Raw genomic sequence first — 72,089 nt, forward strand, 5'->3', positions numbered from 1 at the left:
AGTGTTACACAATACTTATTTCTTAAAAAAATACATGTATTCATGTCCATGAATATCAAACTCAAATTTCTATTAAATATATTTTATAGAATATTACTTAGAGCACCTTGCTGTACAATAAAAAAAGATTAAATAAGTGTCTATGAAAACTAAAAATATAATAAGTCTCAATAGAGAAGCCTGCTTGTCTTTGTCAAGCCAAGTACATGGTGGGAAGATACAATGTAAACATGGGTGCCCCCCATCTGCTGTGTGAGAAAAGACAGAGAAAGTAATAATGAAGCCACCAATAGCTACCTCGAATAGGATGAGAGATCTAGAACAGAAGCTTCTGTCAGTGTCATTGCACTGCACTGGCTGCACACAGAACTAAAGTCCAGGGATCACTGGGATACAGGCGTGGGACACTAACCACATCCTGGACTATTAGAGAGTGAGAGAAAATGATGACCCCTGAAAAGTATTACCTGTAATGATCAGAATGCAATGCACCATCTTGCCCCCTCCTCACCTTTGCCTGGTATCCAGTAAGTTTCTTTGAAAAATTAATTTTACTATCTAAGAACTGTTAGGTGTTTAGAGTGGGAAACGAATACTATGAGCATTATATGCCAAAAGATCTAGTATCACCGAATACATAGTTATTCCTATAAAGGGAATTCCTGCCGATTATTTAATACCTACCTCTTGTACAATTACATTGCATACTTCGCCTTCATTATTACTTTTAGAAATGCTCAATTGTTCCTGGTAGAGACACTCTTAACTTCCGGCTTGCTATCAAATGGTGACAGGAAGGTAGAGAACACCCATGGTATAAGGTTCTTCCCAAAGCCCCACAGAAAGCATTTTAGGCCAGAATCAGATGAACATTTAAAGGTTTGGAACTTCTGGGTGAATTTTTCCCATGAGCTAGGGAAATTTTAAATTCATGATTCCAAATGGAGAATTTAAGTAACAATCAATGGAAATGGTTTAGGGAACTGAAGGTTAATTTAAAAACTATCAATGTTTTTGGGATTTTTTTGGTTATTAGTATTTCCAAATGATTACATAAAATTAAAACCAAGAAACCTTTATAAAACAAAATTCTGCTAAGAAGGGTTTTAATTTTCAGAATGAGCAGTTAAGAATGGAACCATTTAAAATATCCACTTAAACATGATATGAGATAGAACTGAGTTTTAATTCTGAAAACAGGAGAAAATGAACATAAATCTACATGCAGTGAACTTGGGTTATATAATTAGTATATATAAATTCATTTTATGTTTTTAAAAACCACCTATCAGAAATGGATTAACTCTTATAAATAAAGCTACCTAAATCAAACAGCTGGCAATTACAATCGATTCTGTTTGTTTAAATATCATCATCAAAATAAGATGTAAAAAAAAACAAAAAAACTGAACAATGTTTCAAGCTGGCCTGGCCCCACTTAACAGTTCCTGATGCTATCTTAAAAATATTAATTTATTCAGTCCATACCTGGACTCGGGGAAGGGAATTCTTTCCTAAAATGTGTCTACAGAGTAATCACTGTCTTCTAAGTTTATCAGAGTCACAGCCTCAGCTCTAGAACATGTTAGAGATCAAGTTCAGAAAGAGCACCATGAAGATGGTGCACTGCTCGGTGCACCGGCCTTCTGACTTGTGCGCAGAATTTACTTCAACAAAACGACGCAAAAATAAATGATCAGTACTACAGAAGCAAAACCAAAACCACCCTGTTCTCTTCACTTTGAAATATATTATAATACAGAACGTGTAATTAATGAGAAGATTACATGTATTTGATGGCGAGTTTTAATGCAAAAGCACTTGTAGTTGCCTGTCCATATGTCCTATTGCACACTAACCAAAAGGAATAGCCTAGATAGGAGAAACCCTGTAGACTTGCGCCAAGTTAAAAGTTTTATAAACAACCTGAATTTTTACTATAGTTTAGCCACATTTGATTATACCTCTTATGCTAAGTATAACTAGATTAATAAACTCCAGGCAGTAAAATCTCAATAGCAGTACTCATTTTAAGGGGCCTTTGAATTTCACCCCTCGTCCCCCAAATGATTTTTATTTAAGAGTTCCAAGGATTTCCAAGGTCTGATGATCAAATGCGAATCTTCACACTTGGCTGCTTGCATAGACCTTTGAGATGACACGCTTGGTTTAATTTAGAAGAGAGGATCAGCCTGTGTTAAGTATGGAGGAAACTGCGGTGTTCTGTCAAACACTCTGAAAGTGTGCTGCACTACATGGGTCCCCATTTTCACAAACTTTGTGATTTGGTTTGAGGCTGGTGGGAATTCACCTATTTTCTCCTTTGCCCACAAGACATTCACTGTAAATTTAAGACAATAATTTACTTCTTAAATGCCTATTTACAATCTAGATTTGGATTCAGAGGTCTCTTTTTTAGGGAGAAATATATCCTAGATTGAGTATATAATTAACTCCTATCGATTTGGGAAGAGTTGGGTCGATCACTTCACAGCCCTCTGGTGACCTTTTCTGTGCTGACTCTGCTGGTCACAGTGAAAAGCCCTCAGAGAGCAGCCCCCTGCCCCTGATGAGAGGCCCAGCCCTCCACAGCTGGCATGTCCAAGTTCGGAATGAAGAGAACTAAGCTCTGCTTAACACTGGGACACTTTTATAACAGGAAGTTTTAGAACAGTTCTGGAAAAGCTCTTTCTTAACTCTTCTGCTTGCATTTCTACACTATAGTAAGCTCTGAAGAATAAATACACCCACCACTAAGAAGAGGTCACAGGGTGAGAAGAGGGCACAGGGCCAACACAGGGTTACATCTTTGCTTCCTCCTCAACCTACTTCCCCTCACTCACGATTAGCATTCCTGCTTATCCATTTGGAATTCTTTTTATTATACTGCAAATTTGGTTCCAAAGTCACACCTTGTCTTTTCCTCAAAACAACGAACAAAAAAACCCTCCACACCAACTATTTCTTCTGTGTCTAGTAAGTTATTTGATAGCACAAAGGCGAAACTGGTTTAAAAGATTTCTCTTCTCCCGTGTTCCTCTTTAAGTACTCAGTCTAATTTGTGTTTAGGGTTGTGTTGTGGTCCTTACTTAGGATGATGTTTACAATCTCACCCTCATGCTCTTTCATATGATCCAAGAGATTCTCCTTGCTGGTAGATTCAAAACCGCAAATACAACAACAGAAGAGTAAAACGCAATACTCCATGCCAGGAGGGGCCTGGCTGGAGTTTTTTTCTAAACTGCATGAGGTATTACTGGTAGGGCTCAGTTTCTCATTGTCGCTGGAACCGACAACTTCGCCAGGGGCCTGGGAAATCAGCTCTGAGGCTGACACCAAGTTTTCCGAACTTCCAGTGACAGGATCAGCTCTTTCCTCACTGCTACTTGAGAGCATCTTTCCAGGGGACTTCCCTAGAACTCTTAAAGAAAAAACAGAACACGCCAAGCCTTGAGCTGGTTATAATGTAAGCCCAGCAGATTTAACCCTCACTTTTCTTTTTTTTCAAATATATATATATATATATATATTTTTAAATGTTTTTATTTATTTCTAGGAGAGAGAGAGAGAGCATGAGCAGGGGAGGGTCAGAGAGAGAGGGAGTCACAGACTGAAACAGGCTCCAGGCTCTGAGCTGGCAGTCAGCACAGAGCCCGACGCGGGGCCCGAACCCACGAACCGCGAGATCATGACCTAAGTGACAGTCGGACGCTTAACTGACTAAGCCACCCAGGCGCCCCTCAAATATATATATTTTTTAATGTTTTATTTATTTCTGAGAGAGAGAGAGAGAGAGACAGCGTGAGCAGGGGAGGGTCAGAGAGACAGGGAGACACAGAATCCGAAGATAGGCTCCAGGCTCTGAGCTAGCTGTCAGCACAGAGCCCGCCGTGGGGCTCGAACCCACGAACCGTGAGATTATGACCTGAGCTGAAGTCGGACACTTAACTGACTGAGCCACCCAGGCGCCCCTTAACCCTCACTTTGGTTTACATACAACAGAAAGGAAGGGGATAGGACCGAATACCTGCTGCTCTGTGAAATGGCATCATTGATGGCTTTGTTTACTTGTTCGTAGTTATAATTCTGGTCACTAGCATGCTTCCACATGTGAGACTTCAAAGAAGGCGGATGGCTGCATACGTACCCACACAGAGAGCATCTGAAAGACACGCATGAGAGTCAGAATGATCCCCCAGCATCATTTAAATAATTATAATGGTTCTGTAACGATTATGAAATTCCTTCCCCTGAAGCCTTATGAGACATTGTATTTTACTAAATCTAAGATGTTATCTGATTGCAAGTGACATATTGATTTCAGAGGCTAACATGTCTTAGAACAGATATCCTAGAATCGATAAAATTAAGGACTTTATATTATAAAAAATTATTAGAATCATGACAAACATTCCAGTTTACGTGGCTATTACAGTATTTAGAAAGATTTCTAATATACTAACATACAAAAATCTTTGCTCTAAATTATTTAACCACACACAGAAAGAAAAATACACAAAATCAATACTTTCTATACTGCTTTATTTCTTAAGAAAGCAAAAAGGAATTAAATAATTTCAGTAAGAACTCTGCTTATTAACAGATCCACAGAAAATGGAAGTAGTAGTCCTGGAAAGCATCAACCATTTACATTTCATAAATAAAGCGGATAATTAAAAAATTTTTAAACGTTTCTATTCAAAATAACATTTTTTTCACATAATTGGCTACCCTCAGTAAAATCTGAACTGAATGAAACATTTAAAAAAAAGTAAAAAAAAAAAAAAAAAAGAATAGACTCTTTTTTCAAGTAGACGCTTTTGGCACATTTTTAGGTTTATCCCCTCTTTCTCCAGCACCCAGTTCCCCCTCTTAGTAATGTCCTGCATCAGTGTGCAGTATTTGATACAAATGGTGAGCCAGTTCAGAAACATCATCCATCAGTAACAAGTCTACAGTTTACACTAGGGCTCACCGTTTGTGTTGCATAGCTCTCTGTGTTCTGACAAATGCGTAATGTCATGTATCCACCACGACAAATCATAGAGAGTAACTTCCCTGCTGGAAATATCCCTTGTGCTCTACGTGTTCACCCCTTCCAACCCCTGAATCCCTGGCAACCACTGATTCGTTGCCTCTTCCAGAATGTCCCATAGTTGGAATCATACCGTATCATACCTTTCTACACTGGTTTATCTCATTTTAAGTCCCTTCATCTCTTTTCACATTTGAAGTCCCTTCATCTCTTTTCATGGCTTGATAGCTCTTTTCTTATTGCCAAATAATGCTCCATTGTCAGAATGTATCACAATTTGTTTATCCATTCACCTACTGAAGGATATCTTGGCTGCTTCCACATTTTGGCAATTATGAATAAAGTTGCTATAAACATATATGTGCAGGTTTTTGTACGGTTAGGAGTTTTCATCTTTTGGGTGAATACCTAGGAGCACAACTGCTGGACTGTATGATAAAGTTATATTTATCTTTTTAGAAAACAGCAAATGTTTTTCAAGATTTTATTTTTAAGTAATCTCTACACCTAACTCGGGGCTCAAACTTATAACTCTGAGAGCAAGAGTCATAAGCTCTAATGAATGAGCCAGCCAGGTGCCCTGTAAAGACTTAAGTAGAAGCCTAACAAAACAGGTAACTTATCTGAACTCTTCACTGTAAGAGACATGGTCACTAATAATGAAGCACAAAGAAAATAAAAAGCACAATAAAAGAGAGTAAATAAGACAACTAAATACGGCAAGGATTAAATTCTTCCTCTAACCCATCTTACACTTTATGGTGGGTTCAGCAGCATTATCTATTTTTAAAAATTTTTTTAATGTTTATTGATTACTGAAAGACAGACACAGAGTATGAACATGGGAAGGTCAGAGAGAGGGAGACACAGAATCCGAAGCAGGCTCCAGGCTCCGAGCGGTCAGCACAGAGCCCGATGCGGGGCTCGAACCCACGAACTGTGAGATCATGCCCTGAGCCAAAGTTGGATGCTTAACCGACTGAGCCCCTGAAGAGCCCCTCAGCAGTATTATCTTTTAATACAAGTCCCGAGACGTCAGGTCCGAGGCCACGGAAGAGCCTTTTACCTTAACAAACACCAAGCCACTTTAAGGGAATAAATGTGCAATTCTTAGAAGAAATTCCATATATTGAAACATAAAGAAGCTGTACGGTTTTCACTAATAAGCAAAAAAAATGCATCACAACCATAAGCCTGGAAAAGACGAGTAGTCTGACAATGCCATTTTCGTGCCGACGTGAGGAAGAGGAAATGCAGACTAAATGTGTGTAGTACGAATTCAGGAGAGGAATCTGGGAGCATCTGCTAAAGCTGAAGAGGCACACAATTGTCACCCTGGATTTTAGTTCAAGGCAGCTAGCTGTTCACAAGGACACATATGAGAATCATCACTGGGGCCATGAGCATTAAAAAAAAAAAAAAGACAAGAAAAAGGATGCAACTCACAACCATGGATTTCCCACAGGACGATGTAAATAGAATGGTTTACTTTCATATAATGGAACTTTATACTGTGCTTAAAATAAAAGAACTGGATGTGTACTTATTACCGTGAACCGATGTCAATACGGGTCAGTGAGAAGAAAAAGTTAAAAAAAATATTTTTTTTGCTATATCATTTAAATAAATTGTTAAAACACCAAACCAGTACATATTGTTTATTAATATGTACATACATGCATATACACACACATACACACTAAAGTTTTTTTTTAATGGTAGGAAATGATATATATTAGCATCAGCACAACAGGAAGGAGGGGCAGGACAAGTTCTAGCTGTCCCTGTTTTATTTCTTCAAAATGTGGTAAAAATGTTTGAAGTATTTTTAAATACTTCTCTTTAAGACTCTTTAAGTCTTAACTTTGAACTCTTTAACTCTTCTTTTTAAATTCTCTTTAAGACTTTATAGCTTGGGGGCACCTGGGTGGCTCAGTGGGTTGAGCATCTGACTTCGGCTCAGGTCAAGATCTCACGGTTTGTGAGTCCAAGCCCCGTGTTGGGCTCTGTGCTGACAGCTCGGAGCCTGGAGCCTGCTTCAGATTCTGTCTCCCTCTCTCTCTCTGCCCGTCCCTCATTAGTGCAAGTACTCTCTCTCTCTCTCTCTTGCTCCCAGAAATAATAAATGAATAAACGTTTAAAAATCATTAAAAAAAAAAGACTTTAGAGCTTGCATAATGATTTTATTACTGGCCACACACAGAAAACTAATCTTAATTCATTTTATTTTGCCCATTTATATATTTTTGGACCCATCTCAATAATCTGTTTCATGAACATCTAGAAAAGGGCCAGCACTTAGTGATCACTCCCACTTCTGTGCCACTGAGCTCAGCATCCATACGTGACTGTATTAGTCACACTGTGTGATGAATGTGCTGACGGCTCAGTCCCTGGCTACAGCGTTTCTGGGCTGCTCCCCTGAAAGCACAGCCTGCCCGGCACCACAGTGGCCTGGCACCCAGGTCTACGCTGAGCAAGCAGGAGTGAAACGGTCAAGGCCAAGGGATGCCCATTCGTTCCTTCCCTCCCAGTACTTTCACCAAGGACAATGCCTTTATACACGTCCAACAGCTATGTGGTAATTTATAATATGAACACCTTTATATTTATATTAAGGAAATGAGAAATATAAACTCTTGACTTTTCAGATTACTACAGATTCAGTATCTGCCCTGATACCTCACAGGAAAACTCTGTACCCAGAATGAACCACACAATGCTGCACATCAAAGGTCCTCTGAATGGAAAGTCAGTCTTATGCTATGAGAATGTCATACTTCTGAGAAAAATGGGTCAGAAAGTAAACGTCAGAAATTACAATGTATCCCATGGAACATCTCCAATGTTACTCAAAACTTTTCAAAGTAAAAGTAAATTATTCAGTTAAATAATTTTTTTTTAAAATCAAACTAACTTCAGGATAGTTTTAGAGTTTTATAAAAAAGTTGAGTTTCTCCTGTTACTAAAATCTTTTATTGCTAAGGTGTATCTATCACAAATAAGGAGACAAAGTTGAAACATTATTTATTCAGATTTCCTTACTTTGGTCTTTTATCCATTCTAGGAGCCTATCCAGGATACCATGTCACATGCAGTCATCATATATCCTTAGGATCTTCTAGACTTTACCAGTCTCTCTGACTTTGTGCGTTTTTAATGGCTTGACAGATTTGAAGAATACTGGCCAGGTACTTTGTAGAATGTCTCTCAATTTGGGTATGTCAGGGGTGTTTCTCATGTTTAGACTAGGGTAATGGGCTCTTGGCAGGAAGACCACAGACGTGTAAGTGCCATCTTCCATCCTCACCACAGAGTACCGTCCCGACATGACCTCACACTATTGACGGTGACCTTGGGATCAAGTTTCTCCACAGGGAAGTTATACTTTCTCATCCCCTCTTCCCACACTGTATATACTCTGGAAGAAGGTTACTACCTACTGACAGCAGAGTATCTATATAAATCACCTGGAATTCTGCACGGGAACTTACTCTATTCTCATCCATTTATTATCCAATCATTAATGTCAGTATGGCTTCCTGGATATGTATTTTATACTGTGGGATATAATTTAATACTACATTACTTATTTTATCCCTGAGGTCACTGAGGGTTCTTCCAGGTTCCACGTCCCATTGACTTAGTCCCATCGTTTTGTTTGTCGAGCGCTTCCCCTGTTTTCTGGCACTACAGGATGCTCCAGGTTCCCTCATTTACCTAGAGATCGATCACTTATCTAAGCCATTTCTCTTGTTCCTTTTACTGGTATTAGAAACCAAGATTTGGATGTTGAATGAACTGCTTTATTTCTATAAATAACTTAGTTTCCTGACTTCAAAAATTCACTGTAGGAAATTAGAAATACAAAGAAAACAAAAATCACTTATGACCTAACCACTAGATGTAACTAATATTATCATTTTGATGTGTATTTCCCAGGCTTTTTTTTTTTTTTTTAACATTTATTTATTTATTTATTGAGAGAGAGAGAGAAAGAGAGATATCACACATGTGCAAGAAAGAGGCAGAGAGAAAGGGAGGGAATCTCAAGCATGCTCCATGCTATCAGCATAGAGTCCGACACAGGTTTGAATCTCACGAACTGTGAGATCATGACCTGAGCTGAAATTAGGAGTAGACACTTAACTGACTGAGCCACCCAGGTGCCCCTTTCCCAGTCTTAAAATACAAATATTTATATAAAATTGTGATCAGGCAAGTTGACTATTTTGTTAATATTACCCAATGATAAAATACTTTATGGCTGTCCACAATTCTATTCCTGGAAGGAATTAGTGACATTCAATCCACAATTCCCTATCATTTTATGCAAAAAATATAATTCTAAATATGATACTCAGGAACTTCTGGTTTCTGGGTCAGCATGTAAGAAGATTGGAAATTGCCAATCAATCCTAACTTATGCTGAACAAACTGAAAAGTCAATGACTCGTCTTAGATCCATAAGAAAACTGAGGTTACAGGACACACGTGCACCCCAAACCGTAAAGACCTTTTACTCCCAAAGGAACTAGAGCCAGAAGAGGGCAACCTGAACAGTAACTGATGACCTGCTGGCAGCTAAGTATAGACAATTATGAGAAACAAAATGTGAAAGGAGGGGCACCTGGGTGGCTCAGTTCACTGGGCATCGAACTCTTGATCTTGGCTCAGGTCATGATCCCAGGGTCATGACACAGAGCCCTGTGTTGGGCTCTACGTTGAGCATGGAGCCTGCTTAAGATTCTCATTCTCTCTCTCTCCCCCTCCCACCCCACTCCTCTCCTCTGGCTCTAAAATTAAAAAAATAAATAAATAAATAAAAAATGTGAAGGGATGCAATCATACAAGACCCTCCACACTTTTCTGAGTTCATCTCCTAGAGTTCTACCAAATTCTTAGTGAATGTTGGGGAAAAATTCAGGTAGAGGGATAAAAGAACCACTCTGAAATATGCCACAGCATTCTGTCTTTAACAAGGTCTACCCCTAGGACAAACATTTAACCAGAACCTAACCTGCTGGAGTTTATTGGCACCTCATTGACGTGAAGAAAAGGAAACATCCAGTTCCAGCTCATTCCAGCTATCATGTCTCACCAAAGGGGCGGGGGCCTGAGTAGCACATGTCAAGTTCAGGCTAGAGGCACAGACTCACTAAAACACTGAGACCTCTTAATCACGGGACTATAGAATGCCTGCCCTCCCCTCACAGATCACCCATTACTAAAGTGCTCTTCACAGCAGAGCCTTTTACCTAGTACATCATGCCTGGCTATCAAGAAAAAGTTACAAGATGTATTACAAGATAAAAACCAAACTTTAAAGAGAGACAGCAAGCATCAGAACAAGACTCACATATGGTAGGATACTGGAATTATCAAACTGGTGATATAAAACAACTAAGATTAATATGCAAAGAGCGTTAATGAATAAAATACACAGTGTGCAATAACAGATGGGTAATGAAAGCAGAGATGGAAAGTCTAACAAAGAGCCAAAAAAAAAAAAAATCCTAGAGATAAAAAAATATGTAATAGAAATGAAGAGTACCTTTAATGGTCTTATTAGTAGACTGGACTTGACTGAGGAAAGAATTTCTGAGCTTGACAATATCTCAATAGAAATCTCCAAAATTGGAAAGCAAGGAGAAAAAAGACTGGAATAAAAAATTTACAATCAAAAAGGCATAACATATGTGTAATAGGAAGAAGAAAAGGAATAGAAGAAATGTTTGAAACAATAATAGCTGAGAATTTCCCCAAATTAATGTCAGATACCAAACCATGGGTCTCCCAAAGCCCAGAGAACACAAAGCAGAATAAATGGCAGAAAAACTATGCCAAGACATACCATTTTTGAACTATAAAAAAATAAAAGAGAAAGAAAAAAATCCTGAAAGAAGCCAGAGGGGGAAAATACTTTAGGTAAAGGAGCAAAGAGAAGAATCGCATCTGACTTCTCAGAAAACCAGGCAAGCAAGAGAGCAGAGTAAAATATTCCAAATTTGAGGGGAAAAACAACCAACCTAGAATTCTGTAGCCAACAAAACTATTCTTTCAAAGTAAAGCAGAAATAAAGACTTTTTCAGACAAACAAAAAAACTGAAACAATTTATTGCCAGTGGACCTGTTGTACAAAAAATGTTAAAAGAAGTACTTCAGAAAGAAAAATGATATAGGTCAGAAACCTGGATATACATTAAGAAAGAGCATTAGAGAAGGCATGAGAAGACTAAAAAAAACCTTTCTTCTTATTCTTAACTGATCTAAGAAATACAAGTTTGTTTAAAATAACAGCAACAATGTATCTGATACACACACACACTTGTGTTTAAATGAAATTCATGGCAGAAATGATACAAAGGATGGGAGAAGAATTAGGATTATTTTAATATAAGGTACTTGTGCTACCTATGAAGCTGGTATGTTATTTGAACGTGGATCTTAACTAGTTGTAAATGTACGTTCCAAGCTCTAGGGAAACCACCAAGAAAATAAGTGGTAAGAAAGGAAAGAAAGGAAATCATATAACATGCTCAATTAAAACCACAAAAGGCAGAAAAAGAGCAGAGAAAAACAGGAACAAAGAATGAGGGAAACAAATAGAAAATACTATCAAATACTATTTGATCAAAATAGTATCAATTCAATAATAAAATCTGAATGTCAGTAGTCCCACAACACCAAGTAAAAGAAGTTGCTGAAGTGGATTAAAACAAGAAGTAACTATATGCTGTCTATAAGAAACCCATTTTAAATATATATATAGAGATGGAAAGTAGATGGATGGAGATACATATACCACACTAATACTAATCAAAAGAAAGCAAGAGTGGCAAATTAATTTTAGACTAGATAGACTTGAGTATTAAGGGAAAAGAGCTATTACATAATGATAAATGGGTCAATTCTCCAAGACAGGTGATCCTTAACATAAATGTGCCAAACAACAAAAGATAAAACTATATAAGGCATAAATAAACTTAACAGAACTGCAAGGAGAAACAGATGAATCCACTATTGTAGTGGGAGACATAACACCTCTCTATCATTAACAGATCCAGCAGACATAACTGAACTCAACACCACCATCAATTAGCTGGATATAACTGACAACTGCAGACTACTTCACCCAAAAACAGCAGAATACACATGGAGTGTTCACGAAGAAATACCATTTTGAGCTATAACACAGTTGAGAAAATTTAACAGAAGTAAATAAACTTAAAAAAAAAAAGAAGATAAATTTAAGAGAAGAAAAACCATGCAATGTGTGTTCTGAAACAACAATGGAATTAAGGTAGAATAACAAAGATAGTGGAAAATCTCAAAGTACTTGGAGATTAAACAAACACTTATAAATAACACGTGGCTCAAAGGAGAAATATGAAGAAAAATTTTACTGTATTTTGAACTAATGAAAAAAACAACCCACCAAAATGTATGGAATGCAGCAAAAGCAGTACTTGGAGGAAAATTTCAAAATTGAATGCATACATTAGAAAAGAAGGAGTAGTATCTAAAATCAGTCACTAAGTTTTCACCTTAGGAAACTAGAAAAGAGCATATGAAACCCAAATAAGTAGGAAAAATGAGATAATAAAATCAGAGGAAAAATCAATGAAACTGAAATCAGGAAATCAAGAAATCAATAGAGAATATCAAGAAAACCAAAAGCTAATTCTTTGAAAAGATCAATAAGATCAATAAGCCAGTAAGTAATCAGGCTACTTAACAAGAAGAGAGGACACCACTAACATCACTACAGATCTCATAGACATTAGAAGGGTAATCAAGGAATAATATGAACAGGGCTATGCTCATAAACTTGATAACCTAGGTAAAACAGACCAATTCCTGAAGGACACAATCTGTCAAAACTCACACAAGAGCAAACAATCTGAAGAGGTTCTGTATCTATTAAAAAATTAAATCAATAATTTGGAGTACTTGGGTGGGTCAGTTAGTAGAGCATGTGACTTTTAATCTCAGAGTCATGAGCTCAAGCCCTTCATTGGGCATGGAGCCTACTTAAAAATAAGTAAATAAATAAATAAAATTAAAGGGGAAAAAAAGAAATTAAATCAATAATTAATAATAACTCTTCCAAAACAGAAAGCACCACATACAGATGGGATCACTGGTGAATTCTATCAAACATTTAGGAAGAAATTATACCAATTCTTTTTTTCAACATTTTTAAAATGTTTGTTTATTTTTGAGAGAGCATGAGAGGGAGAAGGGCAGAGAGAGAAAGGGAAACACAGATTCTGAAGCAGGTTCCAGGCTCTGAGCTGTCAGCACAGAGCCAGACACCGGGCTTGAACACATGAACCGTGAGATCATGACCTGAGCCAAAGTCATACACCCAATTGACTGAGCCACCCAGGTGCCCTGGAATTATACCAATTGTTTACAATTTCTTTCAGAAGACAGAGCAGAGCAAATACTTCCTATCTCATTCTATGAGGCTGGCATTACTCTTAATACCCAAACCAGACAAAGATATTACAAGAAAAAACAAACAAAACAATAGCCCAGTATCTCTCATGAACACAGATGCAAAAATCTTCAACAAAGTATTAGCAAACTGAATTCAACAATTGTAAGAAAAATTCTACACCACAACCAAGTGAGATTTATCCCAGGCATGCCAACCTGATTCAGCATCTGAAATTCAATGTAATTTACTTTACTAACAAGTAAAGAAAAATCTTATGATCATATCAATAGATGCTGAAAAAGCATTTGACAAAATCCAATACTTATTCATGTTAAAAACTTTCACCAACCTAGGAAGTTCTTCAAATGAATAAAGAATATCTACAGTAAACATACAGCTAACATCATATATGATGAGAAACTGGAAGCTTTCTACTAAGTTTAGGAATAAGAGATGAATATCCATTCCCTCTCACCACTCCTTTTCAACACTGTACTTGAAGTCCTAGCTAATGTAGTAAGAAAAAGAAAAAAAAATACACATATTGGGAAAGAAAAAAATAAAACTGTCCTTGCAGACAACATTACTGTCTCTATAGAAAATCCAAAAGAACTGACCCCTGGAACTAATAAACAATTAAAGAAAGATTGCAGGATACAAGGTTAGTATAAATAAAAGTCAATCACTTTTCTATAATTCCTGAAATGAACAGGTGGTATTTGAAATTAAAATCACAATCCCATTTACATCAGCACTCTCCAAATAAAATACTTAGTTTTAAAATTAACAAAATATGCATAAAATCCATATGAGAAAAAACTACAAAACTCTGATGACAGAAATTAAAGAAGGGGCGCCTGGGTGGCTTAGTCGGTTAAGCGTCCGACTTTCGCTTGGGTCATGATCTCGCAGTTCGTGGGTTCGAGCCCCGCGTCGGGCTCTGTGCTGACTGCCAGCTCAGAGCCTGGAGCCTGTTTCAGCCTGTGACTCCCTCTCTCTCTGACCCTCCCCAGCTCACGCTGTCTCTCTCTCCCCTAAAAATAAAAATAAAAACATTTAAAAAAAAAAAAAAGAAAAAAGAAAAAAGAAATTAAAGAACTAAATAAATGGAGATATTTTATATTAAGAAGACAATATTGTCAAGATGTCAGTTCTTCCTAACTTGATCTATATATTCAATGTGATCCCATTAAAAATCCTAGCAAGTTATTTTGCTGTTTTTGCCTCTCAAGTTTATATGGATAGGCAAAAGATCTGTAATAGCCAACACAATACTGAAGGAGAAAAACAAAGTTGAAGAATAACAATACACGACTATGGAATCAGTAAAGATCAGAGGTCACCAGGAGTGACCACCAGGAGTGGATGTGTGTATTGGAGGAATGAACAGATGGAGCACAGGGGATTTTTAGGGCTGTGAAACTACTCTTCATGATACTATATTACTATATTGGTGGATACATGCCATTATAAATTTGTCCAAACCCACAGAACATACAGTACCAAGAGTGAACCCTAATGTAAACTATGGACTTTGGGTGATAATGATTCGTCAAGACAGGTTCATCAACTATAATGAATATGCCACTCTGGTGAAGAATGCTAATAATGGAAGAGGCTATAAATGAGTGGGACAGGGAGCATATGGGCAGTCCTTGTACTTCTGTTCAACACTGCAGTGAAACTAAACTGCTCTAAAAAATAAAGACTATTAAAAGGTTGACAGTCATCTTATATAATAAGAATTTTTGGCACTTAAAGCTTTTGATACAAAAAGTCATTGAGAATACTGCCCATTGGCTTTAATATTTGCACCAGTATATTTTCATTCTTTAAGAAGACACTTAGAGTAGAAATTAGGAAAAGAAACAAGTTATCAATGTTCTTTTCAAAGGACTACCAGTCCCATATTTAAAGTCAATAGAAAATAGCCAGTTTCTTTGTATTAAATTAGCTTGTATCTTCAAGTTCCAGGGAGTTTTTTAAAAAGTCATTCAAAGTCTTTTTATGAAGTTAGGATCACAGTGATACTGAAACTTGGCAAGGGCAAAAGAAAAAGAAAACTACACACCAAATCTCAGTTACGGGTATCAATGCAGATTATCCTGAATAAAATGCTGGCAAAGACAGTCCTACAGTATATTAAAGAATAATATACCATGACAAAGAGCGGCTTATTCTAGGAATACAGAGATTTCAGTATTAGGAAATTTATCATGATGATTCACCATTTGAAAGGATCAGAGAAGTCATATTTTCACTACTATTGCCGAAACTTAATCTAAAATTCAATATCCATTTTAAACAAAACTTTTTACTATGGAAATCCGCCCCTCCTTTTTTTTAGAGAGAGAGAGAATGTGTTTGCACAGGAGGGGGAGGGGTAGAGAGAAAGGGAGACAGAATCCAAAGCAGGCTCCAGGCCATCAGCACAGAGCCTGATCTGAAGCTTGAACTCATGAAATGCGAGGTCATGACCTGAGTCAAGACCTGATCAAGACTTGGATGCTTAAATGACTGTGCACCCAGGCGCTCCTACTATGGAAATCTTTAAGCAAAGACCAAAGTAGGAAATTATAATGAAACTCCATCACCCAGCTTCAATTATTACTGACATTTTGCCAGTCTTGTTTCATGTACCCTCCACTTAAATTTCCCTAATTTCTGCAGAAATGTTTTGTTTGAATGAGGATCAAAACAAGATGTATATATTACATTTGGTTGGTATATATCTTAGGGCTCTTTTAATCTGTAACAGTTCTTTCTCTTCCCCATCGCCTGCATGCGTTTAGGTGCTAAAGAAACCAGGTCATCTGCTTTGTAGAGTTTTTCACATCATGTGCTGCACGATCACTTTCTGGTGTTGTGGTATGTATTTCTGTAGCCTTCCCAATTCCTGTAATCTGGCAGTGGGACCAGGGAAGGGTTCTCAACCTTAGCACTCCTGACACCTTGGGCTAGGTAATTCTTCACTGTGGGAGCTGTTCTGGCAGCTGGTAGGATGTTTACCAGCATCACTGGCCTTTACCCACTAAGTCTTAGTAGCTAGCACCTTCTCTCCCCACTGTGACAAACAGTAACGTCTCTAGACATTGCCAGATGCCCTTTGTGGGGAGACGAGGAAGAACTGCCTTCTCCCTGGGTGAGAACTACTGAGGTAAAGGTTTCATTAGATTCAGGGTCAGTTTTTTTCCCCACTTTTCCTTTTTTGCAAATATACTTCAGAGGGACAGCTGTGTGTTCCCTACCACCATGTTTTAGGAGGCACTTACACCAGGCTGACAACACCTAAATCCAATATACATGCTTAATAACATTTCTCCACACAATCGGGTAGGTGAATAACTTCTTCATGATAAAATAGATCTATCTCAACCTCAAAACTAGTCTAAAGCTTCATGAGAAAACACTAGAAGCGTATCATTCAGCCCAAGAACAAGATAAGGACTTTCACTATCCCCACTCTTATTTAGTGTGTGGTAGAAACACTAGCCAGTACGGTTAGGTAAGAGAAAGAAGAGGGGTAAATATCATATAGGAAAGGTTGAGAAAGTTATTTGCAAATAATACGAATTAAAAACTGTTAAAAGTAATAAGTTCAGTAAGAGAAAAAAAAAGAAATTCAGTAAGGGCATAAAGTGAACGTTCTGTATAGATCAACAGCTTTCCTATATAAAAACAATATTGAATTGAAAACTAGGAAAGGAAGGAAAAGACCCAAGTTATAGCAGCAACAGAAAAAATGAAATATAGCATATGCCTAACAACCAGGGTGTGTGTGGGGGGGAGAGGGGGGTGGGCAGTCCTTGCTCTGTATGGTGCTACCATGCACGGATTCTGGTTACTATGGTTTAGTTAAATGTCACCACTCCCCCCTAACAACTGTTCGAGTTTCAGTTATCAAAATATATTCACTGTCTAATTGTAGAGTACAGACTTCACTGGTAGCTTAGCAAACAGACGTGCTTCGGGATCAGCGACTAATCATGTCCTTTCTTTCAGTCGGTTAGTGACTGGTCACTCACAGACAGCAAAGCATGTAGCTGTGGTGCCTCCTAATCTCCCAGTGATAAAATGTCCCAAGTGACATTTTACAAAAATGTATACTCCAAAAAAAGGAACTGGTCAACAAAATGGAAATACAGGAGAAACCAAAAAGTGGTAACCCTGTAAGTGAAATTAGGCTCAAATGTAAATGCATTTCCTGAACAAATTGCTGACCACAGGAATGCTGACACGGCCGCCACTCCCAGAGGATCTACATGAAGGTAAACTTGGGAACACGCATGAAGAAAGTGGGTTCCTGGAGGAAGTTATGCCTGTGAAAAATATCATTACAGAAATGCTCTGTAATCAAACTGAATCGAAAGAGCACAGGATAAAATGGTGAAAGCTGATCCACACCCAGAAAGGGGTACGACCAATGGCCAAGGCACTGAAAACACGCTCACCTATAATACTGTAAGAAGCAAGCACTGAACACACTATTCTTGGTAGGTTTCCTACAAAGAAATAAAACATAAAATGTTTAAGAAAAACATTCTTAATGTTTTTAAGCATTAAGTTAGTGTGCTGAATTATATTACTATATTTTATAGGATTTTTCATTTCCCTATGCATATATAACAGTAAGAGAGTTTTTAAATGTATTAAGAAAAAAATTAAGGCTCGCAGGATAACTGTGACTGACTACCTGTGTATTTATATATACACAAATGTGTGCTTGGATTTACACACATATGAAGCAGGAAATGTATACAATATACAGGGACAAAACTTTAGATGCTACTGAGGAACACAAGAGATGACCTGAACAAATGAATAAAGTCCATACCTTATTTGTATAAAGTTACTAATTCTTTATAAATTAGTATAGAAGCTTAACATGATCCCAACACAAATAAGAAATTATTTTTAAAGTTTATTTCAGAGCACAGACATATAAGTGTAGGCAGAAATAGAGAGAGACAGAGAGGGAGGGAGGGAGGGAGGGAGGGAGAGAGAGAGAGAGAGAGAGAGAGAAAGAAAATTCCAAGCAGGCTCCACGCTGTCAGGGCAGAGTCCAATGTAGGACTTGATCTCACAAACTGTGACATCATGACCTGAGCTGAAATTAAGAGTCAGACACTTAACCAACTAAGCCACCCACGCGCCCAAGAATTATTTTTAGAGAAAACTAGATAAGCTGATTCTGAAGTTCATTATGTGCTACCCAATTAAAACAACAACAAAAATGAACTACCTACAAAATCCACACACTTAACTTCATTTCCTTACTATCACCTCTCATAGAATGTGGTTTAATTTGTACATACAATTGAAAAAATGTCTTTGTGGGGTGCCTGGGTGGCTGTCAGTTAAGCATCCAACAGATCTTTGAAACTCCCTGTGTGCCCTCCTTTATTGCCTCCTCTTCCTCTCCCAGAGTTAAGAACATTCCTGAACTGTGGGATACAGCCGTTTTTGAGGCTTTGAACTGTCAGCATTTACTACTCCAGGCAGAAATGAGGAATGATAAAGTAAGTACATTTAAATTAATAATGGATATTTATGTAAGTAGTGAATCACGTATTCCAGAAATAAATGCTAAAATTATTTTTAGAATAGTTTGCAGAGGACAAGACTACTTTGAAGTGTTTGAGAATAGCTAAAACTTACAATTATTCACTATCAGAAATGCTTTCCCTTTTTTTTAAATGTTTATTTATTTTTGAGAGAGAGAGAGGAAGACATAGAATCCAAAGCAGGCTCCAGGGCGTCAGCACAGAGCCTGAAGTGGGGTTTGAACTCACGAACCAAGAGATCATGACCTGGGCTGCAGTCAGACACTTAACCAACTGAGCCACCCAGATGCCCCAGAAATGCTCTTTCCTAACAGAGTGATCTGGAAGCTCACCTATAGTGTATCACTTTCATTAGTTCCCTATGCAATCAATGCATATAGATGAAGCCTTTTTGCTTTCCTGCTCTATCTAGCCTTTTCAAATTGCTCTCTCCTATCCTATTGGACAAGAACTTACTTCTATAAATTCTGCTGACTTGGTTACTCAATATCTTTTAATATGAAGAGCTCCTTAAAATCTTTTCTAAGAGAGGAAGATAAAGAAAGCAAGAGCAGTGTAGGGAATGACTGAGCCCCAATTTTAGGAGCACCAAACTTAGCTTGGTAGAAAGGTTATTCTGAGGGGACACACGCAATGGAAATTATTCCTTAAAAGATCTAAGTGGGAAAAAAGTGACAAGGTTAAGCACTTATTAAAATGATTTTCAACTGATTAGAGGACAAGAGATACTATAGGGGAATCTCAACTTCAAAGTTATGTAAAGGTGGCTTATATGTATTTCTACTTCCTTTCTCAGAGTGAGTTTCCTTTAGCTAAAGCATTATTCTCTTTTCATTCCCTCTGCACTCTCGCTATACAATTCCATGGAGCAAACCAAATTCTTTTAGTTTAAAAATGAGTGAACTATTATTGTACCATCATCTTGTTTCATTCACTTTACTATGCACTTATTTTTTGAAATTGTTGTTTACTTACTGCCTATCTTCTTTCATGAAGGTATTGTTAACTTAAAAAAATAATGCTGCTAGGTATTTTATTATAAAATGATGGGTTTATTAGGGAATAACACAGAACTGCAATCTGGAACAAGAAGTTTGGGAAAACCACTGGCAAGTGTTCAGAACAAAGGATAGAACTGCTCTTTTACAGCGGAAAGCAGAACGGTCAGGAGGGCTGTTATAAACAGAAAACCCACTGGGATAAAGTGGGAGCTGGAAGCACAGTGGCTTTTCATTGGCTGAGTTATGACCATCTCTCACTGGCTGGGCTGCTGGAGGCCTGGGGGTGATGGGAAGGAGGTGAGCTTTCTTTCCTCCTGCTGGGATAGTAAAGCAGTATCCACCTGCAAGGGCCTCCTCTTCCTGCTGGGGTGTGCAGCTGACAATGAGTGGTAGGGCGGGGGCTCCCCTTGCTGAACCTCCAATTGCATTCGAATGAGGCTTCCCTTTATTAATCTTCATAGTATAGATGCCATGAGTCAGAAAACGAACAGGTAACCCTACACCAACCTGACCAAAATACATGTAATGCAGTACCTAGAAAAAGCATAAAAAATGTTTTGAAATAGAGGGCTATGTCTACCAGATCGTTTCTAACCATGTTACCAGCAGACCATCAACATCCCTATTTCCAAATACCCCCATACACTGGGGGGAAAAAAAACAAAGAGAGTAAAAACCCAAAAGCAAACAGAAACAAACCCTAGTGACATAAGAATAGCAGCAGCACATTTACAGAGCATTGCCTGTCACAATTTTGTTTTCCTTTCTAAAAAATTTTTTTTAATGTTTTATTTTTGAGAGAGAATGAGAGTGAATGCAAGCAGGGAAGGGGCAGAGAGAGAGAGGGAGACACAGAATCTGAAGCAGGCTCCAGGCTCTGAGCTGTCAGCACAGAGCCTGACGTGGGGCTTGAACCCATGAACCTGAGCCAAAGTTGGACACTCAATCGACTGAGCCATCCAGGTGCGAGTGTTTTGCTTTTTTAATGAAACTGCCAGATGCTCCGATGACAATCCCATTTGGTACTTCAATTATTCAGATCCATCAAGGCAAAGTACACATGTGACCCGAGGACACCAGTGAGCGTCCTAACAGGTCAGCTGCGGGTTTCCTGGTGTAGACTCTACCTACGGCTGGGCGAAAGCTTTGGAATGCCAGAAGGAACACTATTCTTCTGTCAACCAATAAAGTCCCATCCATATCTCTATGAAAAATGAGATTTCTTCCTAATGCAAGAAAACTATTTTGGCAACCAAAAGAAAGCCAATGGAGAAACCTGTGATATTATGATTTCTAACAAGAAATATGTTTTGGTTTTTGTCTCCATTCCTGGCACAGAGCTCCAAAAACCCTTGGAATTTCCCTAAGTGAGGAGAGCAAACAATGTTTTGAGGTGACCTTCTGAACCCCTCTGGGTAACCTAAGGATCGGGGCTGGTTGCTAGAGGAACCCATTACAGGATCAGAGGGCAGGAACTTTCAGTTTCACTCTCCAGGGGAGGCGAGGGGCTGGAGATGTAATCAATCATGACTACGTAATGAAGCCTCCATAAAAACCCAAAGGATGTTCAGAGAGCTTCCGGGTTGGTGACCATGTGAAGGGGCTGAGAGAGTGGTGCCCCAGAGAGGGCGTGGAAGTTCTGTCCCTCCAGGACCCTACCCTATGGACCTCTCATCTGGCTGCTCCTCATCATGTCCTTCATCATAAACTGGTGAATATAAGTACACTAGTTTCCGGAGTTTTGTGAGCTGGTCTGGCAAACCTCTGCGCTACGGTCAGTTGGTTTGGAGCACAGGTGGCAGCCTGGAAGTGGGGACAGTCTTGTGGAACCGAGCCCTGAACCCCTGGGATCCGAGGCTATCTCCAGGTAGTGTTAGAACAGGATTAAATTCGCAGGACCCCCAGTCAGTGTCTGTTGAGAACTGAGTTAACTGCTTGATGGTGTAGAAAAAACACACATCAGAAAACCCAACGCTTCTCAAACAAATAAACGAACAAACCAACAAACAAAAAACAAGAAAACCCAATGCTTTTCACATCTGGCTTTAAAAAAACCTAAGACTGAATTTTTCTATAGGCTTTCTCCTACTGCTCATGGGTCAGTTACTTTCGTCCCAGAACCCCAGAAAAATAGGAACATGGCTCAAACACCCTATTCCCCTGGCCTGGGACCTTACTCCAGGTCTGATTCAATTAGGAACGATGGCCTTGCGGGATTAGGTAGAAGAAAGCAGAACCTGGATGTTCTCTAAGATCTGAAGTGACCTGAGAAGGCTTTGAATATGCATAAAAAGATTTAAATAAAAATTCTGCAGTAGGGTTTGTTATTTATTCAAAAGAATAAGTAACTAAGGTCTGGAAAAATAGCCTGAAAGTTCAGATTTTGTGAAGAACCCAAGAAGTCTTTGGGCCACTGTGAAAAACAAACTCCTCTGGTTCACCCCTTCAAAACAAAACATACTGTTTTCCTCCAAATTAAACTATCTGCTAACCTGTTTCCTTAAAATAAATTCAAGGTTTTCAAAGACTTGAGTTTTCCCCCAAGCCAAGAAAAATAACTGAAATTCAACATGCCTCCAGATTGAGAGAGACAGGCAGCATCAACCACGACTGGGGAGGGAGCCTTCAGCCTTCAGGCCTTCCCTGCGAAGGCCCCGACCTTCTGGAGCAGACAAGCCATCCCCACTGTGGTCTTCCTCAGCTCCTGATCCACAGAAAGCCTGAGCTTAACAGAACGTCCGCTGTACTGAACCATACCACTAAACTGCGAGTGGTGTGACATGCAGCGGCAATAGGCCTCACAGAGTTCTGTCTGGCACACCAGACACACAGCCTGTAGAAGCACGGGTTCAAACCCTGGCTCTGCCACTCGGGAGACCTGGGGAAAGCAGTTTCATCCACCCAGTCTCTCTTCCCACATCTATGAAGTTGGCATAGTGATATTCCTGAGTACTGGATTTTTGTAAGGATCAAGTGAGCTGAAACAAACTGAGTGCTTAGCACGCTGTGTGGCCCATGAAAAATGTCTAAAAAATGCTAATGGTTATTATTATTTCTAATATTTTTATGTTAAACAAAGACTAGGCTTTATTTAATGACTGGCCACACTGAGTGACAACCCATCATTCCAAAATATCATTCCCATTGCTTAAAACTCTTCCGGATTTAAAAAAAAAATTTCTTTTCATTTTTGTGCCATGTTAGAAAATTAAGCTCATTAATACAAAAGCACACAATATTTTTGACCCAGCTGATGTGTATCCCTAAAATCAGAATCCTTACCTTATAAGCATACATTTTTACTTCTAATCATGTACCTTACAAGGCTATTTCAAAGACATCAACATCAGTTTCAGAGTATAAAGACACAGAAGCCTTAATAACAAGAAAAAGATTCATTAATTCGACTATATTAATGTTAAAATTTGTTTGTCAAAAACATCACTGAGAGAGAAGAAAGACAAACCATAGTTTAGAAGATACGTACAATACGGGGCGCCTGGGTGGCTCAGTCGGTTAAGCGTCCGACTTTGGCTCAGGTCATGATCTCACAGTTCGTGGGTTCGAGCCCCGCATCGGGCTCTGTGATGACAGCTAGCTCAGAGCCTGGAGCCTGTTTCAGATTCTGTATCTCCCTCTCTCTCTGACCCTCCCCTGCTCACGCTCTTTTTCTCTCTCAGAAATAAATAAAACAGTAAAAAAATAAAATTAAATTAAAAAAAAAAAGAAGATACATGCAATATATATAATAGACAAAAACTTATATTCAGGACACAGACTGTTGCAAATCAGTAAGAAAAAGGCAGACAACCCGATAAGGAAATGGCCAATAATAGTACACAGACCAGTAAAAAGACACTCGACCTCATAAATCGTCAGGGAGATGCAAACCAGAACCACAACAACATAGAGACATACCTACCAGAACAATCAAAATCAAAGACTGACAATACGAAGTGTTGGTGCGAGTATGAGCTGGTACAGTCACCATAAATTGGTATAACCATTTTGGGTAACTGCTGAGAATTATGTACCAGAGCTGAATATATATGTGTGCCCTATTACCCAGATATTCCACTCCTAGGTATAAACCCAATGAAAATGGACTCATTTCATATACACACCAAAAACATATAAAAGAATGTTCAAAAGGCATTATTCAAAACAGGGAAAAAATCTGGCAATAATCCTAACACCTATCAATAGTGCAGTGAGTGAATAAATTGCCAGTCTCACAATGAAATACTACATGGCAGTGAAAAGGACTGCATTAAATTATACACAATGATGATGAGTAAAAAAAGCCTGATTTAAAAGACTATGCACCGGGGCACCGGGCTGGCTCAGCTGGAAGAACATGTGACTGAATCTCAGGGTTGTGAGTTCCAGCCCATGCTGTGTATACAGCTTACATAAATAAATAAATTAAAAAAATTAAAAAACTATGTACTGCATGATTTAATTTCTGTTAAGTAAGAAAAAGGTAAAACTAATTTATGATGTTAGAAGTCAAGATGGTCGGGGGCGGAGGGGAAAGGGAGCTAGTGCCTGGAGGCCCTGGAAGATGGAGCTCCCAGGGGCTGGCAATGGCTCAGTCGTGGTCTGAGTAGTTACAAGGAGGAGTGAGTGTGACCCATTCACCAAGCTGCACACTCATAATTTATGCAGTTTTCAGGACATATATTACTTTAAATTATAAAGTATTAAAAATTTTAAAGAGAGAGAAAAACTTAAGAGACTTGTCAATCAAATGCTATGTTTGAACCTTGTGTAGCTCCTGATAATGAACTAATTCTGAAAGTACACTAAAAAAATTTCTTAAACGTTTTTATTTATTTTTGAGAGAGAGAGAGAAAGACAGAGTATGAGCAGAGGAGGGGCAGAGAGGGAGACACAAATCCAAAGCAGGCTCCAGGCTCTGAGCTATCAGTGCAGAGCCCGACGCAGGGCTCGAACCCACGAACCACGAGATCGTGACCTGAAGGAAAGTTGGACACCTAACCGATGAATCACCCAGGTGCCCCTAAAAGTATATATTTGAAACATTTAGGGAAATATTGGGCATTTTTGGCCTAGGTATTTTTTTAATTTATTTTTTTTAATGTTTTATTTCTGAGAGAGAGAGAGACAGAGAGACAGAGTGAGCAGGGGAGGTCAGAGAGAGAGGGAAACACAGAATCTGAAGCAGGCTCCAGGCTCTGAGCTAGCTGTCAGCACAGAGCCCGACGTGGGGCTTGAACCCAAGAACCGAGAGATCATGACCTGAGCTGAGGTCGGACGCTTAACTGACTGAGCCACCCAGGCGCCCCTTGGCCTAGGTATTATAAAAGGACTCTTAAAAAATTCAACATACCTATGTGGGTAGCTTTTCTACTTAAGGAAAAAAAGTATAGTAACACCACCATTATATGTTTATTTTCAAAGTACAATAAACTTACAGAACTAGAGCTATTTCCTAGATAAGACAGACTGACATATACAGATAACTATCAGTGAACATTTCCTGAGCACCTAATACATGCCAGGTTGTGTACCAAGTGCTTTACGCCAAAGCCCGTTTCCTTCTCTGTCAGGCTGTTGCACCATGGCATGGTGGGAATTTCAGAACAGAAGTACCAACACGACTGTGTTTCTGAGGGGAAATGATTCAGTGTCATATAGTTAGAAGGAAACTTGGTAACGTGAGGAAAATTTTTTGTCATCCTGTCTTCCATCTCCAACCAGTCAGTCACACAAGTGATACTGGGGGGTGTAAACCAGGAGGATCTCTAGAACTGCAATATTACATGAAACTGAGGACAATCTTTTTTTTTTTTAATGTTTTATTAATTTTTGAGAGAGAGAGACCGCGTGAGCAGGGAAGGGTCAGAGAGAGAGGGAGATACAGAATCCAAAACAGGCTCCAGGCTCTGAGCTAGCTGTCAGCACAGAGCCTGACGCGGGGCTTGAACCCACAAACCGTGAGATCATGACCTGAGCTGAAGTCGGACGCTTAACCGACTGAGCCACCCAGGGCCCCGAGGACGATCTAATATTTGAAAATCCTGAAAGGAACTTTTAGTTACTGTGGCGCCAATGTCCTAAACATCAGGTATAACTATAATTGTATGTGGTTTACACAGAATGTTCCTTAATAAAGCACTGGAAAACAAAGTTTGCTATATTTGGCAGGACTGGGCTGGGCTGATGCTTTTTCCATCTTTCCCTGTCCTCACACAAGAATGGAAAAGAGCTCTCCTCCTGTAATGAGGACAGAGTTTCTGAGATGACCGTACAACTGCATGAACAGCAGGAGAAAACCAGCCCCTTTAATGCCCCAGGAAATATGCTGGGTGCTTAAGACACATGACCTCATTCAATCCTCACAAAGCTGTACCAGCTAGGCAGTATTCTCCCCAGTTTCATAAGAGAAAGGAGGCTTAGCCTGGAGTAACATCCCCAAGGTCACCCCGTTGGGCAGAGGGGGTTCGTGGCCCAGGCCTGAGACTGTAAAGCAGAAGTGCTACCCAGGGTACTGGGTTGCCTCCGAGGCAGGCAACACAGCATGGGGACCTGAGCTGTGACGGCACTCTTACCTGGGCATAGCATCTCTTCTGTAAAATAAGTAAGCTATGCCTGTCTACCCAGGAACAGGATTATGCTTTGTTTTTCAAAATGAGAGGTCAGCAGCATTCTTGGGGGGTTAGGGGTGGCGTTAGACAATGAATCAGTGGGAGGGGACGAGGACGGAAGCCAGGCCCGATGAGTATTAGATAGCCACCATTTACTGGGTGCTTAGTTTGTGGCAGCACATCACATATGCTAGTTTAGTCCTCACATCTGTCTTGTAAAGAAGGTGCCTTAATTAGCCTCCTTTTAGAAAGGACAAGACCAAATATAGCAGAGTGAAATCATTTGCTCAAGGTAACAAACGCCGTAAGTCAGAGAGCTCAGATTCGATCCCAGGACTATCTATCCCTGGAACCAGGGCCCTTATACATGAAAATGTAGTGCCCAGATCACACAATAGGTTCCGTGAAGGACTGGAAGAGCAACATAAAAGGCCTGAGCAAAGAACAGTTACAAATATTGCAGGAAATCTACTACAAAGCAGGCACATTCAAACACACAACACACCTGTTCTGCCCTTGTGCAAAGGCTACAAGCTGTGCAACAAGGCACTCTAGCTAAGTTCACCATTGCTCCTGGTGAGTATGTTTCTTAACAAAAAGTAGGTAATCAGAAATGTGTAGGGTATGGATTCTGAGAAAATAAGCCCAGACTCTGACCAGTAAGTGCACTAGGCAGCAAAAACTGAATGAAGCATACATGTAATAAGCTAGAAAAACGACTGTGATAACTTAGATCAAATGAGACCTCAAGAAGTCTATGCTCACTAGCGTAGCTTAAGGCAAGCAGTGTGTGACCAGGAGTACAGGCCTAGAAGCATAGTGGAATAGAGTGTGTTAACTCACAGTGCTCTGTAGACTGCAAATCCTATGTGGATTTAAAATATGTAAAAAAAGAGTCACAAGATTTGACAGTTGGAAAATAAGACCTATGAGAAAAAGCTGGTTATATTTACAGGGAAGGGGGATGTATGACATTTCTTCTAAGACATAAACACACAGGCCAAACTCAGTGACAAAGTGTGGTGTATACAAACCTAGAAAATAACACACTGAGACTTCCCTGTTCTAAGAGGAAAAGGGTTCTCATAGTGTCCTGCCCACTAGCAGGAAGATTTTAGGACAATTACAGCCAATCCTAGCAGTCTGTGAATATTTTAAGAACTAAAAGGGGAGCCTGGGTGGCTCAGTCAGTTGAACGTCCCATTTCGGCTCAGGTCATGATCTCATGGTTTGTGAGCTCAAGCCCCGCAAGGGGCTCTGTGCTGACAGCTCAGAGCCTGGAGCCTGCTTGGGATTCTGTGTCTCCCTCTCTCTCTGCCCCTCCCCCACTCACTCTGTCTCTCTCGAAAATAAACAAACATTAACAAAAGAAAAAAAAGAACATAAGAAAACATAAACCCCAGGACACCATAAACTATCAAGGTAAATCTTGAAGTTATAAGATTAATCTACTCAGGTAGATGTGAACCTCTCCTCTATAGACTCGGAACCAATCATTAATCTCCTTCCTAAACTTATCCTAATTGTATGCTTGAGTTTCCTTGTTCATATCCTTTCTATCATGACTATAGTCTAAGAGCCTCGCATCGCTCCTGGAACATAATTATCTGCTCAATAAATTGCTCTCAATGAATGAGAATGAAGAGTCTAACTCTAATTTTATTCTTGCCTGGAGCACATGAATTTGGCATGGTATGTCATTAAATTTAAAAATAAAGATACCCAAACTATAAAGGCAAAGCTTTCTCCTATCAGATGAACTAGCATCCTGTGTTCATCATGTTCTCCTAAATGCTTCCTAGTGCAAATCATAAATGATACACGCCAAATACCACCTATCACTCTCATATGTATTTTCTGGCATGGAGCTATTATTAATAATGGTTTATGGCCTTCATTGTACTCTGGGGAAACTAGGGATCCTAGTTTTAAAAGTGTTTAAAATAGGGGAGCCTCGGTGGCTCAGTTGGTTAAGCATCCGACTTCGGCTCAGGTAATGATCTCACGGTTCGTGGGTTTGAGCCTCACGTTGGGCTCTGTGCTGACAGCTAGCTCAGAGCCTGGAGCCTATCTTCAGATTCTGTGTCTCCCTCTCTCTCCGACCCTCCCCTGCTCATGCTGTCTCTCTCTCTCTCTCTCAGAAATAAATAAAACATTTTAAAAAAAGTGTTTGAAATAAAAACAGACACACTGAGGCAAGGCCAAACACCTTCCAGAGAGCTACAAGTCTTTGCAAATGGAAGAATGATTATAAACAAGTCTGCTGCTTAGCAAATTAGACACACGTTCCATATTAAAAACCATATATAGAGAGATGCACACTTATAGCGTCAAATAATGGCATTTTCAGGCATAGTCTGTCAGGTTTTCATTTAGCTACTAATACTATGACCCCCCCCCCCCGCCTTGTTTGTGTCATATCTATATAATGGCTGGGGAGACAACTTAAAATGTGAAATAGGTTTTGATAAGCAGTTAGAACAGTTCATGCTGTGGCCTAGCAGTCGGTCATGGTGACTATGGCAGCTTTGAGGAGGAATCCTGACACTCCATCATGGCTGCAAGTACAACAGACTGCACTGTGGCAGCTGGACAAACTTCTGCAGCAATGTCTGTACCGTTACCATCCATAAGCAACATGCAGCTCATTCGCAAGAGGCAAGCTTTTCTTCAAAAATGATTTCTACCTTTCTATTCGATCACCTGACAAGGCCTGTATTTCCTGAAAATATGTGTTAGAATTGGCTTCTGTGAAAAATCAAGTCACAAAATTATGTTAAATGGTAACTTAATTTTCAAACAGAGTCTTTTATAGGAAATTTTAAGTTTTAAGCTTCTTTTGCTGGAATATTGAGTACTCAAACCACCAAATTACTGTGCTATGACAATTTATACCCAAATGAAACTGAAAACATGAAACTGACACAAGTAGACGTCTTCCTATAGTCTAACTCGACAAAATGCCTATTGTCTCAAGACCCAAGCTTAAAGTTCATGTTCCTTAATGAACTAAACACTCTTGAACCCTGTAGTGAGTTTCTTTGCATATAATCTGTATTTAAACAAGTGTTATGAATCTTTAATTATTTCCCCTTTTTTCTTTACTATAAAATATTCTAACACAAGCATTAAAACTCTACGATCGTCACACTTACCTGTATGGTTTGTCAGAGTTCACACTTACCTGTATGGTTTGTCAGAGTTATGGATTCGTCGGTGGTTTCTGACACCAACGTAGGTTGTACTTGTATAATCGCACACATCACATCTATACTGTTTCTGTACTGAAGACTTATTCCCTAGACGAGGGATTGGAGAGCTTTAGTGACATACTTTGATTAGATACAAATGACATCATTTCCACTGTTAGCAAATATTTATACACATTGTATTAATGTTTCCAACAAGGCTTTCTGGTTGTTTCATACTTTCCAATTTTGAATATAGCTTTCACCTGCAATTGGACTATCAACAGATACAAAATGAACATCATCTAACCTGCAAACATAGATACACTGGGTTGGTTTCTGCATGACCTTGTACAAAATGCTACAATAGAATAAGCTTGATGCCAGCTGCCCTGCTGACTGTGTAGCAGCTGAATTAACCAGAGAAACACTGTTAATTTGAAAAGCGTTAGTCTAATTGACATCAGATAAACTGTCTTAAGGAAATACTGATTTGCCAACAAGCTGTGATTTACTATAATACAATATTATACAGTACGGTTACATAGCAAACATAAAAAACTCAATATAAAAAGACTAAAAGCTTGGGGCACCTGGGTGGCTCACTCAGTTAAGCCACCAACTCTTGATTTTGGCTCAGGTCACGATCTCATAGTTCGTGGGATCAAGCCCTATGTTGGGCTCAGCATGGAGTGTGGAGCCTGCTTGGGATTCTCTCTCTCTCCCTCTTTGTCTGGCTCTGCCCCACTTGCACTCTAAATAAATAAATAAGTAAATAAATAAATAAATGCCTAAAGCTTTTTCACCCTGTGGGTTTCCTTTGTTTATAAAAATGTTAGCCATCAGTGCATTGATGGAAGAAAAAACAACTGCAAATTATTAAGTGCTAAATAATAAAGTGTATGCCTAGCAAACTGACGTTACAAGGACAAATGTTATCACTAACATGAATCTGCAGCTCTCTAAAATTTGGAAAATATGGATCCGATGGAAAATAGGCCATGTCACCACACTTACTCTACAACAACAGGGCGGAGCAATTTAAATCAGGGTAAGCCTGAGACAATACAAGCTAAATGACTTGATCATGTAAAACTGTTCCTGAAGATATTCAATACTTTCTTTACTCTTCTGCAAGCACAAAGTCTGTGGGCCATTCACAGGCTGATGGCTTTACATTCAGAAACAAAGCAAGCATGGAAACCTGAAGAATAAGGCAGAGCAGCAAGGAAGCTTACGTAGAACACTATGCACAGTGCATAAACGTGAAATTGGTGGCACAAGAGAAACCCACACTGAAATTTTAAAACAAAGAAGAGCCTGAAGTTAAATTTAAGCTTTCTAAAATTGAATTTCTCTTGCCTATGACTACTTTTGCCAGGCAGAACAAAATGTCCTAATTTGCTGGTAGAAGTCTACAACATTAATATACACTCTAATCATAATTATAATGTAAGTATTGCTCTTAATTGCTAGGTTAAAAACTTGGACTTGGTTATAAGTGGCATTGTTCCAAATACAGTTTTTTTAAAAACCCTGAAAAAAATGAAGTGTGAAATATTGGATAATGGTTTTGTGTGAGAAATATTACAGATCAATGACAACTAATAAAAATGACAGATGGAAAAACTTAAAATAGCACAGAATGAGAGCCTGTGCTACTTCAAGAATCTGTTTCCAACGGAAAGAATATATGATTTGAAGTTCAACAATCTGGGCTTCGTCCTTGCTCTTCTACCTAGTACCAGGATGATGGTGGGCAAAGCATTTCACCTCCTTAGGACTCAGTTTTCTCATCTACAAAATGGAAATTCTAGAATCTCCCAGCATGGGTTATTGATGTGAGCCTAGGAGAACTCTAGTTTTCCTTCACCGCAGTCTGTATGTCACCGGCATGTCTGTGTCAGGCCTCTGACCTGTCCCTTGCTGTAGACTCCCTGAAGGCAGGGATCCGTGTGTTCTGTTCGTACTGAATCCCAGGGTTTCATGAATTGTACGTTTGCAAGAAAGAATGATTTTGTTAAATTTTCTCAAGGAACACCATATGAGAATGCTTTGTCCATGGCTCTAGCAGAGCATGTGTGGTGGCTGCTGACATACCCGTCATACGGTTCTGTCTTCCTCCTGGGCTGGGTTCCTTATGGGCAGTGATCCCTTCCCTGTACTCTGCTTCTAGCTTGGTACCCAGCTTGGGATGGACACTCCATGCCTTTTGGCAGAACAGATGTCTGAGGTACCATTACGCTGGGTCTCTGAGTCAAAAACATGTCCCAAGTCATCTGTGTCATCATAATGGGCAAAGGCTGGGGACCACTGAGGCACACTTCCACTGACTTGTCCAATGAGTTTACTAAATGGCTAAAAAGTCTACAGTAAAACACGCTGACCTACTTTGTGAGCGAAATGCTTGTTTTTTGGCTCGACAACCGGATTTCAAAAGTTCTAGTACTGAATTTGTGAAGTATCGGTGTAAGTATGCAGGAGGTTATCAGTCACCCGAACTGTTGTACGACTATGACAAAAAAAAGCAAATGCAGTGAAGTGAGGGAAAAACAGACGTGGCAAGCAATTTAAAATCCATACATTCAAGCACAAGAAACAGCAGGATGCACAAAGAAAAGATGTTGTAGAATGGAATATGGTGGACAGATGCTGTCGTTGTAAAGTCAAACTGGTTACTTTAATTTTGAGCTGACATTTTAATCTTTTTTATTAAAATTGTGGGTTTTAATTTGTTAACCATTTGGACAGTTTTATAAATTACTGCTTTTGAAGATGGTGCTAGAAAAGACATATTCTGCCACGAGTATTAACCGCAGGTGGTGCCACTGAGTAGTATTTACTTTATTCCTTCATTAGGGATTTATGGTCCAATGACATCAAATGTTTTAATGTCTCCTTTGAAGGGGATATGGAAACATAATGAATTAAAATAAAAGGAGGCATTTAGGGCCATTTTGTAAAAAGGAAACAAAACTGTTTTAGCTCAGCCATCTATTGCAGAAACAGATGCTATGTCATAAACTCCTTTTGTTTCGGATAGTTTTACAGGGATGACATCTGTTTGACAAGGGAATTTTGGTGCTACAGTGGTGTCAAAATCAGTTCTTTCAGAAACATTCTTGAATCAGTTATGCTTTCTGGGGTATAATTTAATGAAACATTATGGTAAAACATTTTCCTCTGCAGTTGTTTCTAACTTTAATTCTTAGGAAATCTAAAAAGAAAGTCACCCCAATATGTTTTATTTCCCATAATCACTATGTACCGCACTTGAGACATTTAAAGTATATCAATTGAAGAGAGCTGATGCAAGGCGGCACAGCTTTTTACACTTTATCCCTCATTCTCCGGATGTGGCATCCGCTTTTTCATGGGACTCTAATTAAATCTTTTGATTCTAATATTCCTATTAGCAGAAACTCAGCCGAATGGTACCTAACTAGTACATAAAAAGATCTTGTGTTTTTTTGCCCTTTTTTTTCCCCCCCTTAAATAATGCAGATGAAATCTGGCAGTCATACTTGGATAAGAATAAGATCACAGCAGGAAGCCTCACTGAAAGTTTGAGGTGGGGGCCTGCCATCTGCAAAAGCTGCTATATTCTCAGTGGGTCCACTGGTATGGAGAGTGGGGGGGGCTTGCTTTTCACACTGCAGCCTCCCTGGCCTGCTGGTATGTCACCCAAGGGTTCATGATGTACTTGGCTCTTAAAGGGCAGCATAAATTCCAACGTATTATCTACCTACACAGCTGAGTACTTACTAAGGTAGCATTTTGTTTAGCACTCAGAATTACCTCAGGAACACAGATAAGAGTCATTCACATCCACAGTATGAACACAGAGAACATGTGCGGCTTTAGCCCTGAAACTAACCCACATGACAACTAAGGGCTTAACTAAGCGCTTTTTAAGAAACTTAATATGCTAGTCAAAAAAATGCACAGATACCTTCTTGAACACATTTTCCATCAGCTGTATCACTGGAAATTCTTGACTCATTAGAAGCTGCTACTGCCAAGGTGTCTGGAAGACTGTGTTGCTCTCTCTCATGGTTCCTCAGCTGACTCTAAAAGATTGAGAAATAGTCACATGTAATTTTCAATAAATATACTTGCATTGTTACTAAGAGACTGTTGAAACAGTTCATTGCTTTCATGGCCTGGTACCTAGAACACATTACCAACAGTTTAAAATCAAATGTGCTAAAAGGTTATCTGACTTATTTGACAGCTTACGGAAAGAAATACACTAGAGAAATCACAAGCTCATCAAAAAAGGAAGTTCTTTTTGCATTCTCTGAAAGGAGGCACCCACTATCTTCAGAGTGGTTTCTGCATGGCATGCACGTGCCGATGCGAACGCTGGCAGGCCCGGAGGAGGCGAGGGCAGAGTGTTCGGAATAAGCCAATGCTTTCACAAAAATAAATGCAACCTGTAACTGCTGGACTCTCGCTAATTCTTGCCTTTCAATACCAACTAATGTGTCGATGGATATCTTCTTCCTCCACCACCAGCCCCACAAATCCAGAGTGCAGGAACAAAACAAACTTCTGGAACTTGCCTGTACAGCCCATTTTGGTGCACTGCTTGTCTAGCAGCCTGAGGCCACTTCAGAACTTCATGTGGGCAATCCAAGTAGGCCGGGACTCTCAGACTCAAAGACTGTTTTATCTCTGACTACCTTTTTACTACCAGCTAGGCCCCAACTCTGGGTAATCTTAGAGAAGTCTACAGCCCAGTTAGCCTTTGAGGACACTTTTTTTTTTTTTGAAGGGGGGGCCCCTCCAGACAGTGAACTGGCAACATTAGAGAAGAAAAGTTCTAAACTTTGGATCTAATGATTCAGTGAATCCTGTTTCCTTTAGGAAAACAGCATTTTATGCTGGTTGCTGGGTTTAAGGTAGTACATACGATGAAAATCACACTCAAAATGCTTCAAGCCCCTTAAAGTGCCACAAAACACGTGGCTCTATTTCCATTTTCCAGTCTTTCATGAAGTCCAACATTGCCTATTTTCCCTCTTGCAATATAGATCACTGTTGGTTGGCTGTGTAGCTGAAGTGAATGACCTGCATTTTGGGGACATGGAAGATGAAGTTTTTTTGCACTGATGATGTAGGATTACATTTGTATAAAACAACAGTCCTTCCACTGTACATTCTCTCGTAATTACCCTGCAATTTAAAATCAACACATTTAAAAAAAGATACAAACGTTAAAACACTAAAAGCAATAAACACAGACGCTGTTAAGGAGGCGGTAGACAGGGAAAACAATCCTACACCAGAAATTCTGATGACCTAGATTTCAGTCCCAATTTTAATACTAATGAGTTGGGATCCCCTGGGTAAACTACCAAACTTTCCTGGGCCTCGCCTCAGTTTCCTTAACTATAAAATGAGATGGTTGGACTCTGCCATGTTCCCTCCTTGTTCTAAATGGTCTAAGGTTCTCCAAATGGTTTCATGAACCAATGCTTACCTTATAATGAAAAGATTCTTCACATTGCTTGCACTGGTATATTCTTGTTTTACAGTGGTTGATCATGTGGTTCTCTAAATCTTTGCTATTGTCAGCTATGTGCTCACAGATAGGACACTGATAGGGCTGTCTCTGCCGATGGACTCGCAAGTGCTGCTTGATGTAGCCCTTGTTACCACTTGCATAGTGACACAGCCGGCAGCGGTAGGGTCGATCGGCATTAGGGATGTATTCCACCACACTGCTGCCCGATAAACTCGCGTCGCTGTTGGGTTGGCACTGGGCGTTGTCCTGCAACTCTTTCAAAATGTCATCGTCGGAAGCATTTTGGTCTGTCCTTTCCCTCAACTTTTCAATTACAGTCAGTAAGGACATGCTGATGCCTGTCTTCACTTGCCCATCTGACAATTCCTGCCTGCCCTCTGGGAGTGCGACCAACGTAGAGTTGCTTTGGTTAAAACTAGTTAGTCCATCTGAAGAGTTTTTAAGTGGTGACATCATTTTAGAATATGCTGCCAACGTACTGTCCACTTGCCTTTGTCCGGTATCTGGATCTAAAAGGTTTATATTCCCATAGTGCCCAAGGTTGGCCCTCGTCAGTTCTGCAGCTCTGATAGGCATCGTGACAAGAGCTTCAGCAGCTAATGAGTGTAGTCGGAGAGACTCAGAATTTGTCCTTCTTCGGCCTGGTGGGGCATTCTCATCAGTAGCCAGCCCTTTGTTTATTAACTCACTATCCTTCTTCTCTGGATTGCTCCAGCCTATAATCAGTCCCCCAATATCGACAGTACATTTATCAGCATGATAAACTTCATCTCTTCCTCCACCCCCAATCTGGGATTCGGTCGGGCTCAGGTTTTTCCCCTCTTCAATTTCAGCATTCATGAGGAAATGTTTCTGTGAAAGAGTTTCTTCAGCACTTGGCAAGCGCTCCACTATCACGTTAACATGACCTTTTTTATTTGGGCTACTACTAATGATCTTCTGTGCAGACGAAAGTAGGCTGTCAGCAATCAGATTCTCCTCCACATCGGATATCACCTCCAGCATTTCTTCCTCGTTAGGGTCAAGGGTAACTGACCGAGTTAGATGAACTCCACCTTCTGCACTGTGTTCTAAAGGAGATGAAGAGGATAGTGGTTCTGAGCTGCAAATCTGCACTTGCACTGAAGGCCCATTGTGGATACTCAGTTCATTGTCTCCAATAGCAATGACTACTGCATCCACCCCACCAGGTTCGGCAGCCACTGAAGAGTCCAGCAAGCCCAGGGGCTCGTTTTCATTTTCAAAGATTGGATAGGAGCAATCAACCTCCCCAGCATGTTTCCAAGCATGTGTTTTCAACATTCGCTGCTGGCCACAGGTGTAACTACAAAACAAGCATCGATACATGCCATACTGTTCGTATGCATACCATTTCCTCTTACCCATCTCTGTCACGGATGCGTTTTGGGTACTGTGAGTTTGCGGACTGTCCACACTCAGTGGGACATCAGAAATGATTTCGTTATTTCTCTCTGTGGGCCTCTGACTCAAAGAGTTGGAGGGGCTAACACACTGCTGGGCTTTGGATTGAGTGTGACTGTTGGCATCGTTTTCGTGGTCATTTACCACGTGAGCTTCAAGTTCCTCTTGGCTTTTAGATGTAATGTGGCACTCTGAGCACATTAATATCACTTCATTTTGCTGACCATGCTGCTTGATATGATCTTTTAGCACAGAAAACGATGATGACAGAAACTTGCAAAGGCTACACTGGTAAGACATAGTCTTCCCATCGTTCTGGGCAAGAGAGCCAGGGGTAAAATGTATCTGTGACATCTCAGCCCTTCTGATCTCTGCAGGTGACTGGGTTACTTTAGCTGGAATCTCACAAAGTTCTTGGGTTTCAAGAGAGTGCATTGCAGCACTTGAGCGTGAGCGTTTTTTCCCAATTAAAAGACATTTTTGTGACTTTTCATGTTCTACTATCTTGCTCAGCTTCTGGATAACATGGATCAATGGATCTGTTTTAACTTTTCTTTGTTCATCAATTTCCAATGATGAACTGATGACAGTTTCAGCAGTCAATATAGCTTCCTGTTCCCCAATATCTGGCACCAACATGGCAACACTGCTGCTTTCTTCCATATCTAGAAAGGATAATATACATCAGAAAGAAATAGCAGGTTATATGTCTTACAAGTATGTAATGATAGGAAATCTGAGCTAATCTTAGAGTTTAAGCTAATCTCAGTTACTTTCTAACCTGGGAGCTCCACATCAACATACCTGTATCCCCAGCAGAGCCTTAAATTGCTTACTACTTCTCTAGAGAATGCTATCAAAGGCTATCGAGCCTTTCCTATCAAGGGTGAGAATGATCTTTCCATCCATTTCCTTCTTTGGAAATGACTTTAACAATATGCATCTCCTTTTTTCTTCACTTTCTTTCCCCTAGACATCTAGCTGGACCCACTAATGCCCTCTTTTGTGCAATGCCAAAAACCAGGACTCCTATTCTTTGACTGAAGGACCACAAGCATTCCCAGGGCATACAGAACCACCTCAAGTTACCACAAAACCAACATACGACTGACACAATTCTTGGGCAACAACTTCTTGTATCAAATACAATTGTAGTCTTATTAGTAAAATCATAAATTTGTTTTTTTTCTCTCCAAATCTTTGGAATTATGAAAAGATAGTCCCATAACCTCTTGTAAATGGCAGAGTGAATTTCGAGAAGTACAATGCAAACGAAACTACACAAAAGCAATGATCCAGTTCCTTCTTTTACTTCCTTCAATTGATCTTCCTGAAGGTAAACCACAAACTACGCTGTGGTTTTTTCCTAGAGGCCATATTAGTGGTCAACTATTACTCACGCACGAATATACATATTTTCATTTTCCTGAAAGGGAGAGGGGCATCAGAGAAGGGAAAAAACCTGATATTCTAGTTGTGTTTCAGCTCTAAATATTCAGAGTCCTTAAAAGGGGTTCTCTGTAGTTCCAGCAATGCATTACAGCCAAAGAAGTCACAAAACAAAAACTACTCACAATATCTTTCCGCCTAAATCTTGAATCCTCTATTTCCTGGCAGTACTTTCATTTCAAACATTTCCTTTGGCTCAAAGTGAGATTAATTTGTTGACTTGGATCACATTTTTCAGTTTAGGCTTTTTTCCAGCAACAAGTTTTGTTTTTCCACATTTTAGGTGCATTCTGGAGTCTTACTCACAACATTCAATAAATGCCAGCAAAATTCTTAGTGGCACCAGCTATAGACCAAAGACCATACTATTCTTAAACCTCAATCACAGGCTCTGAATTCTTATTTTAGGAGGTGAATCATGGCTTCCCTCCCCCCAGGTGGCTGAATCAACATGGAAGGGCCCTTCAGCCCCTGCCAAGATCACACCGAACTCCCGCTAGCCCGTACCAGCACCCTGACCAGCTGCAGTGCCAGTCCTTGCGTTATCTACTCTTGGCAGCAGTTACAGCTTCTCCTCTTCTTTTCTGCTCTTTCTGGCACACAAACTTTCTATATCTAGGTCCACATCAGGCAAAAATGCAAACATTTTGCTCTCGGCTTTAGTAGTACTTCTTCCCTCCTCCTTGATACGCTGTCCCACGTGGTCAGCTTTCTTTTCTTTTCCATGTCCAACTGCACTTGTGGCAGAGAACGCACCCAACAGCCATCACAACAATGACCGCTACCCCAGCTCCCACAGACCAGTGGCCCTTTAGCCACTCTCTTCCCTAAACAACCCGAGGGAATTACCTCTCAAAAGACTACGTAGGTCCTTTCCATCTTTCTCAAGTAGGACAAACAGTATTTTTAAATCTCTACACTCAATCTTAAATCACTAAAGAGGGACCAGTGTGGGAACAACTTGTTTCTTTGGGAAAATGCTTTGTGATGTTGTAAGTCACCTTATTGCCTGAGAATTCCACATTTGTTAGGCCAAGGGGAGCTGTGGCTGTTTCTGTGACTACTGATTTCACGTTAGGGCCATTCACTTAAAGCTTTATTTCTTTCAGTTCAATTGTTAAATGGGAATTAGTTAAATTATTGTTAATGCCAGAAATCCTTGAACACTGAATTTCTTGCATGAGATTTGGTGGCCTACTGTAGATCTAAGGTCTCTTTCTCCACAAAATAGGACATCCATGTGGGCTGATTGATAGTCTGCAGGTTAAGGAGTGAATGTTTGCTCAACAGACTTTGCATACCCACAGGGTTACAAAGGTGACTCACATTATCCCCCTTCTACTTAATGACAAAATAGGAGAGAGCGCAGTGCAAGCTACTCCCTGTGGATATTTCAGCGTGTACCTGAAAAAGAAAGTGGAACGAAGAGGAGGAGGAGTTCAAGTTATATCAAGAAAAAGACTAATACAAAAGAAACTGACAAAACATTCCGATTTTAAAAGCTGTGTCTGCTCAGGCATTAAGAGCTAATGGAAATTTGCAGCAGATGCTCCAATTTTCCCTGAACATTTATGTAAGTATCTCATTTTAGAGGCTGCATACATTTGGGTATAAGTACAGAAATGGCAGCTATAAAACAGATATGACAACATAAAATACATCAGGAAACACCTGAAAAACCAGTTTGGATCCACATGGCAGAATTGACGTACGAGTTAAATCTCATTAAAACAAAAGTCTGTTAGAAAAGGTTAAACAGTTCATAATAAAGTATATGCACAGGGAGCAAGCCAGGCTGACCCTAAGACCAACTCTTTAAATTTTCAGAAAAATTTCACTTAGGCCACCAATGTGCATACATATGGGATCCTATGTCGACTAAAGTAAAATTTATTTAGGGAAAAAAAAAACAGGAGAGAAATGAAAGTAAGGAGTGCAAACACAACCCCAGTGGCTCAATAACGGTGACAACACAGATTAGGATCACCCGCACACTACCGATGGCCTTCATGAGATCAATACAAGTGCACAGTTAGGGGGTGGGTAGAGAGGGTAGGGATAAAGCAAGAATAGTAAATTTTATAATTAAGGTTGAGTGTTAAGTATTTAAGAGTTCCTTACACTATTCTTTCTACTTGTGTCATAGTTTACAACTTTTCAAAATAAAAAGTTACAGAAAAAATGGTTATGAGTTAGGGTGCGTGGTTGGCTCAGTCGGTTAAGCATCCAACTTCGGCTCAGGTTGTGATCTCACAGCCTATGTGTTCAAGCCCTGCCGTCAGGCTCGGTGCTGACAGCTCAGAGCCTGGAGCCTGCTTTGGATTCTGTGTCTCCGTCCCTCTCTCTGTGCCCCTTCCCTGCTTGTGCTCTGTCTCTCAAAAATAGATAAACATTTGAAAAAAATGGTTATGTGCATAGCACTAACCAAAATACACTATGGAAAAAAATTTTACATCACAGTACTAATGGTTTAAAATTGAACTGAAAGGATAGGACAAACATTTGGAAGTTAAAAAGAAGTAATAGCTTTTATATAATGTAACAACAGTACACAAGGTAAAACAGTTAGAAGACAATGGTCAATGACCAAATACTAACAAACTAAAGAGCTGCTTTTGGTCTAGGAAGGAAAGCAAAGGGTTTTTGAAGAGGTAAGATGTATACTGTATTCCTAAAGACAGCCGTGCTGGATGTCAACCATTTGTCCCTCTGGGCTCACTGCCTCCTCCTCTCCACTCTGCTCTCTGCCCCAGGAGGTATTACATCAGTAGGCTCCTCTGCACTCTGGTTTCTGGTTGCGTTATGCCAACAGGGAGCCATGCGAGGAGATCAGGAGGGGGCAGTACAGTGAAATCAGGATATTCATTTCCCTAATTCCCTCCCTCTGGGTCAGCTTGGACTGGCCATGTTTCTCAACGGAAGACCATTCTCTTCAGGCAGGGGGCTCTACAAAACTCTCCTGGTTCTGATCTGATACCTCTCTTCCTTCTGATGCTGCTGGCTCCAGATATGCATTATCCCTGTGGTTTGCCTATACAAGTCCAACACCTTTATTAGGAGTATCCTTGTAAATACGTCATCCTTGAATTATCCTAGTTAGAATGCATCATTTTCTCTTTTGGAATTCTGTTAACACAAGGGTAAGACTGATAAGGAAAACAGCCACAACTTTATCATGTTTTCCTAAGTGAGAATAAACCTTCTGTCTAGCAGTTAGTGAAAAGATCAACATGGCTGAACAGGAAGGTCTACAGAAAGAGTAAAGACTAGGGGCGCCTGGGTGGCTCAGTTGGTTAAGCGTCCGACTTCAGCTCAGGTCATAATCTCATGGTTCGTGGGTTCAAGCCCCGCATTGGGCTCTGTGCTGACAGCTGGCTCAGAGCCTGGAGCCTGCTTCGGATTCTGTGTCTCCTTTTCTCTCTGACCCTTCCCTTCTCACGCTGTCTCTCTCTCTCTCAGAAATAAATAAAAAACATTAAAAAATTAAAAAAAAAAAGAAAACATTAAAAAAAAGAGTAAAGACTAGATGCATCACCAAAGTAGGAATCTTCTTACTTGGAATCTTCAGACATAACCACATTAGACAAAATGTATCAAACTATTACAAATAAATAAATACAAGTTGTATCCCAAACCAGGAGAGTTCTATAATATTTCCCACTGAGTCTCAAATCTTTCCTAGATAACAGGACAGGTTTCTCTGGCCATCTGAAAGTAGAGCCCTCCTATAAAATCTTTCAGAAGCTTAAATGATGTAAAGTGAGGAAGGAATTAGCATTTATTTATGGGGAAAAAACCAAAAAGTAACCTTATGCTTTTCTGATATTTTAGAACACATCTTGCTAACGAAGGTACACAATAAAATGAGATAAAGCGCAGATGCTCACAGACACAGTTCAAAGCTCTGGCGTCTTGGAGTGGAGATTCCGAGTACGGTGCCTGGGCAGGAAAGGAGCTTGGTAGGGCCACTCTTGCTGCCTGGGTTACGTGCTGCCTCTATTAATGGCTCGCTGCAAAACAAACATTGAAAACTATTTTTGCCTTTTGTGTAAAAGTGAAATCTAAAGATTTCTTTTAGTTAGAGAAAATAGGTACTATTGTAGGTTTTTCATACAAGTGAAGTGGCAGGGGCTACCTGGGTGGTTCAGTTGGTTGAGCATCTGACTCTTGACTTTGGCTCAGGTCATGATCCCAGGGTTGTGGGATAGAGCCCTGCGTCAGGCTCCATGCTGAACATGGAGCCTGCTTAAGATTCTCTTTCTCTCTTCCCCATTTCCCCTCTCATGCTCTCTCTTTCTCAAAAANTCCATGCTGAACATGGAGCCTGCTTAAGATTCTCTTTCTCTCTTCCCCATTTCCCCTCTCATGCTCTCTCTTTCTCAAAAAAAAAAAAAAAAAAAAAAAAGCACAAAATGGCAGGAAGCAAACTGTCAAAAAGTGGCAGAGACCTGTATTTTAAAGGCAAAAGCTTATAATTAATGTCTTTTCCAAGAAAAGAACCAAATTATTTCAGTTGTCTTTATTTCCTTATAATTTACTACTAGGTTTCTTTGTACATCTAATTAGTTCCTTTCAGTTATAGAGTATGGTTATCATAAGTAAAATCAAGTTGAACAATTCATGTGGGCCTGAGTAGGACTGGAGAAAGGCTATAATTTTCTGTGCATGTGCAAAGGCAGTTCAATGTTACAAAGAACCTTTTCTTTCAGACTAAGAATTTGTTCTTTCCCAACTAGACAAAGATATGAACTTTCACGTCCCTGAATTGTAAACTGTTAACAAAGAAATCACCTCAAGATGATTATCTTACTAATGTCAGCTAGGATTCATTTGAATTAAAATCTCCTTAGCTTAATGTGATTAACTGCCACTAAGAAAAAAAAATAGTATAAATATCACAAGTACATGAATTTTATAATCTAAGATTTCTTAGCTGGCATCTAGCCTAGGAGAGTATTCTAATTTGGCAGCTAATTTGGCAGACCATGAACACATAGGGTCTATCATTGACCAATATTAAGATTTAACATTTATTGAGCACCTATAATGTGGCAAGCACCGTGCTGGGAACTACATGCATAAGCAAGAAGGAATCCTGCCCTTGAAGTGCTCACCATCCAGGGGGCAGTGCCAATGTATACTTGGTGTTATTTATGTAATTTCTGGTAATACTGACCTCTTTTTTGCAGGTGAGGAATCTGAGGATCACAGATATAAAGCAATAACTGGTTTCAGAACTGGAATCCAGACCTTACTGGTTCTAAATCTTTCTTTCTTTCTTTTTTTTTAATGTTTATTTTTGAGAGAGACAGAGAGACAGAATGTGAGCAGGGGAGGGGCAGAGAGAGAAGATACAGAAGCTGAAGCAGGCTCCAGGCTCTGAGCTGTCAGCACGGAGTCTGATGCGGGACTCGAACCCACAAACCACAAGATCATGACCTGAGTTGAAGTGAGACGCTTAACCAACTGAGCCACCCAGGTGCCCCTAAATCCCCTTTCTTAATATACCAATTTCTTTCTTACATCTTGATGAGGACAAATACGTACAATCATTACTGAAAAGAATAACAGCCCCTTAAAGCTAGACCATATCCAACATTTATTCTGTTTGATCTTTGTAACTCTTTGGAACAGGCCAGGTAGGTGTTACACGATTTTACAAATAAGGAAACCTTCACTGTGGTTTCAGTGACTTACCCAAGGTTACATGGCTGTTAAGTGGCAGAGCCAATGTCTTTCAAATCAATTTTCTGAAATTAACACAGTCCCTTGGACCAATCTTCAGAATTCAGCTGTGGCCAAGAATGAAAGTACATAGTATCAAACATTTCTTTCCTGGTGAAACGAAGTAATGATTTCTTTTGGCAGGGAAAAATTTCGCAATATTCTATGTCAAAAAGACATTCAGCGGAAGGGTCATGCAACCCAATCGTGTGTTGCAAATTTACATAGTTTATCTAGCAAGCAGACTTTACTACTTTGTACAAGTTAGAAAAAAAAATTGCTCTAGAAACTTCCCCCAATAATTGTGATATTTTATTTTAGCTCAGAATTTATCTAATTGATTCAAAATACTACTGGTTTTACTGATATCCCTTTCTAATGAATAAGTAACAATACCTTGTATATCGTTATTTTAATCTTAACCAAAAAAAGCATCTAAAAGATGATTCTGCAAGCACCGTGGGCAAGAAAAGATAGGACACAGGAGACTGACCTATATATCTTCTAACGCAGTTTCCTGCCCTGGTCTTACATTTCTTTGCTGTTTCCTATGCTAGCTAGGACGAATCTAACAAATCAAATAATGCCTATTCGTTTCACCTAGAATGCAGCTATCTTATCGATCACGGTTAAGTAAATAGTTCGTTGCCAGGGCAGAAAGCACGTCTTTGGTCCTCCCTTCGAGTTAATGTTAAATGGGCTGGTGAGGTAAAGGAATGAAGGGCCAGGCTTTCTCTTTTAATCAATAACGCAACCCAAACACTGAGTCAAAGCAGAGTACTGAAGAAAGTACAAGCTCAAGCAGGTGATAAATCCAGTGACTGCTTGATAAACGCGATGCAGGCTGAGAGTAAATTACGGCCCACCGCAGTAACTAAAAAGATCGCCCACGGGTTGGGATGATGGCCTCCGCCTAATTAATCATCCAAGCCTCCCACACAAACCATTCCCTCCGGACGCCCGTAGGTCTTAAAAAGTAGGAGCTTTTCCCACTCATCTCAGGGATCTCTGGGAGACCAGTTCATCCAAAAGGTTCCTAATAGGGTCAGAAGGCTAGGATTTTCTGGACTAGCTTTTCCTACACCAAGAATTGGCTACAGGGCTGGGGCGATCGCGGGTTGAGGAAAGTAATCAAGAGATGCGGTGACGACACCGCCGTGAGCTCTACCGCGGCTGGCCTAAGCGGTTTCACAACTGCAGCGGAGAAGGAAGCAACGCCTCGGCAGGCCCGCCTGCAGACCAGGCTGGTGACAGTATGCGGAGGGCGGCAGGTCCCCCCCCACCCCCCGCGGCAGGGCAAGCCAGGGGTCTCCGCAGGCCTCGCCGTGGGCTGCGCAGAGCACTGGAAAGGGACGCGGAACTTGGGGCAAGTGGCGAGCCCCGGGCGGTGTCGGCCCGCTGACTAGAAAGCGGGCGCCGGTACAGGCCTGAGGGGAGGACGCACATGGCCGGCGGCGGCGCTACCTGCGGGCGGAGGGGCGGCCCCGGGGCGCTGTACCTGCGGTCGGGCGGCGGCTGCTGCTTCCGCGAGCCTCCTTTGGCCGGCTACGAGCCCGGCCGTCCCCTCGCCCTCGTCCTCTCCCACCTCTCTCCCAGCTCTTTTCCCTCTTTTCCCCCGCTTTTCCCCTCCTCATCCGGAGCTCCAAAATGGCGGCGCTGGGGACGGATCACGTGAGCTGCGGGCAGGTCAGGTGACCCGAGTGGCGGGCGGCAGGGCGGGGCGATGCTTAGGCCCCGCCCATGGGCATCCCGGGGCACTCGGGCTGGGCGGGCGCGAAGGTACCCACCCCAGCGGCCCGGGGTATCCCGGTCTTGGGCGGGTACAGGGCTGGGTCGTCGACCTCCCAAGGCCTCTGCGTTACCCTCTCAGTGGTCGCCTGGGCCTAGAAGTCAGTGTCTCCCCACGTCGCCCAAATCTTCTGTGGACTGGCTTCTTCACCCCATCCCCTCCCTAACTGGCTTTTCACCTAGAGCACTGGCATTCTTTCAGCCTTATGCTCAGGAATGTGTTACTGAGCTTGTTGGGCCATGTTTTTTGTGGTGTTCTTGGCCAAAATGTAGAGGTGGTAGCTAGGTTTTTGGCTGGACTTCAGATGTGGCTGGTGAGGGTCATGGCTAGCCTTGGGTAATCTGTTTGAGAGAGAGAGAGAGAGAAGAACTCATCCTAGGGGTTGTAGCCTGACACAGTCTCAATCCTTTTGAGGACACCATGGTGTTGGTCATTTGGCTCTGTCTTTATGGGTTGGCATACACACCAAGGTTATAAGCAGCCTTGTTTTGGTTCTGTGGTGAACAGAGTAAAATACAGAGGGAGGGAAGCATTCCATCCAACTTCACAGAGAACACTGGACTGTTTGGTACATTGGGAACTATACAGCAGCGGGTTTGGGTCTGGACTCACTAGGTGGGCCAGGAGGAGTAGGAAGGGAGCAAGCCCAATGGATTGGACTTGTTCATTGAGATAGCCCTTGGGGACTTCCAGATACATTTAGAGGGTTTTGCAGCAGGCTGGGCTTTCGCTTATCAAGTGGGAGAACTATCTAGCAAAACTTAGTCACTGTTCAGACAGGTCGGTAATTCTCATTACTGTATCTCAGGATACAAATTCACCTCAATTGGGGGGTTGGGAAACCAGCCAGGTTAGCATTTGGCTATTCCACAGACTCCTTTGCTGGTTGGGCCAAAGAGCTAAGAAGAAGAAAAAATAAAGTGGTGTGCAATTTTTTCTTTCAATAAGAGAGACTGAATAGAAGACTACCATGGCAGGGTGGAAGGAAAAAAAATAAGGAAAACCAGAAATACATGAAAGGGGGAAAATGAGAACAAACAATGTGCAAATTTCTTTCCTTTCCTTGAGCTATACGTATAATCTTAGTTTATAACCGAAGAGAAAGTTTTCTTTAGCAATACCTGTGATGTTCATGGATCTGAAAGTGGACAGAAGTCAGAGAGTTATTTGATCAGGGAAGAGTGCAGACACAAAGTGGAGAAATTGTAATCTAGGGAAAGTAAGGAACTTCTAAAGAAGAGGAGGAAGATCAGTTGGTTTGTCTGAAGTTTCTGTGGTATTCTTTTCCAGTGTGCACCAGCTATTTCCCATGTCCCTCTTGCAGGAGAGTTTAGATAGAACTTCTTGGCTCAAGGGTGTGGCCAGTGACTGGTGCTGTCTAGTGAATCGTGTGTGACGGATGTGTCACTCCCATCCTAGAGCATTTAGTTGTGCATGTGCCTCCAGAGCACCATTTTCCAGCTGCCTTGATGACTGGCAATGTTCACAATGGTGGCCACCCTATCAGCGTACATTTTAGAGTAGTGATGATGAGCTGAGCCCCCAGGTGCCCCACAATGGATATGTAGGGTGAGAAGGTTTGGAGCTTCACTGAGGTTTGGAGCTGTTTGTTACTGCACATGATATAGCCAAACTGCTGACTGACACTCTTCCTCCATACACTGAAGTAGCAGGAAGAGGCAGAACCAATAGAAAGAAACCATTACAATCAGATGGTAATGTTAATGAAAGAATTAGAACCTGCATTCCTGAAGGCAGAGAAGGTATGAGACACAAAATCCAACAGGAAAACCTTGACAACTTCAAAGAGCCAGTGGAGCAAAACCTCAGTAGTTTCCTTGCCTGTGTGAGAACTCTCCAGGAAATTACAGCGAACATTTCTAAGTCAGAGGAATGCAAAGACATTCAGAGGTAGTTCCATTGAACTTGTGGTCATCCCACTGAACTCTTTTGAGCACCTTCCATTTGCCACAGAATGTTAGTTACCACGATTTAATGAACCAGTCCTAGTAAGATTTGGTGTTGCAGATAGGAAACTTGCTTACACAGTTCTCCCGCGCCTACTCATGGGAATCCGATTCTGTCTCCAGATGAGAAATGACCTGGATAACTGGATCCCTATCTCCACATATCTCATTATTCCACTTTGTGATTGTTAATTAGTGAACAAGGTTAAAGGTTTTGCTTCTAACAAGTATCATAGGAAGTGACCAGGGAGTCTGCTCATACGTGGTGTGTACTTGACAACTTACACTGGAGCACTGTGCAAACTTGGGGAGAGCTAAGGGTAGAGCAGTGAGTGAGTTGCCAAGGTGATCACTGGTTGTAAACTGAATGAGACACGGAACTAGTTGAAACTTGAGAAGACCAACTTGTTCCCAGCCCAGGATACTTAGAAAGGACACCTTGTCTTTGGTGTAATAAGATTAGATTAGATTCCTTTTGACAGGATTAATCGTGTAAGTCTTTGGCACAGCACAGAAAATTAGCCTGTATTTCTTTTAGTTGTAATTTTTATCATGACCTTTAAAAAAATATCCTTTGAATATACTGCCTCAAAAAAGGAAAGATTGTGGAGGGGTGTGAGGAGGCGGGGGCTAAGAGGAGAAAAAAACAGAGTGGTGGCGCGAACTAAGAAGATAAACACAAACATTTCCCCCGACTTTATGTTTAGCTCCAGTGGGACTGTGAGCAGGTGGGCTCCATCTTTCTGATGTGTTCATCCTGCCTGTAAAACAAGAAGTTCAATTTATCTTTTTTTTTTTTTCTTTGGAGCTTCAGATGCCTGGTATATGGAAGTACAGAGTTTAATTATAGGAGTCGTCCGGATTCAAAATGGGACTTCATCATTAAGAATAATGGCAATGCTTGATTTTATTAATGAATGAAAGGATTGCTTGATGTAAGTCAGAAGGAATGGAAGATTAAAAGACATGATATATTATTATATATACAGCTGTCAGTAATAAATTAACATTAGCTCTAGGTTTCTTACACTTTGCATCCTGAATATACACCTAGAAATACTTCATAATTATAGTTCAGATCTCAAGAATCATCATAAATTATCTATCTGTCATTCATTCTCTCCTAAAAGCCACAGACCTACATTATTTCCGAAGCACATTGACATCTAAAATCTCTGGTGGTACGAGGCACACATATTAATTTATTTCTTCCTGCAGACCTGAATAAGCCAGAAGGGCACCCAGTGACCGATGGTGGCTGGGAAGGATTGGAGGAAAAGTGGGGGGCATCTGTTGTGAATTAGGAGTGGCTCTAGCTAACATTGTTCATACTTCGCTTTCAGGTCAGCCGTTTGGGGGTCTGAGCCACTAACTGCTTTAGAAGAGGTCTGCTGGAGAGCTTCAGATGGTCCCAGCATCTAAAGAAGTCCTGACGTGTCCCAGAATGGTGGAATTCTGCAGACTTCCTCCCTTAGCCCCTGAGACTGTCTTAGACGCAGGACCTGGGAATAAGGACAAGAATCAACGGTGGTGACATCTAGTGGCTTACCTGGAACGTGCAGTCAAGCCACCAGAGCACTCTGGTAAGAATGTTGAGCTAACCCAGGTCCCACCCCTAGGCCCCAGAATCAGTCCATGAGTTTGGTTTCTGGCAGAGATTCCCCGAATTTGTGTTGATTTACGGTCGGGATCCAGGAAAGGCACCAGCAGGCTGGGAGTGGAGGTGGAGAGGGGCTGCTTTTGAGGATGTCGGGAGGCTCCTTCCAGTCTGGTCCGCATATGCACAGGCTGGGAAGGCGAGGCTCCCTGGAGCTGCAGCGGAGCAGGGAGCTCGCCTCCGCCAGACTGTCTCTCTGCCTCCACGCAGACTGGTTATTGGAACGCTCAAGCAATTTTCAGTCGTCTTTGTCAATAAAGTCAGTCTCTTTTCCACAAGGGGAATGAAAATGAGATTTGGAGGCCTCCAGAGGGCTGTCTCCTTTGGTCACTTTATCTGCCTGGGAGCCCCAGCTGAGGTGGGTGGCCGCTATTTGCTATGTCCAAAACCCTGTTGACAGGTAATAGGACCTGGTTCTGAGCAAGACGATGTGATTATAATAGGATACTGTTAAATTCCTCTCTGAGAAGCGGTTTCCTTAACGCGGTGACCTTTATTGATGAGAGGGGCAGAGCAAGAAAATGAAAAGAAGGAGAAGAAGATGAAGAAAGACACTAAGGGGAAAAGTAACTGCTAATCAAGCCAAGAGGGCCTGGTGAAGGGATAATACTGTGACCTAAAAATGTGTCATTTGTTATTTTGACAGCTTCTCTTGAGGTGATAGACTGGGAGAGGCCACCGGCATCATCAGTAGCTGACTGGGAGCTCTGCTTCTGGCCTCCTTAAGGCATCAGTAAATGGACACCCATAGACAGCAAGTAGTCTCCCTTCCAGGGTCTTCCAGTTCTGAGCTCCTCACACACTGGGGAAAACTGAGCATAAAAACCATTGTGTGGTTTTTGATCTTCTGGGATGTTTCTTTCATTGACAAAGCAACATGAGTGAGAAAGGGAAGGGAGAATGCATATGGCACCCAGAGATAGTCCACGCTGCAGTTCGCAGACCCTTTCTGGCCATGAAGCTCTGGCAAGCCGTAAGGTAGGGAGGGTCCAGTGGAAATCTGTTGTGGGTTAGAAGCGGCACGTCCAGAAACAGGCACGAGTGGGGCTTCAGGGCACGTGCGAGCTTCCTGATCAGGTGGCAAGACTCCTACGTCATCCATCTCTCTCGCACGGGCACCTCTCCCTCAGCTCACATGTCTGAGCCATACAAGGAGGGAGATCCCAAGGACTGGCTGAATGGGGTGTTGGGGGAAGCTTGAGCTAAGTTTATGAATGGAAAGGCTTGGTATGCCGAAGGAGACGGGCCCAGAGTGAGAGCGGGCACTAGGCATCTGTCTGGGTCATGGAGACAACCCTGTCTGGCATGGAAGGCTAGCGTGGGGAGCAGGGAGAGCTTTGGCCAGAAAGGTGGGCCAGGGCCAGGGCTGAGGCTGGGGCTGGCCCAGGCAGAGACAGGCATTGGGCATCTTTGGAGGGCCTGCCTGGTGCAGGGCCCTGGGTTAGGGGCTCTGCTCGTCCTCTTTCACACGTCTTTGTGGACTTGGCTCTGTGGTCATTAATCACATATGTAATCCCTGCCTTACCATCTGTCTAGGCTGGTGGAGAATGAGTTCCAAGAGTCCAGGGAGCTTGTTAGTCTTGTTCATCGATATTCCCCCCTGGCCTAGAACAGGGCTGGGAATACAGGTGCACTCAATAGACATTCATTGATTGGATGAAAAAGTGATTTCATTCAGCAGACACCCTCCTAGGCGTAGACTTTATTTGAGGAGCTACTTGAAAGCAGTCTTTCGGGAAGATCCAGCATCACATTGAGAACTGAGAGCCTGGGAGATAGAAGAAAGATGGCATCCGGTTAGGGATGGGAGAGTGGCCTCAGAGAAGCCCTAAGAATCCAGGCTGTAGCCTGGGTTTCACCCTGAGCTTCAAAACCCATTAGTGTTCACTGGCTGTGTCTGTTAAGGCAAGTTACTTAGCCTCACTGTGCCTCTGTTACTTTATCTGTAAAATGGGGGTAACGACACCTATCTCCTAGGGCTATTGGAAAGTTTAAGGGACATAATGTAAATGAAGCGCTGAAACACCTGACCCATAGGAAATGATTAACAGACAATGTGTGCTGTTTGTTTGTTTATTTATTATTTTTTAAAGTTTATTTTTATTTAGAAAATGTTTATTTTTGAGAGAAAGAGAGAGATAACAGGGGAGGGGCAAAGAGAGGAGGAGACAGAGGATCTGAAGCAGGCTCCCCGCTGTCGGTGCAGAGCTCAACATGGGGCTCGAACTTATGAACCGTGAGATATGACCAGAGCCGAAATGAAGAGTCTGACACTTAACCCACTGAGCCACCCAAGCACCCAGCAAGAAGTGTTATTATTGCAAAGGTTCAGATTGGAATGGTACAAAATGGAAGGGAGAGATGGAGACAGGGACCTTGAGCTAAGGACATGTAGCATGTGAGGCTAACTGGAAACAGGGTGTGAAGTGGAGGGCCCGCGAGCATCCCTGTTCATTCAGTGTGCCCTCGATGTGAGGCACAGACAGCTCTTGGCTCCAATACCAATGACAGAGGCAAGCACAGAAGTCAGGGGACACACGGAAAAGAAGAGGCCAGAGCCATCCAGCTACTCTAAAATCAGCTCATCAGTTGTGGAAGTTGATGTCAGCCCAGTTAGTCATGTCACATATGACTACGTGGGTTTTAAGCCTATTTTTCCTAAACGCGGATTTTCTTGGCAACTGAATGCGTGCTAACACCCTAAGATTTAGTTACATTTTGGTTAAGAAGTCCAGAAGACTTTGGACTTGGCTTTGAAAAATTGAAAGTGAATTGAATTTGCATTATTTAAATGGCTTATTCAGATTAACACTGCTATCTCTTCAGATTTAAAATTTCAAAGACTCAAAGATTTGATATTTTAGCAGCAACAATGACATCTAGGGGTTGGTTTCTACAGGTTTAATCTTAGATATCTATCCTCTGCATTTTGAAAAATAAGGGTGCTAACATGTTGATTCAATCCAAAATGTCTGGACTGTGTGAACTTGGTTGAGGGCTAGGGCAACATTGATGGATCAGAGAAAAGAAAAATCTGGAAGTGCTTTCTGCTGTCATCTAAGAAAGCTACTTTGCTTCTAAAATTGCAAAACCTCTCATTTTGCTTAATATACTCATCTATATATTCATTTCCCCCCTCCCCCGACCTTTTAACCAGAAATGTGCCATATTCCGCTCTTTCTGTGCATGACAGAATTGCTTTCCCTGCATGGAGAGAGGCTGGGGCCTCAGATTCTAGCTCCTTCCAGTTTTTTCCATTTCCATTCAGTGATGAGCCAGTGGAAGGAATTTTTGACAGTTCACCTCATCTCTACCTTATGTTTTTTACCAGATTCTTTAAATGAGGGCTAGATCATTCTCTTGACTATGGCTTTGACTGTCAGATGCAGAAGCAGCCTTTTGTCTGTTGTCAGTCAGTCAGTCAGTCAGTCAACTAATGCTGTTGATTTGTTGATTGAGCACCTTTGGGGTATGGTCTTATGTCTGTGTGTGTGTGTGTGTGTGTGTGTGTGTGTGTGTGTGTGTATGTGTGCGCACGCGTGCATGTGCCCCACTGGGGTTCAGGTGAGAAGGAGGGGGACCTGTAAGGCAATATACATAGGTTAAACCAATGAAAAACAATTTATTTAGACGACACCAAACATACATGTTAATAGGAAATAAATTATACATGAAAACATCTATGAACATACTGGAAAAATTCACAAATATTCAGATGATATTTAAAGTTCTTTTCAGCATGAAATTTCTGTGATTTTTTGTGCAGATTAAAATTAGTACCCTGTTATACTGATGCATAATAATGTTGGTGTCAGCACATGAATTAGAGGGTTTTTTTTTTAAATATTCGATTGAAAGCAATGCAAATAGAACCTATTCCATGAGTGAGGACGAGTTGACCCTCAGTGTCACCAAGCCATAAGGGTCATTTCTGGTTGCAGGATTCTGCAGAGTGGCCTGAGGGTAGTGAGACCTAACTGTCCCTCTCTGGGGACGTATGCCTCAGCATGTAACGATTATCTTAAGATGGGCCAGGAAATCCTTTTAGTTTCCACCCCTGCTGTTGACGTTTCTTCTTCTCTCCTTAGCATGTCTGCCCAGTTTCCTGCCTTAACGAGCAGACTGAACAGAAGTAATGCATCGCCAGGCTGTCAGTGTCACCTTATGGACAGTTCTTGGATCTTTCCCTTTCTGGTGGTGTCCAAAGGCTACGATGGCTTCTAACACAGATCAGGACCTTTATCCAGCCTCCGTGGTCTGGCCTGACATTCCGCATTCCTGGCGGCTACCCCGAGCCTCAGCCCCTCACACCCACCCATTCCCGGGGGTGCTGTTCAGTTTCCCAGCTGCACCAAGCCTGGTGTCCTCCTCCCTCTTCCCAGGACCCTCCTGGTCAGAGAGCCATGTTATCGGGCAAGCCTCCCCTGACCTCCATGCCTTTGAAATGCCTTTGCCCTCCCTTTGCTGCCTTGTGCCCTGTAGCTACAGCTCCTACCATCGCTACAGCGTATCTGCATGGTTATTGCATCAATGCCAACCCCCTTCCACCAATGGCGAATTCTGTGAGGTCAGCTGACTCGCAGTGTCAGAGAAATGCCTGGCACTGGTAGATTCCATGAAGAAGCAGACGGCGGATGAATGAGTGAGTGAATGATAAATATAGTGGGATGACTGAGACTCTTGCAGTGCTTCAAGCTTCTCAGCCCAAGATCGAATCACTCTGTGACTTAGTGGTTCAGGCTGCTGTAACAGAAAACCATGGACCAGGAGGCTTATAAATATCAGACATTGACTTGTCGCATGTCTGGAGGCTGGGACGTTCAAGATGAGGCGCTGGCGGATTCAGTGCCTGGTGAGGGCCTGCTTCCTGGCTCATGGACAGTTGCCTTCTTGCTGCATCTTCACATGTAGAAGGGACAAGGGAGCTCCCTGGGGTCTCTTCTGTAAGGGCACTAATCTCATTCATGAGGGCTCCACCCTCATGAGCTCATCACCTCCCCCAAATCCCACCTCCTAATGCCATCATTTTGAGGCTAGGTTTCAGCATATGAATTTAGGGGATAACATGACATTTGGTCTGTAGCATTCTGTCTGATTGTGTCATCTGTGTAGGTGACAGACAACATGGGTTACCTTTCTGTGGGTTCTAGGACCCATGGAAGAGATGTTGATTTAAATGAATCCTTCACATGACATTATTGGGTGCTAATGTTGAGTATAGAAAGTTCCAGTTCTTTGAGTAGTTTCATTAGTCAAAGCTCCTCTTGCAAATTAACACTGAAATGGTGTAGAATAAAAGGGTCCCTGGTATGGCCCATTTTGCACTGATGAAGGAGTTCGTCTGTGTTAGCTGAATGGTTTTGTAATCCAAACCCAGGCAGAGCCCCAGAATGGGGTTGCCCTTCTCAGCTCTAGGCAGGAACTGCATTCCACTCTCCTATGGAAAGAATTTTCTGAATCATTTGCCTCACTATCCTCAGGTAAATTATAGTCTTGATGTTTAATCTATAAGGGAAAGATTATCAAGTGACATCTTGATTTGGAGCAAGGGTTTATAATTTGTAATCTAGTTTAAATGAAAAATAGGAATCAACCCAAGGAGACCCAGTGTTAGTGCCCAGAGACCTGTCTCAAGGTATTTTTCTAATTAGTTTTTGTACTTATCTTAGATTTCAAAGTCAGGAGAAGTAGCAGAACATGGATCACAGATTCTGGGCTGGACTGCCTGCATCTGTCTCCTGGCTCCATCAGCTTACTTAGCTGTGTGACCTTGGGCATATCACTTTGCCCCTCTGTGTCCTAGTTCTTGACCTTTAACAGACAAAGAATAACGTTCCAGACCCACAGTCCAATCGTGTGAGTTTTATGGATGAATTACCCTGGAGGATGCTTTGAACAGTGCCCCTGGAGAAATCACTATTTCAGAGTTAGCTATTATTATTCCTTAAAAAGTGGTAGGAGATGTGCCTTTGCCTTTTCCAATGCATGGATTGGATTTGTGGCTTGCAACCTCTCTCACAACCTTGTGCAAGTTCTAAAGCGCCTAAGGTGTGCACAGTGCTGAATAAGATACCATAGGGAGCATCCCTGTGTTTGGGGGATGTTATGATCTAGTTGAAGAGAGAATGCCCTCCAAGCACAACTGCAGAAAGTACTGACTTCATTCATTCATTCAACAAATACTTCTTGGGCACCTACTGTGCTAGGCACCAGGAATATGGTGGTGGGAAGGGCAGACCAGATCTCTGCCCCTGTGGACCTTAGAATTGAGTGAGGGAGATGGAAGCAGACAGGTAATCAGGCAGACCCATAAGTAGCATAATGGCTGTGGTAGGAAGGAACCAGAGCAGTGAGAGGGGGGCAGAAAGTATGAGGAGTGGGAGTCAGTCACTGTTTTAGAGAAATGGGGTGTTCGGAAGAGGCTGCCTGGCAGAAGACGAGAAGGATGAAATCTAGGAATTGGGGGCCACAAGGTGAAAGAGCCCGGGCCGAGCTACAACCAGCTCAGGAAGGCTGAGAGGCAACCCAGAGAGTCTGGAAGAAAATGAAGGGCATGGATTGGCAGAGCGAAGGAGGAAGGCGTTCACTCCCCTCTGGGTGAACATCAGGATAGGCAGGTCTGCTCACTGAGTCCACCTTCCCTTTCGTTAAGGGCATTGTGAGGGCTACATGAGGTGTCTGCTGTTCACGCCTTGGCACCCAGCACTTGCTATTTTTTGCAGCAGGTGCCATGTCAGGCCAACCCCCTTCTCCTCTCCCTCTCAGTATTGGGAGGCTGAAGCAGGTGCGGTGACGCCAGCCGAGAGCCCAGGAGCAAATGGAATTTTAAAGTTGTTAGGGCGTTTTGGCATCCAGTTCCCCGAGATGAACAAAGTGTCTTGTCTGGTAATTGCAATTAATGGTTCTGCTATTCAAGCATATCCGTCAATAAATCTCCTCTAATAACCGATTGGGCACAGTCGTTGCCATAGTTATGTCGCTAAATTGAGCCCAGGGTAGTTGGCCACGACACTGACCTTACTGGGGTCAGGCCTGCTTCCTGACTGTATGACTCCATATCCCAGGAATTAAAGTTACCCTCCAAATGATTGGCTTTAAGCCAGCCTAAAGACAAGCTCAGCCCCTCGCCTTAACTGCCTGGAGATTTCCTGTAAATCTCTTAAATGCTGAATAAAAGTCTCCGAAGCTCTGTACCGTCAACAGTTGTAGTAATTAATCCTGTCCAATCCACTTCTGTACAGTGCTGGGAGGTAGTCAGCAAGGGGACCACACATCAGATCTGTGATCACTAGTGTTATTTGTGGCAGGCCTCACCTCAGATTCCCTGCCTGATGAGGTCAGTGCTTCACCATGGAGTCCTTGACTTTACTTCTTCCCTTCCAGGAATTCTAGAGAATTCCTTTCCCCAACCCCAAGTTCTGTCTTCGGGAGCCTTTGACTTGTCCCGTTGGGCCATTTTGCCGTGGCCACCATGCCGGCTCATTCGGTGAAGGGCTCAGATTCCTGAGGCTCCAGCTGTTACTTCAGAAACCAGATCTGCTCCTTTTTCTCCTCAACTCATGACACACCTCATGTCCTCAGGAGATCTTGGCTTTCTAGAATGCCACCTCAAAGCCGAGTTGGGAGCACCTGATGTGGTGGGGGTATTTTTAAACGTGCCTATTTATATATTTGAGTTGATTGCAGGTAATTATGCAGAAGATGGAAGAAGGGATCTGGAAACAGAAATACTCTGTAAAATGGTCTCGCTTCATTTATATCTGTGTAAAATCCTCGGGCCGGGGGTGGGGAGGTGGAGAGGAAGGGAAGGAAGACAATGGAAGCTTCTTTCCGGACGCAGGCTGGACCCAAGGCTTGACTTAGACTTTCCAAACTCTTGTTTCCATGTTTGCTTCCTCCTCAGCCTTCACTGTTTATCTCAGAGTGAACGATAGAGACTTTTAGAGCCTAAGGGATGTGAAGCTCAGAGATGTGAAGGGCAGTGAGGCGGGGCCGCCATGGGGCTCACAGAACAGATGTGAGGCTCAGGACTCTTGCCATGGACCCAGGTCCTGCCCCGCCTCCCTTCCTCGGAGGTCCCTCTCACACGTCAGCCTCAGCATGTTCACCTTCTCTCCGTGTGTCTCTGAGGACAGGGAGAAGGATTTCCATACGGCATTGCTTTTTATATACCCACTGCTTATCATTTGGCCTATAGCTTTTCCATAACCTCTGAATATACTAAAAATGATGGTGTCCTTTCAAAATGAGTCATTTTTCCAAAACTTGCTGCGTTCTGTGCAGGAATGCTCCTAATCTTCTGTACATTTCGAATTATTACCGAAAGAAAGCTAACCCGCCCATGAGTGGGTCTGGATGGGAAGTGCGCACGCTCTTAAAATGCTGCCACTCTGTGGCTTAGTGTTTTGATGGATGTTTGATGAAATTTGAATGATTAAACAATGTCAAATAGAATTCTGGCTTCCCTATTAATGATGTGTCATTGAAAGGAGTTGTAAAAATAGCAAGGGGTTTGTTTTCATAAAAGAAGGAAAAGGGAAAGGAAAATTAAATCCAATAAATCCACGAAGCTCAACATTTGAAGGCACCCACTTCCTTTCTTTGCCTCCCTTTTCTCTAAGCTAGGTGCTCCATACTCGATCAACTGAGGTAGCGACACAGCCAGCCAGCTAGTACAGGGCGACCCCAGTTCATATCCGAGCAATAGCAGGTGGACACCTCACCCCGTTGCCTTCTCCCAAACTGTGGAATAGCTTCAGGTTTCCGGACCCCGTCCCAAATCTGTTTCCTCTGCATCCTGGCCAGGGCTGTTTAATGGGAAGATAGAGTGTTCATCGTTGCAGTATCCGGGCTTAGAGAAGGAGCTAACTGTCCACAATTCTCTGCTGAACTTTGAGTTCCAGTAGAGGGCAGATGGCTTCTGGGGCCATTCACTGCAATGCTGCTTCTACACAACGCTGTGTACCTTGAGTGCACACAGGTACATGCCCGGTCACGTACTGGTGCCAGGAGTGGGGGTGGGGGGCTGACTCTCTTCTTCCTCGTGTTGGGGACCATGGGGGACCCTAGGGGAAGAGGATCCCTAGAAAGAGACAGGAATCACAGAGAGATTGAAATGAGAATTGTCTAGAAGAGTCAGAGGAGAACGCAAAGAATGAGGAGACTAGGGAAGAATTGCAAATTCAGGCTGGATCAAAGCAGGGGACCGTTAAAGGGGAAGCAGTGGGTCCAGCAAGCCCCTGGCCCCAGCGCATCTTCCCTTAACTGCCCTTCCCTCCTGGATCCCTTCCTCCCCCTGGGGGCCTCCTTTGTCTTTTCCTCCTAGTTTTGGCTTTCCCTTTGAACTGCAGTCGAAAGCAGTTTTTAAAACATTTTATTTTTATTTACACATTTCAAGTAGTTAATACGTATATACAGTATAAAATTCAAGACAAAAATGGGCATACAGTGAGAATTGTCTCCCCTGCTCCTGTTAATGGCCCCCCAATTCTCCCATGAGGGAACCATTGTTAGTGGTTTATTGTATTTTTTACAAAGTGATTCTAGGCAAATACGATACACACTATTTTGCACATTGCTTTTTTTCCCCTACTCAACCATATGATGTTGGAAATCATGCCATATTGGTATGTATAGAGCTGCCTTGTTGATCTCAAAAACTGTACAGCATTCTTTTTTATGGATTTACTATAATTTACTTTACAAGTCTTCTGTTGATGGACATTTAGTTTGTTTCCCATCTTCTGCTATAATAAATTCCCTTGTACAGACATGTTTGTGTCCATGTATGTATATATTCAAAAAATAAATTTGTAGAAAGGGGATTGCTGGTCAGAGGGTATATGCATTTTAAAATTTGAAAAATGTCACCACATTTCCCTCTCTTCTAATTTACATACCACCTTGCCAAACCAGTGTGATCAAAAGTTGATCTTTGACAATCTGTTAGGCAAAACATGTATCTCTCTGAGGGAGCCGGCTCACTGGCATTTCCTTCTCTGTAAACTGTTTGTTCACGTTAAGGGTAGTTTTGATAAATCCACTTGGAAGAGACTCAGGTTCACAGAGGTCACCAACTGGGAAAGATTTAAGAAGGAGAGGAAAAAAGCCAAGTGAGCTTTATGAAGAAAAATAAACTCAAGGACCATTTCTTTATCTAAAGAAACCACTGTGTCTGGATTATGCCCTGTCAATATGCAAGTTATGCACAAGTGGCTCTTCAGTTTGATGAATTGACATTTCTTCCCCTGGACTGTGATAGAAGAGCCTTCCCTCTCACAGACCTGGTATGCACAATGCCATCCTTCCATTACTTGAGTATGTTTCCATTGCAAATTGCATATAAAACCCATTGTTTCACTGCAAATAAAAGTTTAGATTTACTGCAACATGACAACAATATGATATTTTCCTCCATAAAGCCCCCAGTTACTTACTGGCGTCAGTGCATTAGACTGAAGTGAGCCACCTCATTTTCAGTGAGTGACCTTGAGGTGGCAGCAACATTACATTCAATTCTGTGATGCACCAAGTCCATTACAAAGTGAAAGTAAAAATTGCAATAAATCAGAATAATACTGATTGTTATAATTTTATTATTGGAGCATTAAGTCAATAAAACTTATCTGAAATGTCATTTGCATTGTATACAATTTTTACTAGTTATCCAGTATGTCTTAAAAGCATGTTTAAAACAACAAAATGAAGAAATCAGTGATAAATTCTGCAGAAGCTGGGATTTGTCTGCTGTTCTGGTAAAACGGAATTCTCTTTTCATTCCTTGAATTGTAAAATATTCTTTTTCAGGCTTTAACTGTACGATTATGCCTTATGTCTGCCCAGCTGTATTTAGTGCTCTATTGTCTGGTTACTTATTTTCCTGCAGGTTGTCTGGCCCTTTTTCATTTATGATTTTATATAGGAAGGTCATCTAATATATGGTATCCTTTCAGGAAAGGAGAATGTGGTTGTTTTTTTAAATAATGAGGAATAATGAAACTTATTTATGAAGGAAGTCAGAAAAATTTATTGAAGAATCACTGTAAGAGAAACATGCAAATTAAAAAAAGCTGCTTAATAGCATATTCATTACCAGGGAGCTTCCCGGTAATGAAATAGTTAGGATATTAGGTGATGTACTATTGCTTATATCAGGTACAATACATGATGGCTATGCATTTTTGTCTTGTCAATTACTATTAGATTATCATAGTATTACTGTGTAATTACTAAAGATGCAAGACACTAAGAATGGTTAGGTCTATGTTTTTGCAATCTCTTCTTTTTCTTCCTTCCTTCATTCCCCTTCTCCTCCTCCTCCTCCTCCTCCTTCTTTTGCATTTTATGCCATGGATTACTGACATATAAGTTTTAGGAAGTTGGAAACATCTGAATGTGTCCCTAGTTGATAACATTAATGATGCTCTAGTTATAGCTTTGATTAAACATTTTTTAAGCAAAGGCAAAGTTGAGGTACTCTGCTGCAGTGGGAAGACACTGGGCTGGAAGTCAAGAGGCTTGGATTCCCCCTGCAGCTCTGCCACTATCTCATAGCCTCAGTTAGTAGCTGGGCCTCTCTGAACTTCAGTTACTTCATTTGTGTCGTGAGCGGACATTGGAATAAGTGCATATATGCAATTATTCATTCATTCAACAGACATTCATGAGTGCCGGTAGTGGGTTGGGAGTTGGTGGGGGATGTGGATCCTGCGATGAATGAGACCCAACCCAGGCTGTGAGAGTGGAGGAGCAAAGTGTATAAACAAAGCCTCATAGCAGGTGTCATGCAGGGTGTGGTGATGGGGGTCTCAATGGGCGATCATGGTTCATATAACAGAACTGAGCATTTACTCTATATCAGGTTCTTGGTGAGTGCTTTACATGTGTTGTTTCTTAGAGCCCCCTCCCTTACACATGTTGCAGAGGAATTATGACCATCTTCATATTACAGATGGAAAAAAAAAACTGAGGTACAGAGGATAGACCCTTATCAGGGACACAAAGTTCATAAATGATGAGCTGGGAGTTATACACAGGCACTTCTTACCCATGTGCCATACCATTTGCACATGTTCCTTCCCTTTTATTCTCACTCAGAAAATGCCATTTGTCTAAAGAATATGATGGAAGGCTGCATCATTTATTATACAACTGTCCTAGAGTAGGGGCAAACATCCTACACAGAGGGAAACTGAAGCACTGTGAACAGTAAACAGAAGTCACTTTGACCTTATCTGGGGACTGGGTTGTCTGGTAGGTCCCTTCTAACATGACCCTCTGGTTGTTGACTAACTCAGAGCGGAATGGAATCTTAGAGACCTCCCTGCTCAGAATTACTCATGCTGCTTAGAAGTGGAGCCAAGTAGTGGTTAGAAACAGGGCTCTCGAGTCAGACTGGCTGGGTCAAATCCTGGGGATAAGTCACGTAATGTCTCAGACCCAGTTCATCATCCCTACAATGGGGATACCAATCAGGGCTTCCTTGTAGACTTGTCTGAAGATTAAAGTGGACAATCCCCGTGATGGCTCAAGCCCAGGGTCTGGCACGTTAGAAGTGCTCAGTAAGTGTTTTCCATAACTCTTGTTATTACTGATGGTCTTTTCCTCTTGGGCAATTGACATAAATAGATATGTCACAGGAAATCCGAAACAAAATTAAATTAGAAGCTCAAATTTTATCCAAATGCAGCTGAGACAAAGATCAAAGTAATGTATAGTTAATGTAAATAATTGAGAAATGCCTTTTGGTAATAGCAACCAGCATCGTGAATGTCAAATAAGTTGATTATTAGATAAGATACTTATTCATCTTTCACAAGAAGTATTGATTTAATTTTGGTGACAGTGTCAATTTGAGGGGGCTGATTGAATATGTTGGAAAATATTTGTGTAAAATGCTCTAACAGGACAAGTTCTTTGAATTGCACTAACGATCGTATGTATTTATAAATTCAGGATTGACCTGCCCCCTGGATGCTCTTGGAGCTGGGAGTCTGGCCATAACCCAGTCCTCTGTTTGTATTGGACTCTAGGCAGCCCTTGTCTGTCAAGTTTCACAAAGCCCTGTATTGACTTGATAAAGCTTATTTTATGTTATGGAACCATCTCACAAACACATCACCAAACAAAAGATAAGTCCCAAATGGCTTGCTAATCCTGCCTTCTTTGAGAGGGGAAGAAGGGAAATGTCCTCTTTTGGAAAGTGACTATTTGCCTGAAATATTAGACCACAGATATTAAATCACAAAACACGTAAAAACAATTCATGGCTCTCCAGGGCACAACTTTTTAATGTGCACATGTTGGTGTAAAACCAATGAGCTCTGCAACTTCTGGGCTTGGCCTAAGGGGCCACAGTGCTTGGGAGGATTGCTTTGCTGTGCTGGGATCAGAAATTTCACTGTGATCAATTGCCAGTGTGAGTTGAATCAGGGACTCGGGGAGGCCCGGGGTGCACTTACTGAGCTTCCTGCCAACATTTTCTAGTTCATGGTCATCTTTCTGTTTTTGGTAGTTGAAAGGGACCATGCAGCTTGTCAGAAAATTAATGGATGGTTTGGCTTCTGGTACTTTGAAGGTGTCACATACACACACACACACACACCCATGTACACTTATGCACATAACACTCATAAACATATGTGTGTATGGGTTGCACACACATTTTTTTCCTGTCTTCTTCTAACAAGCTAAGAAGACCTTTCGTTTGCATTATAAGTCAGAAACACTTGTTATTATTGCCACCCAAACCTTTTATTACTGGCACTGACTTTCACCCATGGATGGAGTGTAGCTTTTATCATCTCCTCTGAGCAGCCCAGTGGTTCTGATTTGCTCTATGCAATTCTCACTGAAGTAGCATTGCAGCTGAAACTCAGAACACCAGGATTCATCTTTCGTTGAGACTGGGATCACCAGTTTCCTTGCCCTGACTTTGGGGCAAGGAGGTTTGAAGGTGAGGTATTTTATGCAGGAAGTGTCCCATTGCAAAAGGAGTGGGATACCCATTACTGAGCGCTTGTTGGTATCAACGTTAATGTGTGCTTTTCCCTTTTTTGGAAAGAGGGAGGAGGAATGTGGGGAGAAAAACCACAGACCTTTTAAGGTAAGTGGCATGCTCTAACTGAGCTTCAGTGAGCATGCTCAGGCACACTCTTGGCTTGGTTTTAAGTTCATTTAGACCAACAGGAGAGAGTCTGTGAACAGACTACGCTGGGGATGGCACTTTGTCTCCTACAGAAGAAAATTCCTACTTTCCTAGTGCTTTCACACACAGGATGACTTTTCATCTATAATCAGGATTAATGCAATCTGATGACTTTGTTCCTGAATTTTTACTCATTACTCTCTACACTACCCTCTCTGGCTCAGTCAGCCCCAAGCCAGGCTCCCAGGTGTCCTCCTCACTCCCGGGCTCTAAATTATCTTGAGCCTGAAAGGAAAGAAATGGAGAGGTCTAGTTCTCTCAACAAGAACAGAGGGCAGAGAAAGGTTGAAAAATGGATTGAGCACTTGCCTGGAATGATCCAGAAAAGATTAAAAAAAAAAAAAGGCCCATTATCTGGGTCATTTTAGTTCGATGAGTTCAAAATTTCAAGATGGTAACCTGATTGAACTCACTTTCCTTATCCTCATCATCACCATCACCTTCACCTTCTTTTTATTTTAAGCAAAAAGTGTTTGAAGTGCTATGAGGGACCCAGAGCCATAACTCACCAGGTTAACAGGCTGCAGTGCTTAATGCAAAACAAATCACCAGGCTGGCACTGAGCAATGTGAAATCCAACTAGCTAGAAACTGTGTCTCATTAGAGGCCATCCACGCAGCAAGCAAATGCACTTGGAAATAGTCATGTGATTCTGTCACAGGAACCACAGAAGTGATATTTGCTGCTGGGCAGCCAATCGATTCCCTTGAATCTGTTTGCAGTTTCTCTTCTTTGATATTCTGCCTTCTAAAACCTCATCTCTCCCCTGCACCCTCAGTTTGCTTTTGCCCACTTACCTCCACCAAACATATGAAAATCCTCCACAAAGACACTCCATGAAGTTGGCTTCCAGACCCAATAGGATGAGTGTAAAGTCTGAATCCTCCCTTCCCCCAGAGAGTTGACTTGAGGCCTCTCCTGCATTTTACAGATTAGAAACAAACACTTTTCTGGCAGAGAAAGGACCTGCCTCTGGTTGAGTCTCACAGAGTGGATGTTTACATTTATGCCAAGATTCATTCCTAACCTCTGCTCAGCATTTGTTTTTCTGAAGAAGTAGGGGGAAAATCATCATATGCAAACAAAAGCTAAAGCATTTCTCATGTTGCAGAGTTGAATGTTACCAGCATTTATATTTTTATGAGTTACCACCTAACTTCCTAAAACAACAAAAACAAACAAACAAGCTAACCAACCTCTAGTCTCCCTCCCAAGAATATGGGAAAGGGTTTATCATTAATCCTGACACATTAATAACTCAAATTCCATCAAAGAGTTGGTCAAGGAAAAAAAATAAAATAAAATAAAATTCCAGGAGTCACCCTGAGTTTCTTTCTTCACATCCCATTTCACCCATTAACAGGACTTGTTGGCTCCATCTAAAAGAAAAGAAACCCAAGTCCAGCCACTTCTTTCCGCCTTCACTGCCATCATCCCAGATCAGCATCATCAGTTATCCAACACCCATTAGAACATCCTCCTTGGTTTCTCTGCTGCTACATCTGTCTCCTGCAAATATTCTTCAAACAGTGGCCAGAGCCATCTTTAAGTACCATAAAGTTAGATCATGTCACTGTTGTACTTGAAACATTTCAAGGCTTCCTGATGCCCTTAGAATAAAATCCAAACTTTTTGCCAAGTCTCCTACCTCTTACTGATCTCATCTGGTACCCTTCTCTCCTGTGTTTTATCCACACAGACATTTTTTCTTCACTTGAAGTCACTGATGGGCAAAGGCACAGGCTGTTATGGATGCTTGGAATGCTCTTTCCTTGATCTTTGCATTGCTGGCTTTATCTCAGCCTGCACATCTCCATTTATATGTTGCCTGAGGCCTTCCCTGACCACTCAGACTATTATTGAAGCATCTCCAACCCTACTGATGTCTTTCAATCTTGTTTTGTTTTCTTCATAGTATTTACAATTTTCTTTTCTTTTATTTATTAAAACTTTTTTTAAATTTATTTTTGAGACAGAGAGAGACAGAGCATGAACAGGGACGTGGCAGAGAAAGAGGGGGACACAGAATCTGAAGCAGGCTCCTGGCTCTGAGCTGTGAGCACAGAGCCCGACATGGGGCTGGAACCTACAAACTGTGAGATCATGACCTGAGCCGAAGTCTGACGCCTAACAGACTGAGCCACCCAGGCGCCCCAAATATTTACAATTTTCTGGGTCGTCGTGCCTGAGATATGTTTACACCTTAATTGTTGTAAGTGCCAAGTACCAGAAAAGTGCCAGAGGAGCAAGACCTTGTTGGCCTTTCTCCGGTGTGTGGGATTCAGCACCTAGGACAGCGCCCAAGCCTTTGTACCACCAATGAATGAGTCCTCCCAAACCACTATGCCAACACTTCAAGCTGTTGAATCTTCTGTGTGTCCTTCCCCGCCCCCAGTATGGTTCCTGGACTTATTTCCTGCTTTCCTGAAAGTTTTTTAGGTCCTTCCAGTTTTACATTGTATTCTCTAAAATGTAAAGAGAATTAAAAAAAAAAATAGCCTTGGAGTTGTACATCTGTTTGCTCTGTCATGGAAGTCATTCCATGCAAAGCCATCAGCAACAGTTCCCCAATGTCAGAAGCAGAGTGGTGTCCAGTGTTAATTTACTAGTGTTCATATGCCGAGCTAACCTGTCCTAGGATGATAATGAATCAGAGACAAAATGCTGAAAAGGGATCTCAGTCACCTGGACAGCCCTGGAAAAGTCAAGAGAAGCCTCCTTTGTTGGAAAACCAGCTTGTCTGCCCTTCTGGAGAACTGGTACCACCTAGAAGCTGCATAGCCCAGTTACTGCAAGGAAACATGGTTAAAAGGACAAAATTGGTGAGAAAGTGAGTACTGGAAGAGTCTCCATGGAGAAAGGCTGCTCAATACCCACCAATGGACAGCCATGGTAGGGGCAAAAAGAATTTGTGCTTTAGCAGGGTAAGTTTTCATAACAGGAGTTACCTACTTCACTATGTAAGAGCAGGGAGTATGCATGCATGACTGGTTCTTTACATTGCCACTGGATAGCTAGTGCTCTAGCTGGAGAAATTTCTGTCAGCTCCTGGAGGTCAGAAACCATCATCTCTCTGAAAGGGAAAAAAATTCTATCCAAACCAGTCTACTTCCCCAGACTCCAAAGTTCTGAGATTTTATGAACTGGGTACTAGGAAGAAGAGGTAGATTGTTCTGCTGGGTAAAATCAAGTTGGGAGATGGTTGCAGGGAACTCAGGGATGGAGAAAACGAAAATAATGAAAATCAATAGTGCATCTGCAGTGATCTTACAGTTCAATCTAAACAGTTCTTTGCACATGTAATTTGTGAGAAAATTCATTATGTTGTTGTGGCAGCAAACACATTCCATATAAATGCATAAATGCTCTGCTAATAACCACCACTATCCCACGTTGTGTTGTGGAAAGTGTTGAACTAAAATCAGGGCCATAAAATGCTAGAGTTGGAAGGCTACGAGCCCATTTTAAGGTTGAGTAAATAAAGCCCTGTGTGGGGAGTTTTTCCAGGGTCTCAAAAATCACTGGCTGCAGAGATGGTTCTGCACCCAAACCTCTGTCTCCTGCTCTATGTTCTTTCTCCAGCCCAGATGTCAGTTCTGCCTTCATCCCCTGGCCCCTGTGTCTAGGCATGCTGTATGTGTTTTGCTTACAAGTCAACTTAGGCATTGCCTCTACACTCCAAAAGTCTTCACCCATGAAGGCACTCATGAGCACTGGGATGGCAGAAAGGGTCATAGCACAAAGACCCTATAGCATCCTCAATAGGAATTTCTGCCTACCAGTGACAACTACTGGTCATTTACAACCATTCTCTATGCAGTGCCCAGTCACTTGGCTGGCTCTTTATAGTGCCAGGACGCAAAATCTCTCTCCTCTCTATGCCATACTGCTCACATCTTTTCTCAGTCCTACCCTCAAACTCCCTAACCCAAATCCAATGACACAAAGCATCCTCCAGTTAACAACATGCTCTTTAGAAGACAGTTTGCTTGCCATTTTTATTACTTGAGAATACTCCTGGAGTTTTACCCTCAAACCACAGGCAGCTTATCAAAGTATTTCATCCACATAGATACAGTTTTCCTCCAGGAGGAAGTCTGAAGTGAAAATTTTCCCTCTTCTCCTATATTCCCATCACATCATGTAGATTCCTGAACTGGCTTCCAGAGACCCCTTTCAATTCTCTTTTCTGCTCTGGGTATCTTACTGGCAACTTCGGAATTGTATGTTCAATCCAACCTCCTGAATCAGAACAACTGATAATGATAGTCAACATTTCCAACTGCCTATGCGAATGCCCCACCTTGGGACACCAGCAAGTCCTCTCAGCTTGTTTCCACTCAGGGCTGGCACTCTTCCATATGGCCATACTTAGGTGTCCAGAGGTCCCCTTTGGTTTAATAGTAGTCTTAGATGATACTGCAGGGAGTTGTTCTTTAGGGGGAGTTGGCTGGAGACTCGCAAAGGGCTGATTCACACCCTCTTGGTCACTGGGCTTGTGTGTGGGCTGATTCCCATCCACTTTTGCTGCTGAAGGCCCACCATGTGAAGATCAAAAGGTGGAGACCTGCCGGTGAAGGCTCTGTTCTGTGAGTCTCTTGGGTGTTTGTATACCATCCCTTGTGGTGGTCACCATCAATTCCTCTCTTTTCTAGGGGGTGTGGGATGAGCACCCTTAGCATAGGGCTTTCCTCCTTTTCCCTTCAACCCAGGCCTCTGCATCCTGCTCCACACCATTTTATCACAGGTTCCCACTTCAAATGACCCTGACTCTTCCTTTCCATGGTCAATCTCAAGGCCATGATCCTTTAGAGAAGCACACTGGTCTGATCTCTGCTTCCTGGATGGTCCTGAGGAAGGTCACCCTGCAGCAGAGGAAAGAGCACAAGTAGATTTTTTTCCTACTCAATGGGTGACCATTAGTTTTCTCCTCCCCTTCCATGTACTAAACTCCTATTGGATACTAAGTGTTTTATATACATTGTCTTTAATCCTCACAACAAACTGGAAGAAGTGGATGCTATCATCCCCAATTTAAAGATTAGGAAATCACGGGGTGCTTGGGTGGCTCAGTTGGTTGGGTGTCTGACTTTGGCTCAGGTCATGATCTCATGGTTCATGAGTTCAAGCCCTGCGTTGGGGTCTGTGCTGATAGCTCAGAGCCTGGAGCCTGCTTTGGAGCCTTTCTCTCTCTTCCCTTCTCCCACTTATGCTCTTTCTCTCAAAAATAAATAAAGAAACTTAAAAAAAAAAAGAAATCAAGGGGATCCAAGAGGTTCTGAAACCTGCTTGAGGTCACCCAGCCATTGGTGGTGGAGGCAGAGGTTGAATGCAACCCCTGTGTGTTGCCAAAGTTGCATTCTTTCTGCAACACCTGCACTGGTCTCAGTAAGAGCCCCCAGGAAAGATAGATCTTCCTCTCCTTTTTGTTAATTACAATTTGTTTTATGTTTATTTATTCTTGAGAGAGAGAGAGAGAGACAGGGAGAGAGAGAGAGAGAGAGAGAATGAGCCGGGGGGGGGGGAGGGAGAGGGAGACACAGAATCTGAAGCAGGCTCCAGCCTCTGAGCTGTCAGTACAGCTGACAGTATAGGTCTCAAAGTCACTAACTGTGAGATCATGACTGGAGCCAAAGTCAGTCGTTTAACCAAATGAGCCACTCAGCTGCCCCTCTTCCTCTCCTTTTTAAAACAGACAAACATAGGTGACCTGAAGCAGTTCCAGAGCTGCCATCTGGTAGAGGTCCTACCATGGCATTTGATGGAAGATGAGTCATGGGTGAAAATGTGGGTCCCCCTGAAGGAGCAGTGTCTGTTCTGGGATTCATGCCTCAAGGTGCTGCCCCTCTAGAGACCAGGTCTGTGTTTTCTTTTTCTTTTCCTTTTGAGAGAGAGAGAGAGAGAGAGGAGAGAGAGGGAGAGAGAGAGAGAGAGTGCATGTGCACACACATGTGCCCACACACATGTGAGTGGGGGAGGGGCAGAGGGAGAGGAAGAGGGAGAATCTCAAGCAGGCTCCACGCCCAGCACAGAGCCCTATGTGGGGCTCCATCTACAATGGTGAGATCATGACCTGAACTGAGTCAAGAGTCAGATGGTTAACTGACTGAGTCATCCAGGCACCCCTGTGCTTTCTGATACACAATCAGAAACTGTACATACACTCAGTACATACGTCCCCTCACAGGCAACCTGGGCTTGAGGAAGGCACAAATGTCCTTGCGTGGTTGCAAGGTCCCCAGACCATAGTGCCCAAAGCCTTGGTGGAGTTGGGTTGGACCTTGGATCCCTTGGGGGCCAGCGCGCATCAGCCTTCAGCCAGACCCGAGTTTGCCACTCCTGGGGAGTGTCTTGTCCCATTTAAAGGTGCTGTGTTGACCATGAAGATTGACATGGGACAAACGTGTGTGGCAGTGTGTGGCGGAACATGTGTTAAAAACACTGCAAAGGGAGGAGTTCTGAAGCAACAGCCCCTGATCTTCCTGAGCGTTCGCATCACTGTGGGTGGAGAAGGAAGTGGCCACCGCGGGGCCGCCAGCCAGCTCTGCTGTCCCAGGTTCACACTCCCCGACAGCCTGTGAAGGCAGCGCTTCTGGTCGGGATCACGTGTCTCTGAGTTGGGCTTGGGCTGCTGGGAATCAGAGGCCTCAACGAGCCCCCGGAGTCCTCCTGGCAGTTTCTGAGGCATGGGCCGCTGCCAGATCGCGGCTCCCAGACGGATGTGTGAGTGAGTGCTCTAACTCAACCTAAAAGAGCTTTTTAAAAATCAAAGGCAGATTTGAGAAAGTCAGGGGAAGATGCTTTTGTGAGTTATTGTTTTCAGCTCCTGGAAGTTACCCGAAATTTCCACTTGGATTCAATCTGCTCAGATGGCCTGCTCCATGTACCGCACCTTGCTGAGGTCCTAGGCCCATTTGGGCCACGCTGCTCCCAGTGACAGACAAGTGGCAGATCCTGGATGTGTCTGCCCTGGGTGCTTGGCTGTAGAATGCACAGAGAAGGCCCTTGGGTTGCTGTGACCTTATTCTGCCCCAAATATACCACAGTTCCAACCAGACAGATATCCAGAAAGGCCCAGTCTAATATTTCTGGCTAAAAAAAAATAGTACAAAAATCTCAGCATCTTGTGATCCGTGAATGAGATTCAGGCAGGTAGTGTATGAATGTTAAGTGAATGTATGAACCCAACATGGGGCTCCATGAGCCTATTGGATGGGGTTTCCTGGAAATCTCCACTATCTCTGGGAAGTTTATTAAACACAAGAACCACATAGCATTTCTCTTCACTGTGGTTATTTGATTACCAGGTTTTCACTTTCCTACATTTTACCCAACATATTTTCTTACAGAGCTACGCCATGCCGAGATTCTGACAGAATCCCACAGGGAGAGGCACAATTAAGACTCTTATACAATAACACATTCCTTTGTCCTTATGATCAGCATAGGTTTGGACATCCACAGTGGGGAAAATAGTGCTGATGTAGGTTCTCTGAGTTTGGATTTTTATTTTTGTAGCTCCTATTTGGGGATTTTAGTTATCCTATCATAAGCCAGGGTATTATATGCCTCAGCATTATGGTAACATTAAGGCACTGACTTCTAGGATAATGACTATTGCTTCTGCAGCAATCTTCTCTTAAGGACACCCTGGGAATATTTCCTACTTATCAGGTTTTTGACCTCTGAGGTTTTGATATCTGTGTAATTCTAAAACATATTGTCGCTTCGGTACCAAACTTAAAAAAAGAAAAAGCAATTAACCAGTTGCCTGGTGTTGTATAGATGAAACGATCTAGATAATCAACCTAATCTTTGATTTGGCTTGATTGATTAATTAATTAAACATTTATTGAGCCAGGCCCACGCTAGGTGCTGGCACGCTATGTTTGATAGTCAGAGGCCAGGAAAGTAATTGGCAAATGTTGATCCTGCCGCGGAAGGAGACTGGGGAGAATGGAGGATGCACTGAATTCCCTAGCCAGCCCTGGGAGGAAGGCCTTTTCCTCACCGAAACCTGCACCCAAACATGTATCCCTGGGAAGTCAGAAGGTTCAATACTTGGTCATTGTAGTGCTGTTGGCAGTGGGTCTTTGTGTGTGGGGCACTGTGAGTTTGGATGTGTACACATAGACAGACATATTTATGTGTACACACACGTGCAACCATGAGGATTAAGAGGGTTAAAAGGGGGCATAAGTTTGAGTCTTATTGTCAGTGGGAGTACCTACTCCATGGAGTATAATACAGTCACATCTATGAAATTATAAGATACGCATACTCTTTGATGCAGCCTTTCAACTCCTACGAATTTATCCTACAGCTATACTCATACATGTGCCAATGATGAATATTCAAAGATATTCATTATTAATTCATTTATCAAATATTTAATGAGCTGCTGTTGCATTCCAGACACTGTTCTAGGTACTGGAGAAAGAGTAGTAAACAAAACAGACTGGTTCTTACCCTCCAGGAGCTTATATTCTAGAGGGGAAGT

At 41.9% G+C, this 72,089-nt stretch overlaps 1 protein-coding gene across 3 annotated transcripts; it reads right to left on the minus strand.

Moving 5' to 3' along the window:
• Positions 1-1,167: 1,167 nt before the first annotated feature.
• On the minus strand, positions 1,168-45,583 carry ZNF507 (zinc finger protein 507). Of its 3 annotated transcripts, XM_039231930.1 has the most exons (9): positions 45,469-45,583; positions 43,944-44,038; positions 42,134-42,256; positions 35,331-37,462; positions 33,798-33,915; positions 29,842-29,956; positions 17,933-17,983; positions 4,028-4,162; positions 1,168-3,421 (listed from the first exon to the last, which is right to left on the minus strand). In XM_039231930.1, the coding sequence occupies exons 4-9, from the start codon at positions 37,458-37,460 to the stop codon at positions 3,055-3,057; spliced, it is 2,916 nt and encodes a 971-aa protein (XP_039087861.1). In that variant the 5' UTR covers positions 37,461-37,462; positions 42,134-42,256; positions 43,944-44,038; positions 45,469-45,583; the 3' UTR covers positions 1,168-3,054. The 3 variants fall into 3 exon arrangements, with proteins under 3 accessions (XP_039087861.1, XP_039087862.1, XP_039087863.1); XM_039231931.1 differs by lacking the exon at positions 17,933-17,983; XM_039231932.1 differs by lacking the exons at positions 1,168-3,421; positions 4,028-4,162; positions 17,933-17,983 and adding an exon at positions 20,137-20,580.
• Between the last annotated feature and the right edge of the window lie 26,506 nt (positions 45,584-72,089).

Source organism: Hyaena hyaena, unplaced genomic scaffold, assembly GCF_003009895.1.
Source record: "Hyaena hyaena isolate Hyena2069 unplaced genomic scaffold, ASM300989v1 scaffold_61, whole genome shotgun sequence".
NCBI classification, from domain to species: domain Eukaryota; kingdom Metazoa; phylum Chordata; class Mammalia; order Carnivora; family Hyaenidae; genus Hyaena; species Hyaena hyaena.

What these genes read in the sequence shown, in the direction of transcription:
- ZNF507 (XM_039231930.1), bottom strand. Translation starts at nt 37,460, where the DNA reads ATGGAAGAAAGCAGCAGTGTTGCCATGTTGGTGCCAGATATTGGGGAA. An exon ending in AAGAATCTTTTCATTATAAG is followed by an intron (nt 33,916 to 35,330) that starts GTAAGCATTGGT and finishes TCAATCTTTTAG; the next exon opens with AGTCAGCTGAGGAACCATGA. An exon ending in TGCTTCTTACAGTATTATAG is followed by an intron (nt 4,163 to 17,932) that starts GTGAGCGTGTTT and finishes CGTGTCTTTCAG; the next exon opens with ATGCTCTCTGTGTGGGTACG.